General features: G+C 36.0%; 1 protein-coding gene across 1 annotated transcript; it reads right to left on the bottom strand.

Moving 5' to 3' along the window:
• Positions 1-34,495: 34,495 nt before the first annotated feature.
• On the bottom strand, positions 34,496-35,491 carry LOC114745805 (uncharacterized). Its single transcript, XM_028933969.1, has one exon. The coding sequence runs from the start codon at positions 35,489-35,491 to the stop codon at positions 34,496-34,498; it is 996 nt and encodes a 331-aa protein (XP_028789802.1).
• Positions 35,492-72,089: the final 36,598 nt, after the last annotated feature.

The following is a 72,089-nucleotide window of genomic DNA, read 5'->3' as shown; positions in this document are numbered from 1 at the left end:
TTGATTGTCAATTGAAGTTTTGATCTTTTTGGGTAGCATTTAGGGTAGTTTAGTTGCATATTTGTTCATAATATAGGTTTTCATCTTGCATAGCATCAAAATTTTTGGAAATACAAACAAATATACTGATTTTCTTGATTTTCAGCATCTCTCACATTGCATCAGTGAAGTCCAGTATCTGATAAGCATTCTGTCAACTTTCGCCGCTGCCAACATTCCCTTTCGCCGCGGCCAACTATTCAAATTACTGAGGGAATCCTCTCGGGATACTTTCACTGCGGCCAACCTGTTCTTTCGCCGCGGCAAACTCTTTGAAAAACTGAAGGATTTCTCTCGGGATACTTTTGCCGCGGCCAACTCCCTGCAATCAGATACCTGGTTGCCTCTGCCAACTTTCGCCACGGCCAACATCTTATTTCATCGCAGCGAACCGTTCTGGAAATTTTAAAACTTACACGTTTTGCTTCTTTTTCTGTGCATACATACTCATACCCACCCATACATACTCATACTCATCCATACACTTGCATACTTAACCATACACTTGCATTCATCACATTGCATGCTTTTAGTTGACTTTGTGTGCTGCAAGTCAATTTTGTTTGCTCTTTCTCTTGTGACTTTTATCTTGCATGCCACGGAAAACAAAACTTGTGCCCTATAACCCTGAGATTGAGAGAAGACTCAGAGAGATAAGAAGAGAGAAAAGAATTGAGGGGACAAGTGAGTTGGTGATTGAGCAAGAGAATATTTCTGTGGAATCTAGCTTATCTAGTAGTGAGAGTGAACCTACTGACCAAGAGATAATAGCTGAATTACTACAAAACCAACCTCATCCTAACCCCAATGCCAACCAAGTAAGGAATGGAGGCAATGGAGGGAATGGAGAACAAGAGAGAGTAGGAGAAAATAATGGAAACCCTAGGAGAAGAACAATTAGAGAAGCCACAACTTCTGATGTAAATTTTGATCCTTTTACTGTGGCTTGTCCAAATTTTGAAGTTAACTTTGAGATTAAAGGTTTATTGATTAACTCTCTTCCTAAATTTCATGGCTTGATAGGAGAAGACCCATACCTCCATCTGCAATCTCTTTCCATGATTTGTTAGAGTATGAAGCCTGTGGAAGCATCATTGGACCAAGTGCTATGGAAGGTTTTTCATCTATCCTTGGAAGGCAAAGCTAGGGAATGGTACATGAGCCTCCTAAGACATGTAGCTGATGCATACCACAGTTGGGGGAACTTAAGGAAGGCATTTTTGGAGAAATACTTTCCGGCTTCTCGTACTTCATCAATGAGGAAGGAGATTTATTCTGCCAAGCAAGACTACGATGAATCCCTTTATGATTACTGGAATAGATTCTAGGACCTACTTTTAAGATGCCCATATCATCAAATTCTGGATGAACAATTGGTGCAGTACTTCTATGATGGGTTGAAGAACCAAGAGAAGGGTATGTTGGATGCTGCATTGGGAGGATCTTTGATAGACTCCACTACTGAGGAGGCTTGGGATTTGATAAAGAAGATGGCCCTGAATCATCAACAACATGGTGTGAGGGATACTAGAGGAGTACATGAGATGGGAGCTGCTTCGGTGCACAGTAGAAGAATGGACGCTTTGGAATCAAAAGTAGATTCTCTGGGAAGCCAAGTGACATCTCAATTGTCTTTGATCACTGCTGAATTGAAGAATATGAGTGTGCATCGCCCATCCGCTCCTATGGACATTACAGCGCCTAGTTGTGAAACATGTGGATCAGTCATGCATATTTCTAGCGTTTGTCCAGGCCGCTATGAGGAAGTGCCTGCAGTCTTCCAAGGCCGTCCAAATCAAAAGTGGGACCCCTACTCCAACACTTACAATGAGGGATGGAAATCAAACCCTCGATTGGGCTGGAGGAATGATGATAGTAGACCTCCAAACAGATTTCAGAAGAGTGGAGGAGCTGGTCCATCTTCAAACCAGTTCCAAAACCAAACTCAAGCCTTGGCGGTCCCACCTAAGGATGAAACAAATCAACTCCTACAAAATATGATGGCTTAATGAAGGAAGAAAGGGCTGCCAACGCTACTCAGTTCAACTCCTTAGCTTCACTAATTCAACAAGACTCATCCAAGAATGATGCTAGATTTAGTGCTTTGGAAAAGAGAATGGAGCAATGGGAGACTAAATCTGAGAACATTAACTGCTATGTGACTCAGTTATCTAACAACATGAGTGAGCAACAAGCTAGAAGCAGTGGCACCATTCCTTCGAATACTGTCATAAACCCAAAGGGTTTGAATGCAATCACACTACAAAGTGGGAGGCAAGTAAGATTCAGTGAAGAGGATGAGGAATCAGTTGATGAGGAGATTGAGTGTGATAAGCCTCTTCCTACACCTTCAAGAGTTAAGAATTTTGAGAGTACAAAAGAGAGAGAACTGCTAGATGAAAAGAAGTCAACCCTTCTAATTAGCAAAGAAGCAAGATCTGAGAGCAATTATGAGCAAGTAGCATCAAAGGAGCATGTTGGGTCATCTAAGCATGGAGCCGATAAGCTGAATGATAAAGAGGTAAATCTCAAAGACCTTCCTTTTCCTAATTCGTACTTGATAAGCAAAAGAAAGACTGAAACTAAGTATGAAAAAGATATTATTGATTTGTTTAGTAGAGTGGAAGTTAATATTCCTTTGCTTGATCTTGTTAAGAGAGTTCCTGCTTATGCTAAATACCTTAAAGACCTGTGTACCCATAAGAGAAAGTTTAGACCAAATGAAAGAGTTCAAGTGAGCTCAAATGTGTCTGCCCTGTTTAAACCTCAAATCCCTGTGAAATGCCAAGACCCTGGATCCTTCACTATCCCTTGCACTATAGGAAAAGTTTCTCTAGGGGGAGCCTTGTTAGATCTAGGAGCAGCTATTAATGTAATGCCTAAGTCTGTATACACTTCACTAGGAGTCAAGACTCTTAAGTCAACCACTGTGGTACTCCAGTTAGCTGATAGGACTATTAGGTATCCGGAAGGCATCATAGAGGATATTTTGGTCCAGGTTAAGGATTTGGTTTTTCCTGCTGATTTTTATGTACTTGACATGTCTTCAGAGCTTGTTCATGACACCACACTAATTCTTGGTAGACCTTTCTTGAGGACTGCTAATACTATGATTAGCATGAAAGAAGGTACCATTACTATGGAAGTAGGAGATCATAAGGTTTGTTTTAACATGTATGAAGCAATGAAGCATCCTTATGAAGACTATTCTCTTTTGGGTGTTAATATGATTGATGTTGCTGTTGACGATGCTTGTTCTGAGTTTGAATTGCAAGATGATTCCTCTAGTTCTGAATTTTATCCATTTGATTCTGCTGATGAGGATGACACTATTTCTTCTTTTTCATCCCTTTACTCTACACCTTCTTCTTGCTCATGTGGTGGTGAAGTTACATGCCTTGATTGCACTGTGTTTAATTGTATGCTTTCCCTCCCACATGCATTTTCTGTTTCCTCCCTTGACTCCAAATTAGACTTTGATCCCTCTATTGTCAGTGATAATTCCCTTGGGGAAAGGTTTTCTGGTGCTATTTCAGATATGGAGGAAGAAGTCATGGAGGAGATTCCCTCTAAGGCGGTTGCTGTAGATCAACTAAAAGTTGGTTCAACGCTTGGAGAGGAAGCTATCTGCAAGGTTGAGGAACTCTCACTGGTTGAGGGAAAGGGGAGTAATCTTTTCTCTCTTGAACTTCATAATTTGATTCCCTCTATTGTGCAACCACCTGTGCTTGATTTGAAACCCCTACCCCCTACTGTGAAGTATGCTTTTCTAGAGTCTGATGAGCGATTACCTGTCATTATAGCTAACTCCCTATCTAAGGTTGAGGAAGAAAGACTCCTTACTGTATTGAGAGAGCATAAGAGGGCTATTGGGTGGACTTTAGCAGACATTCCTAGAATTAGTCCAGCCATTTGCACACATAGAATCTTGCTTAGTGAAGGTTCAAAATCAGTGAGACAACCCCAGAGAAGACTAAACCCCCTGATTCTTGATGTGGTTAAGAAGGAAATTACCAAACTTCTAAGTGCTGGGATCATCTATCCCATATCTGATAGTGAGTGGGTTAGTCCAATACATGTAGTGCCTAAAAAAAGTGGGGTTACTATAGTTAGAAATGATAGGGATGAGCTTATTCCTACAAGAGTTTAGAATTCCTGGCGTGTGTGCATAGATTATAGAAAACTCAATGATGCCACACGAAAAGATCATTTCCCTTTTCCTTTCATAGACCAGATGCTTGAGAGACTTGCAGGCAAATCTCATTACTATTTTCTAGATGGTTTCTCTGGGTACTTTCAAGTACCTATTGCACTGGAGGACCAAGATAAAACCACTTTCACATGCCCTTTTGGTACCTTCGCCTATCGTAGGATGCCTTTTGGGTTATGTAATGCTCCAGGGACTTTCCAACGTTGTATGATGGCTATATTCTGTGAATTCTTAGAGGAATGTATGGAAGTCTTTATGGATGATTTTACTGTTTATGGTGGTTCTTTTGATGATTGTCTTGTTAGTCTTGAAAGAGTTTTAAAAAGATGCATTGAAAAGAATTTGATTTTAAACTTTGAAAAGTGTCATTTTATGGTCAATGATGGGATAGTGCTAGGGCATTTGATTTCTAAAAAGGGAATTAAAGTTGATAAAGCTAAGATTGAGGTTATATCTTCTTTGCCTTATCCTACTTGTGTTAAAGATATTAGATCATTTTTGGGTCATGCTGGATTCTATAGGCGGTTTATAAAAGATTTTAGCAAGATTGCTTTACCTCTCTCAAAGCTTTTACAAAAAGATGTGAAATTTGATTTTGATGATTCTTGTAGAGTTGCTTTTGATGGATTTGAAGTCTAAACTCATTTCTCCCCTATTCTTGTTGCACCTAACTAGACTTTGCCCTTTGAGATTTCATGTGACGCTTCTAATTTTGCTGTAGGAGCTATGTTAGGCCAAAGGGAGGAGAAAAGGGAGGAGAAGCTCTCAAGAGTCATTGCCTATGCTTCGAAAACATTGGATGCAGCTCAAGTCAACTATACAACAACAGAAAAAGAGCTATTTGCAGTTGTTTTCGCTTTAAAAAAGTTTAGGCCTTACTTGCTAAACTCTCATGTGACTGTTTTCACTGATCATGCAGCGGTTCGCTATCTTCTAAAGAAACCACAATCTAAGCCAAGATTGATTAGGTGGGCCTTACTTCTCCAGGAATTTGACATTGAAATCAAGGATAGAGCAGGGGCAGAGAACCATGTAGCTGATCACTTAAGTAGGCTACCAGATGATACACGGGGAGTAGACTCTTCTGAACTCACTTGTGATTCCTTTCCTGATTCAGTATTATATGCCTTAGCTGTTAAAGAGCCTTGGTATGCGCATATTGTTAACTATCTTATAACTGAACTCACCCCTCCTTTTATGTCTAAATTTCAGGCACAAAAACTTCGAAGCGAATCGAGACACTACATTTGGGATGCCCCTCACTTATGGCGGATATATAGTGACCAAGTTATAAGAAAGTGTGTGCCTAGTGAAGAGTTTGAGTCTATCATTGCAGCTTGTCATTCAATGGTTTGTGGTGGTCATTTCAGTACAAGGAGAACATCTAGAAAGATTCTAGATTCTGGTTTTTATTGGCCAACCCTTTTTAAAGATTCTTATGACTTTTGTCGGTCCTGTGACAAATGTCAACGTTTTGGAGGGTTAGGTAAAAGACACGAAATGCCTTAACAACCTTTACTTTTTTGTGAAATTTTTGATGTTTGGGGAATTGATTTCATGGGTCCCTTTCCTCCGTCCTTTGGTTTTATATACATTCTTCTAGCTGTTGATTACGTTTCCAAATAGATAGAGGCTGTACCCACTAGGAAAGATGATGCCCAGGCGGTCTCTAAGTTTCTTAAGTCCAACATTTTCTATAGGTTTGGGATTCCAAGGGCTGTGGTGAGTGATAGAGGTACACATTTTTGTAATAAGGTAGTAGATAACTTGTTTTCTAAATTTGGTGTCACCCACAAAGTCTCCACTGCATATCACCCCCAAACCAATGGCCAAGCTGAAGTTTCAAATCGAGAGGTAAAACCAGTACTAGAGAAGATAGTCAAACCATCCAAGAAAGATTGGAGCCTAAGATTAGAGGAAGCATTGTGGGCCTATAGAACTGCTTATAAGTCATCTATTGGAATGTCTCCTTATCGTTTAGTCTTTGGCAAAGCATGCCACCTACCTGTAGAATTGAAGCACAAAGCATATTGGGCAGTCAAACAATGTAACATGAATTTGGAATCTTCTGGGATGGAGAGAAAGTTGCAGCTGCAAGAGTTAGAGGAGTTGAGATTGGAGGCTTATGAGAGCTCTCGACTGTACAAGGAAAAGACAAAACTCGTGCATGATAAAGGTCTCCTACAGAAGAATTTCAAGGTGGGAGACAAGGTACTGGTGTTTAAGGCCAGATTCACTTTTAAGCAAGGAAAGTTCAATACCCGCTGGGATGGGCCTTACACAGTCACAAAGGTGCATCATTTTGGAATGGTGGAGCTTCTTAATGAGGAAACTGGAGCAAAGCTTAAAGTTAATGGCCATCAACTGAAGCTGTACCATGAGAACCAAAAGCCTCCTTAGCTCCCTGGTCATTTCTTTACTTCACTCATTTACATGTTTTTGCTTAATTATTAATCTTGCTATGTTTTGTGCATTGTATGTTGAATGAGTGTGGGGGAGAAACCCTTTTCAGTAGGAAAGTAGTATAGTTATTTGTTAAATTCAATAAGACCCCCTGGAAGTTTTGATCTCTATCTTATCTTGTTTTGTGCTTGATGATTTGGTGCTTATATTGAATTATATGATTCAAATTGATAGAGAAAGTTTGTCTGTGGTGTACTGCTTAATCATGGATTTATTGAGCACCTTCTGATCTCTTCTGTTGCACTTTAAAGTTTTTGGAGTATCCAGCTTCATCTGTTGTTTGGTGTTGTGTTTCTCTGTGTTTAAGTGTTTTTTGTACTGTTCTGTTCTTCCTGTGACACTTCGTCGTGGCAAACCTATCCTTCGCCGCGGGTGAAGTGGTTCGTTTTCTCTTATGTGTTCTCGGTGATGTTTCGCCGCGGTGAACTTATGACTTCACCATGGCGAAGGTTGCTTGTCTTTGTTTGTTACTCTCGGGAATGTTTGGCCGCGGCGAAACAATCCTTTTCTTCCTCTATTTTTCGTCTCGGGCATGGTTCGCCGCAGCAAACGTGCCATTTCTGCACTGAACGGTTCCGTTTTCTCAGTATTTCTCCACGTGAATTTCCCTTCTACCCCCCCATTTCTGCTTCACCCACCCTTTATCTTAAGCCCTTTTCGGTCTTTTCCCCTCCCACTCCATTAAACCCTCTTTACCCATTTCAATTCTCCTCAAAACCGTCGAACCCCCCTTTTTCGCATTCTCCACTTCAGTTTCTTTCCTCCCAGCGACTGCCCTCTTATCCCATTCGAACCATCAGCTCTCCTTCCTTCTGAAATCGCTCCAGCCCCTTCCCTTCCGATCGGCAACCCCCCCTCTCCCTCTCACCCGTCGCCTATCATATCTCATCTCTTCGGTTCCCTCTATCTCCTTCTCTGCTTTGCTGCGCGTCGGTGATTCTTCCCCCTCTTGGTATGTTTTTTTTCTTCCTTGTTCTTTCTTTTAGTTTAATTCTGTTTAGTTGTTAGTTTGCTTAGTTATTCTTGCATTGAGTGTTGTTGGGGTGGTTTATTTTGTTGTTAGTTTGTAGTTACGTAGCCTGTAGGTTATCTAATGATTCATAGTACATTGTGTTTTTCTTTAATCTCTTTGTTTAATTTTGAAAACTTTTGGTCCTCTAAAAACCTATGAATCATTAATTAACCATTTGCTACTGTCTAGGTTGTAATTTTAGTTTTTTCTGGGTTGTTTAGGTTGTGGTTGTTTGTGTTGTGTTTAGTGTTCTTATTGTTTGTTGCTACAGGAAAATGCCTCGCACTAAAAATCCTGAACCCTTACCCGTGTCTAACTTTGACTCTCAGGAAGCCTTATCTTATGATGACCTTTATAAGATAGTAGATAAGTGCCCCCTCCTTAAGGAGAGACCTTTTCCCCTTGAACCATCAGACCACCCCTTTGTCCAAAGACTCCGGGACTCCCAATTGACTGAATTGGTTCGCCCACGAGAAATGGGCAATGATGCCTTCGTCCGCCACTTTTATACCTACGCCCGCATGCATGGCATGTTATCCATCCCCTTCCGTGACCACCATATTAATTATTCCTTCACTACATATAACATAGCTAACCACTACCGGCTTCCTGAGGTTCGTCATTCTTATTATTCACATTATAGAGATAATTATCCTTATGATGAAATTGTCCAGACCCTATGCCAGGATGGTGCCACTTGGCATTGTCCCCGCACTGCTGAGCTCTACTTAAAATGATCCGATTTCTGACCTGAGGCAAGGCCGTGGCTGCACCTGGTCTGCAATAACATCTTGCCCACTTCCCATCTCCAGAACCTTCCTAAACGCCAAGCCCTTATTGTTTTCTCCTCATGACCAGAAAAACTTTCGATGTAGCTCAAACTATCCAATCCGCCCTCCACAATTCCGTCAACACCAAAAAACTCACAAATAGCATCATTTTTCCCCACCTTATCTCTGACATTTTCTGCAAGTACGGCATCCCTTCATTTGATAATGACAGCTATTTCGAACCTGCACCTCTATTCCGATATGAGCGCCTCAAACAGCCCACTCTTGGACCCCACCCACCTATCCACCCTGTTTACGATGTTAGTGCAGGCCAAGCAGCTGCTGAGCCAGCCAAAGAAGGCCAAGATGCTCCTGAGCCTTCCCAACCAGTCACCTTGGACACACTTGCGGATGACATTGATGAGCTATCTGAGGAAGTTCACCAGTTACGCGTTACACTCCTCTGGGAGATTAAGCGGCAAAAGGATCGTGATGCATTGTATGACCGAGATCGTCGCTACCGCCGCCGTTTTGATGCATTGATCGCGGACCGGTTGAACTTTGCCTTACCGGCTGAGGAGGAGGAGCCACAAAGCAGTATGGGTATGGACGGAGCAGGCACATCGGGTGCAGGACCTTCAGGGTCCGAAGCAGATGATCCTGGGCAGTAGCTGCAGTTTTTAGTTTCTGTGTTTCTGTTATTTTCTTTTGTTTCCTTTGTTCTGAGGCTGGATATTTTTGAACCTTTGTTGTGGTCCTTAGTCTTGAACTTATTTAGATGGATGCTTCTTAATTGGTTTGTTATGATCTTTGCTTTATTTTCCCCCCTGCTTCATTTCTGGTATTTACTGTCATTGATTCTCACCTTGAGGACAATGTTGTGTTTAAGTGTGGGGGAGGGGCTTATTGTGGATTCTAGCAAATATTTCTCTTGCATCCATGCATCTATTTGATTTTGAGGTGTTTTTGAACTTATAAAGTGGTTGAATTGTGAATATTTTGAGTTTAGTTGCTGAAGAGTTGAAATTGCACAGGATTTTTTTTTCTCTTTCGTTTCTGCCACCCTTCGCCGCGACGAAGCCCCCCTTTCTTTCACGTTAATTTTCTCTCTGGATGCTTTCGCCGCGGTGATGCCCAGCCCTTTCTACAGATTTTGTCTTTGCCTCAGTTCGCCGTGGCAACCTCAATGTTTCGCCTCGGCGATCACCTTTCCTTAAAAAAAAATATTATTCAAATAATTAATTCTTTGCAATTTCAACTGGTCTTCAGAAATTTTTCCTGGCTTAGATTCTTTATACTCCTGCATCCCTTTTAAAATTATTAGAAAAGTTCAAATTGTACTAGTGCTTTTAGAAAACTTTCCATGCTTTTAAATGAAGGATAAACTTAGGCTAGTTATTCTCATGTTTTTGACAGAAAGTAAATGATGATATGCTTTGAAATCATGACTATGTGGTTGTAAACCCTTGAGATTGATTAATTGAGATTTTAACCTTGTTGGAAGGATCTTTGGGCCTAAAGTTATTAAATTGAGTGAATCTACTTATTTCATATTTCTCTAGAACTTGTTTTAATTCTTAATCGAAGCTTAGTGAATCAATTTTTGTAAATATGATAGAGGCATTCCATTTCAAACCCTCGTTTCCCAAACACAAACCCAATCATTTCACCATTGTGAACCCTTTGAGCCTTCATTTTGAGTACATGCATGCAATTATCTTGTAATTTATTGTTAAAAAAAAAAGAAAAAGAAGAAGAAGATGAGAGAGAAGCTGCTTCATTTGAAAAAAAAAGAAGAAAAAAAAAAGCAAAGAAAAGAAAGGATAAAGATATAAAAATTATGGAATAAAAATTAAGTAGCTTCTTCCCTTGCTTTTATTTAAATTAATTCTGTCTTAATAATTTGTACGCTTGTACTCATTTTCATTTTCATTCGCATCCCATTCATTTCACTTGGCCTTCATTCACGTTCTAAACCTTAAAAGTCCTCTTGATTTAAAAAATTTTGCTTCCTATGGTGGAGAGGTAGAATTATTACAAGCCTATGGTAGAAATTGGATTGAGTAGACTTGGAGTGAAATAACCCTAAAACAAGTGAGTTAAGAGTGAAACACTTATCCATGAGATAGATCTTTCTTGATCAATCTTTTGAGTTAATTATCCATTGTGCTCATTTTCTTAGCATATCCTTGTTTACTGATGTCAACCCTATGAGAATCTCTTACTAATCTTCTGCTTTCATCTTTAAGCATGGTAGTGTTTCTCTTTGTGCTAGTGTCGCTTTGAATTATTCTTGAGCTTTGTCCAGGAGTACAAAGGTCTAAGTGTGGGGGAATTTGATTGAGCTCAAGATATTATTATCTTTTCATTTCATTATCCATGATTTTGTGATATTTTCTGGCCCTTTTTAATGATAATTGTGCTAAATTTAGATTAAGAGTCTTTACTTTAAGTTAGTGTCATTTTGAGGATAAAATTGTCATAATTGGTTATTAATTGGACTCAATTGATTTCTAGGACAATTGATACTTCAATTTGTTGCTTTCTATTGTAGGACACTAGAGATTGGGACCAGAATTGAAGAACTCAAGGCACAAGAAGCAAGAAAGGATCCTCTGCCTTAGTTCGCCGCGGCACACTTATTACTTCACCGCGGCGAACATCATCTGTTGAAGCAAGGCTCTCTGCCATGTTTCGCCGCGGTGAACATATTATTCACCACGACGAACCTCTCGTATTAGAAAATCTCAGACCCGACCATTTTGGAAAATTTTGACCTACCCATCCCCAGAAACCGACCCATGCACGCAATTTTCGGGTTAAAAACCCTATTTTAGGTATGATGAGATCAGACTCTCATTATTCAGCCTCCACCTACGTTTCTATCATCTTCTTATCTCATCTCACCCTCAGAAACCCTAATCTTCCATATCCATCCTCTTCACCTTAATTTCCTTACACCCTTTTCTTCATCCATTTCCATTTCTTCCATCTGCTACTGTCATGGCTGAAGAACAATCTCTAGTTGGAGCTGATTTAAGAGCTATGATGAGCTAAGCTTCTCCACTCTTGAAGATGGTGGAAGAAGCATGAGTTCCAGGGCTTCAAAAGGGGAGTTATAGTTTTGATCATTCGTTTTTAGCTAGGCATTTATGATTTCCTAGGTTTAGGAGTTGTAAAATCTTGGTTAGATGCTTTGATTAATTCTGTAATCAGTGGTTACTGATTAGCATTTGTATTTTGGATTGGTTTATGTTGAACTATGAGCTTATATATATATGTAGTTGCATGTATGCCTATTGTAACCCTCATTATTTTCTGCTATCTTGCCTAGTTGTGTTTGGGTGCTGAGTTTATTGTGTGTTAGATTAGGCCTATTGCATGATCATTCCAATTTACACATTAAGGAAGCTAAACAAAGCTTTCATTAATGAGTTCATTAATGAAAGCTTTGGACTCATTGAGTTAATGAGGTTCTGATTAAGAAAACCTAATGATTTGTGAAACTCCCATATTTAATTGAACTATGATTGCTTCAAAGCCATTTTCAAGAGATTACCTATCATTAATTTCCACTACATTACTACTATCTTAGAAAAAAAAATCCAAAAACATAGTAACTTAGATTTGATTTAATTGCATTTAGTTTTGGCACATTTCATTAAATGTTAAAAACCCCAAAACCCCCCTTTTTCATTACTTTGCATAACATTTAGTCTAACCTAGATAATTAACTAAGGCTCCCAAAAGAGAAACAACCCGAGTTTGCATTATACTGCATAGCTTGGATTAATTTTTGAGTGAGAACCCCTAAGCGAACGATAAGAAAGGCTCTCTTTCAGCATCCGATTTTAATTTCAAAAAGTACTGTTCATTTGGTCATTTTTCTATTTTCCAGGATTTTTGCCTAACTTCGAAAAGGCATAACTTCTTGTACAGAGCTCCGATTATGACACTTTACCACTCATTTTAAAGGGAAAAATAAGATCTATTTGCATGCCAAATTTCATGGGAAAAGTCAACCATTTGACTAGGGTCTTAATTGGTCAAAGTTTGGTCAAATTTAGACCATTTTTATCCCCCTTTTTCACTAATTCTAGCACCATTTCGTTTTTCACCATAAGTAGACATACTCTCATATAAAGCTACTCTACCATTAATATACATCTAAAAAGGTTATCATGTCATGTGTTCATGCTCAGAATATACTTACATGGCTTGGAAAAGAAAGGTTTAAATCCATATAATACAACACATAGATCATAATTTCCTCAAGCCATGATTACTTCTTTTCCCTTCTCTTTCGAAGTAGTGGCACCTAGGATATCATGTTATAGGAGGAATGAGATTTCATAGAAATCCCAGTAGCATTGAACATACAACCATCAAGTTAACATGCATAAGATGTCATGCTACATGCAGTAAAATAACATTGCTAGTCATTATGCCATGCCATAACCATTCCGTATCCATGTCATCATCATGGAGCATATAATCATTCCAGTCAAAACTCAATCATGCAAGAGCCAAGGCATACATTGCAAGGAGTTCACATCATCAGTGCATAAACATTCTCATGGAACATAAACACACATAGCAGAAACACCAATTACAGGTCAACAAAATAATTGCAAGTTCACATTGCCTCAGTTCCATGCTCAATGTTTCCTCCTTGTTTTCCTTGCTTGAGGTCCTCCTAGGTTTCCAGGAAATTACCTATCAACCATACAGTAAGGGTATGGTAAATTCCATATCCAGTATACAATTCTTTCTCAATATAATACTATCCTTGTGCCTTTCAATTTATAACTTCTGTATACCTTTCCTGATCCTTTGACTTTGGTTTGACCAAACCTTAATCCTCAATTAAGGTCTTGGAATTCTCCCTTAATCCATGATTAATCATGCTTTCTTGGTTAATCACTAATCCTTAATCCTTAATCCAATATTTAATTAAGGTCCTCAAGTCACATATGAAGGGAATTGAAAGATGCACAACGAAAGATAAATTTAAAATTTTCAATCCCTTGCCCGGATCTACTGATTGTGTTTAAGTCAAGTAGTAAGAAGTATTACCTTCGATGTTCGATTTCTTGGTGGCTCGGGGATTCTGCCGTTCAGGATGCCTCTGTTCGCCTCTTTTTCACTCGAAGTCGACAACTCAGATCGGCTTCCTCTACTGGTATCCACACGAACAGCGTTCCAATCACGAACGACGTGTTAGCGCCTCTTGTCCTAAAAAGTTATAAATAGTATTTTTAATATATATCAATTATATACCTAACCTAAAAATTATAAGAACAATTCACTTCAGAGAATGAAGAAATCTCAACAAAAGCCATATGAAAATAATGAAGGAAATGAGAGATTTCTTGTAAAAAAGAAAAACAAAGGAAGTGAAACAGCCTATGATAGATTAGATTGGCATTTTGTGGAAAATATGTTGACCTCTCTGGGACTTTCAAACGCCTTTATGAACATCATTATGTAGTGTTCTCTACGGCTTCTGTGAGAGTTTCTTGGAATAGGAATCCTTCTACTGAGTTTTATCCTTCAAGAGGGTTCTGACAAGGGGATCCCCTAAGCCCCTATCTTTTTGTGCTCTGCATGGAACGTCTTGGTCAGATTATAGCCCATGAAGTTAAGCAACAACGGTGGAAACCGTTAAATTTGAGTACTCGGGGACCAGCCTTATCTCATCTCTTCTTGGCCAATGACTTAAGTTCTGTTTAGCAAAGCCTCCTTCGCTTAGATAGAGAAGATTAGAAGAGTCATGCAATTTTTTATGGAGTTTTAGGACATAAAATAAATTTACACAAGTCTAAGAGCTTCTTCTCCTGTAATATGCACTTTAACAGAGCCCTGGGGTATAGCCTGATGCTTGGTATCTCTTTGTGTGCGGACTTGGGTAAATACCTTGGAGTTCCCTTGTTACATAAAAGAGTAGTTAAACTTCATTATTCTCCCATCATTTACTAGATTCACAAGAAGCTTGCCAGGTAGAAGGGGAATTTCTTAAGCATGGTAGGGGAGACGGTTGTGATAAAGTCAGTTTTATCTAGTATCCCAGCATACCAAATGCAAACTCTCCTCCTACCAAAAGGTATCCTCCAAGAAATTGATAAGATTAATAGAGATTTTTTTTGGAACCATAGTCAAAGCAATAAATGCATGTATATGATAGCTTGGGAGATAATCAAGAAAGGAAAGGACTATGGGGGCTTAGGAATCAAGGACTTGGTTTGCCAAAATACCGCTTTCATAATGAAACTTTACATGGGATTATTGACTAAGACGAAAGCTTTATGGGTCAAATGCCTTAGATGCAAGTATGATTATAGTTCCGAGAAGTTCCCAACGGCTGAGAAAAAAAGAGAACAATCAGCGGCCTAGAACAGTATTGTGAGAGTTTGGGACTCCTTTTATAAGGGAGTGGAGAGTAAACTAAGTAACGGAGCGTCCATAAGTACTTGGGGAGAGTGGTAGTGCCCTTTAAACCTGCCCCTCGTCCAATATGTTGAGAGAAAGATACACATGATCAATCCCAAAGACAATGTGAAGAGTTTTGTAACAATAAGTGGTGATTGGGATATCATAAAATAGAGAAACTTCCTGCCAATTTGGGTTGTGGAGAAAATTAAACTGGTTAAGCCTCAACATGGGTGGAAAATGACTGGTTCTATTGGAGGAGCTCCCCAGATGGGAATTTTAATGCAAAGTCAGCCTATAAAATGATGTTCAACAAGCAACAGAATCATAATGAAACACCTTAGCACCATATTTGGCGTTGGCCTATCTCTGAAATAGCAAAAGTCTTCATATGGCAAGTTTTCCATGAGCGAATACCTACCAATGCTCTTAGATACAAGAGAGGAGTAAGTAAGAATCCCTACTTCCCATTTGAGTGTTAACGAGAGGAGTCTATTATTTATACACTTCGTGACTGTGAGGAAGCTAAGAGAGTGTGGCTTTATTTTATTGACCCAATATTTGTCTTAGTGTTTTTTTCAACTAATTTACCAGTGTGGCTCAGATGGAATAGTAAACATAATCTAAGTACAAAAAGATTCGCTTGATGTCGTGACTTAAAATCTTTGGCAGTATCTGTTGGCTCATCTGGAAGAATAGATACAGAAAGGCCTTGGAAAGAACACATGATCAAGCAAGTAAAGTAATCAACAAAGGCATCCACTAGTTTATGGAGGAGACAACAAACAGTAGGTATAGACATAAAATATACCAAGTGCTTGAGAGGGAGGACTGCAAGTGGACGACACCGAAGAAGGGATATATTCGAATTGATGTTGATGGTTCGGTAGACAACAGGAGAAATGCAGCTTGCGGTGGAGTCATTAGGAACGATCAGGGCAGTTAGGTGGGTGGATTCTAATAGAACCTAGGCTTTCTGCCATCCACAACTACAAAACTGCAAGTTATTCACATAGGCCTTCAAGTTTCCAAACAACTAAGATTTAAGAAAGTCTAATTTTTCACAGACTCAATACAAGCCTTTCAACTCTTGATGAATGATAGTGGGAAATTCCACCACGTACGTGATATGATCGGTGAAGCGAGGTCGCTGATCTTCTCCAATTGGGATCTTGAGATATCCTTCTCACATAGAGAAGCGTTAAAATATGCTGACTTCATTGCCAAGAAGGCCAACCAGTCAAACTTTTCAATCACAATGCTTCAAGACCATCCTCTTGATTGTCTTGAGCTCTTAGCCAGTGATAATCTTTAGTTTTAGCATTTTTTGCTTTTTGGGTTTGTTTTTTCTTTGGTTTTTAGGTTTCATCCTTTATTGTAAGTCAAGTTCCCTTGCCTTTTGATTCCAAAAAAAAAAAAGGAAGCGAAACAAATTTGGTGAGGTAGAGATAAAAGAGGGGGAGAAGGGGAGAAAGGATACTACTCAAAAAAGGAGACGCATCTGATGAAATATACTAAAATTTGGATTTTAAAGTAAGAAAAGATGGAAAGACTCACCATAAATGTAAAAAAACAAAAATCCGGGTCACAGACTCACCAATGATTACAGGAAAATGAAATGCCACGGTATCAAAGCCTAGTTCTTGACAATGCACAAATGTATGGGCAATACCAAGAGACCTGATAGATAGGTATAAGAAAACACAATCACATTGATAGAACCCAACCAATAGAATGCAAAATAAAAGTTCGAGTAAACTGGCTAGGTGGCCCAATCACTGTAAGCCTTCAACATTTAGAGAATTTTATTGATTGATGATTAATACCCCATCGACCAATAGGAAGGCAACAATAATTTTTTAAAAAAAAAATCTACAATATCCATGTCGACCAATCATAAAGACATTATAAGGTTTATAGGTTGTTAGTGGCAACTTCACCTAAGAGGGGGTGAATTGGGTGAAGTATAAAAATTTAACTGAACAAAATAACTCAATGAATAAAACAGTGGAGATGAGTTTGGAAAATTTCACTGAACAAAGATGACACAGGAGTTTATACTAATTCAGTCTCAACTACTTGACCTACATCCAGTCCTCAGAGTGCCTCTGAGATTTCCACCAAATCCCAAGATTGAACCAACTCTTGGTGCCTCAGTACAATAATTGAATCTTTCTCAATTACTCCCCCTTACGACCTGTAAGGTTACAATCCCCTCAAGAGTCCACACTTTTGAGTTACTCTCAGAATTGAGTAAAAGATATAACAAACTCTCTTACAGAGTATATATGTGATAGACACCAAAGCTTGGTTCAGAAAAACAGAGTATTGAATACAACAGGGAATTTCAACAGTCGGTAACTTGTGTATTCAATACTTCATTCAATGCTCTTTACGCCAATTATAGTTAGAGTATTTCAGTTATTGATTAGACAAGAGAGCTTTTAGCCGTTGGAAGATCGCTTATGTGTGTTCGACAGTTACAATAGTTGTTGATAATAAATGCTTCTAACACAGTAGGTTTAAGCCTATAATTTATCTATTGTGCTTCATAATCTGTAGTAGTCTCATAAGCAGAAGTAAGCTTTCTTCTTCAAGTAAATATAAATGAATAACAGAAAAGATGATGATTCTTAATATTTATGTAACAAATGTAAAGCAAGAATCAATCATCAGGTATTCAGAAAGTAAAAAGAACTTACTTGATTGATGTCTTGATCAATAACACCTTGATCAATCATATTATTGATTAGTTTCAAAGAACTAGACTTAACATATGTATTCATTTATCGAATTCATTATAGATCGTACAATGATAGAATAAGTGATCGATAAATGGTGAAATACAAGTAAAGTGATCTTTACAAGTGAAGTACATCTGAATTCTCTGCATGGTTTATTTCTTTCAAATCTGTATGCCTTTATATCTTTTTAAAAGAGAATAATATGCTTAAAGAAGGCTAAGAAAAGCTTGAAGGAAGTATGAAGATATGCTTTCTGAAAGATCATAGTGAACAACAATCTAAATGATAAATTGATGCATTAATCAAACAGATGATCGATAGTTACTTGGTAGAATAGCTTATCGATAATTCTAAGTTGTTATGAAAACAACTTTTAAGCATGGTGATCGAACACTTCATCGATAAAGGTTTGATTGAATAAGTGATATGAAAACAGTACTAAAAGTTGGATGAAGAAGGATATGATGATGATCGATCAAATGATTGATAAAAGGATGATTGATCATAGACTGTGAAAACCTTGTTTTGCAATAAAACATAGAACAATTTGACAGAATACATTATTGATTAACCGATGTAATTTGTCAACTAATGTTTGATTAACTGAACAATTATGCAGAGAAACTTAAAACTTAGTTTGTTATCATTAAAACCTTTAAATCCAACATTCTCCCCCTTTTTGATGATGACAAAACATAAGAAAATATAGGACATTTAAGATATAGGAATTTGAGCAATTGATTAGAATAAATTTGCATATTTCAAAAACTAATACTTTAAAAACTATAACTTGACACTAAACTAGAAATTTGCAGAAACTGATAAATTGAAATTCATGCAAACTGAAATTCATGTATATAGTACACCAGAATCCAACAACCTCATAAGGTAAGATTTGAAAAGAACAAAATTAAAACACAAATGCAAAAATTAAATCTAGTCCAAATCATCAGAATTCTTCTCCCTCTTTTTGTCAGCATTAAGGGAAGAAGTGGAAGGAGAGGAAAATGAAGGTAAGGTAAAAGGGATAGGAAGTGAAGGAAGCTGTGAGAGTGAAGAGAGAGCTTGAGAGATAGGAGGTCTTGGTTGAGGCTGTGGTTGATGCACTAGAATAATGGCAAGTAAGACAAAAGATGTGGGGATAGTTGTAATGGTGTGGGTTCTGAGGTGAGTGCAGGTTCAGTGTATAGAGGTGAGGGTGGATGAGAGAATAGGTCCTCATATAAGAATGAGGTGCCAGGACCAGAGAAGTTGGTACAGAGGGAGGCAAGCATCTTCTCAATTTCATGAAACTCCTTGTCTACTGCATCAAATCTCTAAGAGACTTCTCTCTCTAACACTGCCATAGCTTGTCGATAAAGGTCCAGGACAGTGGACAGCCCCTCAAATTTCCTATCAGACACTTCTCCATACTCTTTAGCAGTGGCATATATCATTTGTAACATTCCAACTTTTGGGCCTAAAAGTACCAAAAATTACCTGATTGGATAGGCTACTAGACTCTTTTTTTGTAAAGGTCCTAAAGATGAGAAAGAAAGTTAAAGTAGTTTCAAGGGCCAAAGTGTAATCAAAGTTAGAGGCTCCAGTGAAGTCTTGAAGGCCCAGAAAGAGAAAAGAGGCTAGATATAGGCCAAAGGTTAAGTTAGAATCTCAAAGAGATGCTTTTATGAGGTTGAGCCTAAGTAGGGGTAAAACCATAAATTCAAAAAGTTACGGCCATCAGGGGTAAAAATAAAAAGTACACAAAAAATTCCAAAAAAATTGTAGAAAATAGGAAATAATATTCTAAGACTCTTTTGTGAAGAGAAATGATGAAAATACCCTTAAGACAGCTTAAATGGACTTTATAAGGTTGTGACCGGTAAAAAGTACACTGTTTGAGGTAATTATTTAAAATAGCAAGAAACCTCAAAAATGTATACAAAAATGAGGTTAAATGGTTAAAAGGTTGTACTAATTTATAAAATTATTTCCACAACCAAAAGGCTAGTGGAATGGCTTTAATAAAATAAAAAGCTTATTATGTCGATAAAAAGGGTATTTTGGTAAATGATTTTTATACAAGGCTTAAAGGAAGTGTTATGGCCGGAGAAAATTCATACATTTTCTCTAAAGGTAAAAGAAATTTTTAGAGTAGGAAAGATAATTTTTTGAGCTCCAGAAAGCCAGAAAGAAACCCAAAAAATAAGAGCCAAGTAAATCTAGAAAAATATCTAAGGATAAGACAAAAGTTATGATAGTTCATTAATGCATCATGTAAGGCAACCATGACACATGTGAAGGCATTAATTAGGAGAGAAGAGGCAGTAGAATAAGACAAAAGTGAGGTGACAAATATATCAGTGCTCCAGGAGATCGGAACTAAGAGAATCAATTGATAAAGTGCACTGATAAAGTGTAAAGGTACACTTGCTTTTTACTTGGCCTAGATTACACCACTTGTCAAGCTCCCTATAGAGAGGATTTTGACTTTGAATAACAATTTCATTTAGAATTATTTTAAGGATGGAAAATGGTTCAAGAAGCCTTCACAAGTTGACACCTCACCCTTGTAATTTGAATGAATTTGAGGGGCATTTTGGTCCATACAAGCCAAAGTTTTGGCTATAAATAGAACTCTTCCCCTCTTGCAAGACTTGATTTTTGGCCAAACCTAGGGGAAACTCTTGCCATTTGGATTCTTGAAGAACAACCAAGAAAAAGCTACCTCCTTTAATCAACTAAGCTTCTATTTAAGGTTAGTAGGTTGTTCTATTGTGTTCTTTGCCATGTTTTCTCAGTTTGTATAGTGGAGAAATCTGTCCTTTCATCTTTTATGTTGCTGGCTGAAATGTGTAAGGTTAGGGGATGGATGTTTTGATGTTAAACATAGTTAGAACACATTGATTCAAGGTTGATGCAACTGGTTTTGAGTTGTTGTTTGAAAGATTTCATGATTTAATGACTAAGGGTACTTTTCAGCCAAAGCTGTTTAGAATGGAAGGAGTTGGATTTTCATTAATCTAAGCTTATTTTTGGATTCCTTAAACAAAATTGTGTAGGATTGACCAAAGAGAACAATTTTTACAAAGTTAAAACATTGATCCAAAAATTAAGAGAAAGAGGTTAAGTTCAAGAGAGCTAGTCTTAAACTTTATGTAATCTAGTGGTCCTAATAGATTGTATGATTATCATGGTTATGTTTAAAACCTTGAAACATCCAAGAGGATGTTTGATGATGTTGACCAAAGGTTCAAATGGTTGGGAAGTCAAGGGAATCAAAGGAGGAACAAGAGGAAAGCTTATGATACAAGGTAGTGAATTTGCCCTTTATGTGCTTGATGTGGTATGCTTATGTGTTGGTTTGTATTTGTTGTTTGTATGATGTTGTGGCATGATAGTTGTTGCTCAAAATTCTGTTTTTAATATGTTTTTGTGGCTATGCATTTTTATACCAAGCATAAAGCATGATGACATGTCACTAGTTAACTTAAGTTTATGGGAAACTACATACCATACACTAGCGTCCATCTTGTGCATGTATGTGGTTATGTTTGCTACTGAGATTTCCTAGAATCTCACCCCTCCCTAACCAACTATTTAGGTCAATCAATGATGGGCAATAATGGCATGAGAAGCAAGGAGAAGAAAGTGAAAAATTATTCTTGTTAATGAATGAGATTGTTGATGAATGTATAATTCTTCTATTTTGTAAATTATGTTATGGATGCCAATGATGTCATGTAATTAATTATAATGTCTATGGCATGAATGAAAGTGCATGAGCATGATTGGAAAAGAGTGAGCCCAAGTTATGCATGCCAAATCAATAAGAAGAATTAAAGTAAATGAGTTTGTAGCTCCAGTTTGACCTATCACATGAATGAGTTAAGCCAGAATATTTGGCAAACTTATCGTACACATCCTAAGCTTTAAAATTAGAGGTAGATCACCTTAATTTGATATGTACAAAAGGAGATATGAATTTCCAAAGTTGAGGCCCAGAATCTGAAAGTTTCATATTTTACCGAATGAACAGTAATATTTATTGAATAAACTGTATAAATTGGCTAAAGATAAGTCCATTTTGATATTTTTCCCTTAAAGACCATTGAAAGATCTTTTTGTAGAATTTTAGAACACCTGAATACAATTTTTACGGAATTAGTTATGAATTTCTTACTTTGGGCCTGTAATCTGGATTTTGAACAGTGATTGAAACCACAATGTTGCCTTTCTGGATCGTCAAAATTGTGATTGCACCAGATAATGTAGTATAGGGCACAACTAATCATTCTTCTCCATAAGCGCTCTATGGAAAAACAACCTAGTCTAAATTGGTAATAAAAAACATGATGATTTGGGTAAAGTAAAAAGGCGGTTTTCAACTATTTAAGGGTAGTGCAATAAATGTAAATAGCAGGGAATTTAAATGTTTTTGGTGTTTTAATTGAATGAAAGAATGTTTTGGATTAAAAGGGAATTATAATGAAACAGCCTCTTGATGATAGAAACTCAGCTATCATTACTCTTTAAAATGATTGGGAGTTTTAGAAAATCTCTAAGTCTGAAGAAATTGGGTCCAATGTCTTAATTAATGAAAACTCACTTTTTATCAAAGTTAATTAACATCTCTTAAAACATTGCTAGAAACCACTTAGAGTGCAGATGAACGAATGATGTGAATGCCCTCAAAAAGTAAATCAACAATCATTGAATACCAAGCATACAAATTAATCACCAATGATCACTGATAATTAAATGAACACAAGGATTCAAAATTGATATATATATGATCCAACATTAATAGCATCCAATCCAAGTACATTCAATAGTCTAAACACAAGATTTACAGTCATAAATTAAGTCCAAAACAGATGTAGAAATCTCTAAATCTAGAAATCTCTAACACAGAATCAAACACAAGTTTAGACTGATAACTCCCTTATTAGGTCCTTGAGCTCAAGTTTTGTCCTCCATCACCAAGAGGCTAAGGGTTTAGACTTTTATGTCTTCAAACTGATCGTAATCACTCCAAGAATGAACAGCCATGGTTGATGCTAAAAATAGGGTTGGAAAAATACATAAGAAGGTGGTTGAAGTGGTTTAATCAGTTTAGAAATGCAGAAAATGATGAAGAGATGAAACAAAATAGAGGTTTTAGGTGTAGGATCAATAGAGGCTTGAGAGAGAATAGAGGAGGCTACTATCCTTGCAAATCTACAGAATGGAGACTCCCTTTTTGTGGTGGTTGCCCCCTTAGGTGTTGAAGCTCATAAATCTATTCCAAAATGCACAGCTTCACTTAACGCACTTAGGTCGTGACCTCAAGAGTTTCAAGTCGCAACTTAAGGGGCTCAGGTCACGACCTCAAAAGTTTCATGTTGCGACCTGAGAAGATAGAGAGCCTTCATCTGGACTCAAGTCCAAAACACGTAGTTTCATTAAAAGGGCATCCAGGTCGCGATCTCAGAAGTCCATATCACGACTTGAGGAGGCATAACACTATAAACTCTTGTGTTTTGGTCCTTGCAACTTTATAGCTCCATCAATACTCCATCTTGGGTCTTGGATCCTTCTCCAATTGCCTAAAGATCATGATAAAGAGCTTTGTAAAGACTAACTAATTACAAATCAAGGCAATTACAATTAAAGAGAGAAAAATGACCTTTTTTACCCCTTAAATAGCAAAATGCAATGTATGACTCAAAATCAAATGGATATAAATGCATGCATAATGAGGGTAAAAGTGTTGCAAAATATTAGAAAAAACTTGAGAAAACCATATAAAGATTGGGTGCTATCACTCCCCCACACTTGAACTTTGTAGTCTTGGACAAAGACTTGAATTATTCCCAAGAGAGTACAGCTACAATTAAGGAAACTAGCATGTTTAAAAGTGATCTCGAGAACAAATCAATCAACATCTTTTAGGGAGGCAAGAATGATAACATGAATAATCCCAGGTAATTAGATACAAAGTACAATTGACTCTAAATGCATGAACAGTAGATGTCACACCTATAATTATATTGACTTAGGTTCCTTTCAAAATCATTTTAGACCACATTGGATGGTCTTGGGCTCACTTTTTACCGTAAAAAATGCTAAATTTTGAATTTTTACTGTTCATCGGGTAAAAATCCAGTTTTTATGGCCCAAATTCAAAAATTCATAACTTATTCTACAAAACTCCAATTGGGGTGATTCAAAATTCTACTTAAAGCTCTTTAAGTCCTATTTCAATTACAAATGATCTCATTGTCCAATTCCTTATGAGAAAGCGTCAGGTTTTTGAGAAAAGAAACACTGTCCATTTGCTAAAAACCCTGATTCCCAGATTCTAACCATTAACTTTGAAAAATCATTATAAATCGTATACAGGGCCATTTTTAACGTATTAGCTATCAAATTGAAGCTCAAGATGTTATCTTTCATCATACCAAATTTAATGATTAAACACATTTGGGAGCATAATCAAAAAGTCACGTGAACCAGTCAGTGTCAGTGTGCTTCCAGCACCATTAGTTTAATATTTACATAACCAAAATGAGCTCACGAATTTTTGTGACTAAACCACAAATTAGCCTTCAATCTGCAGCTTTCCCTTGGAGGATTCAGGTCCTAAAATATTACATTATTTTTGGGGGATGAGATTTTTGAAAATCCCAGTAGCAAATTAACCGACTATAGCACCAAACAAGCATCATTATTATGCATGATCATATTAGCTACTATTGGTGAACTAACATGCTTATCATTTGGCAAACTCAAACATGCAAAGGCCAAAGTAAGGTACTACATAGAGCCGCCAGATAACAATCAAGAAAGCTCAACCACAATAATAGCAATTAACCATACAGTAATCAGTAATGCTAGTTAGTGGTAGTAGCTAGGTTTAACTTACTACCTTGCTCCAAAAGTCTTAGCTTTTCTTCCTTGTCCTCTTTCCCTTGACAAATATCAAACCCTAACCATATAATCCATCAAAAAGGCAGCCATAACCATTATTTAACCATGAAAAAGCAAGAACATACATCAAAATGATTCTTGAACCATAAAGTTCCCTCCTTTGTTCACTACTTCTAGATTTGGTTCTTTTAACCCTAAAAATCACTCCTTGACTCAACCCTACATGGTTTTTCATGTAGATTTCAAATATATGCTTAGATCTAGGAAAATAAAATGGCCTCCTTCAGTTTCCCCTTTGACCGAACCACAAGGAAACATGAACCAAAATCACAACTTTGCTTTAAAGCCTCCAACACTTGTTCCTTTTAGTCTACCCTGCACCATTCCTCATTTTAAGCATCATGGAAGCCTTAAAACAATGAAAAACTCATCCTAGGGTTCAGTTCCTCACTTGGCCGAAATGGAAGCTCAAGAAAACAACCATGAAAAATGCTTTAAACAACTTAAACTCACTTGCAAACACTAGGATCTAGCTTGTATTGTTATGTCTTAGCAAGTGTGATGATCAAAATTTCTTTCTCCTTTTTATTAATCAGTTCGGTCAACATCAATAGAGGGAGGAGACAGATTTTTAACCATAAAAGAGAAAGAAACCAAAGCAAGAACACTTTTAGGACCAAGATCTAACCTTGAAACCTTGCTTGGATGATCAAAGGTGCTTGCTTCTTCTTGTTTTTCTCTCAAACTCTCTCTTTTTCTCTTATTTTCTCCCTTGGCCGAATTGAACATCTGAAAATGGGGGAGAGAAGAGCTTGATTAATGCTTCAAAATATTCCAACCACCTTCTTTAATGATAGGCCAAGTGTCACTACCCTACTAAATCTTGATTCCTCTCTCATAATTAACAAAATTCCAAATGAAATTAATTACTAAAGTCAAGATCCTCTCCATTTATGGAATGACACTTGGCTAATTCAAATCTTCTCCTTCAAGAGCTTGACACATGGCTTAATAGGATCCCTTAGATTTGCAAGACACTAATCTTGCTTTATCGGTATACTTTAGGCTCTGAGTTTAACTTTTTTTCTATAATTCCAGTAGCTTAGCCTCTGTAATTATTTTCTGTCAGATCCTCAATTTATTCTCCTCATTATTATCTTCCCAAATTGCCCTCTTTACCTCAAAATTAATTTCCTAATAATTAAATAAAAAGAAAATTAATTTCCTTCCCTTTAGGGATTTTTCCACTTTTCACATTTATTTGGAAAAATCTTGGACACTTGAGGGTCTTCATTTAATTCCATAATTCCTTATAATTCCTTGGGATCTCATAGGAATTTTCTTGGAATTTTATTCCCCTTAAAAATATTTATTTGGAATTTTCCAAATAAAATCCCTTAATTAGCCCAAATCACCCTTTAATTCTCTCATAATTTCTCTAGGGGTAATTTGGTCATAAAACCAATATTATAATTTCATATAACCCTCAAAGGATATTATCCCTATTTTTCTTAATTTTCCAAGGCTCAGAAATATTTTTCCTTATTTACATTTGACCAATTTTCCTTAACTAGTCAATTTCCTATACTTGGCTTGGAAAATTACTGTAATTATTTTCCACCAAAATCCTTTGACTTTTCCTTATCATTTTTAATCCTCAATAGTTTGAGAATATTTCTTATCTCTAATTACCATAATGCTGGATGTGACAGTAGAGATTTGCCCAAAGGGTATAAGTGTTTGATTCGCTCATCTCTCCTCATTGGAGTTCTTTTCTCTCAAACATCCAAGCACCAAACATTCTACTATAAGCTTGTAATAGCTCTAAAATCTCCATTACTACTCAGCATTCAAGTAAAGAATCAAGAGGACTTTTAAGGTTATAGTGATAGAAAGGCTAGATGGAAATGAAATCGAGTGCCAAGAATTAAAGAAAGGTGAGTCAATATCATCAAATCTTAAACAAGGAAGTTCAGATCCTAACCTTTTACCACTAAGGGTTTACTTTATTCAACTTTATTTTGTTGCTATAATTTATGTATATAAAATGTATTTCTTTACTCTTTTTGTTCTTTTTGCATATTTTTTCTTTTTTTTCCCTCTTTCTTTTTTTTTTGTTTTTTTTTAAATTGAAATTCCCAATAAAAGTCCATGAAGGTCAGAAAATTGTATTTATCAAGATGAAATCAACTCAATCAACTCATTCAAACACTTGTAATGATGGACGAAATGAAGGAAGTGCAGGATCAAAAGGGTTAAGTAACGAATAGATGGTTGTGGGTTATGTTTGGGTAGAAAGGTGTAGAAAAGAATGCCTCTATCATATTCAAAATCATAAATGTACATGTAATTTTGACCAAGAGCTAAAACAGGTTCTAGAGAATGTAAACCACATGATAATCACTCAAAATAGGGATTAAAGCTTAAGAATATCCTTCTAACAAGGGTTTCATATCTCAATTGCTCATGCAAGAAGTTTCAATCAATATGCATTAGTCACGAGGCATTAAGACACTTATCACAAAAATAACCCATAAGATGAGGATTAAAAAGATCAAAATAATCACTTAAGAACATACTTGAATCTCAAAAGTGACTATAAAGTCTTTAGAGAAATCATTTTCAAAATCCAGTGTTCTTAAAAGTCCAAGGATGGGCATGGTTTTCAAGAAAAATTGTTTAACGCAATGAGGGTGGATTAAAAAGGCAATGGTTTGCTTGAAAAAGATGCAAAGATAGCTTAAAAAAAGTTCCTCCTACACAGCATTGCAAAAAGCAAAAAGAAGGAAAGTGGTGCACAACAAACGAGGCCAGGTCTGACCTGAAATCAGTGAGGTCACGACCTGAGTACACAGGAGCACCAAGTTGGGAAAGGGGGTTGAGGTCGTGACTTAAAATCAGTGAGGTCATGACCTGAATTCACAGGGAGCCCTCCCTTGCTAAAGCCACACCTTAAGTCGTGACCTGAAGTAGTGAGGTCGTGACCTAAGGTCACAGAAACTACTAGCAAAAGTTTTTCAAAGCTTGGCCAACATTTAACAAGTAAAAACCCTTTCAGCAAGCATCAAAACAAAGAAAAATGATCTAATTCACAGCAATTCACCATCCACAATCAATTCAAAGCCTAATAATGATGATGAAAGATTGGATTTTCAAAAAAAATTTGCCAAAAATTCTGAAACAAACAAAGAAATAGTGCAATACCGGGAAACAACAAAGCGAAATGAATCCCTCCCCCATACTTAAACTTTACAGTGTCCTTACTGTCGAAGGGGATGGGAAAAGAATAGCAGCAACCACAAAAAAGAATACAGTAAACCACCCATTAATTGCAACAAAGTTTAAATACATCAAAGTGAAGCCTTTAAGTACTGAGTTCGTAGGAAAGAGCAACAAAATAAAAAGAAAAACACAGAAACAAAACAAAAAAACAAAAGGCTTTTAACAACAAAGCTTTCAATCCTCCTCTACTCTTCTTTACTCCCCTGCCCCTACATCTTTTCCTGCTTGAACATTGGCTTCTCTCATTTCAACATCAGCAGCGGCAGTACCAGAAGACTGTCCTGAACCCCTACTAAAGTAACTTGTGGCAGGAATGGTGTTCTCCCAGAAGGCCTGCTCATACTCTTGAGAAAAGTTGATCTTGAGAGCCTTAGCCATCTCCAACATTAGAGGATCCATAAACCTCTGCCTTCTGAACTCATACGACATAGAGATAGCTTTGTCAGCATCGAACTCCTCACTCAGATTCATTACTTGTTGACCGAGCTCGATAATTTGCTTACTCAAGGACGTGAGGTTGAAACTAGAGCCATCCTCAGCTGCCTTCTCTTCTGGACCTTCCTCCACCACCCTCTTTCCTCCCTTCCTCTCTCTGTTGGATTTAGAGGCGGCATAGCACCTAGTCATGGCAAGGTCCACGAGAGAGTCAGACTTGCGCTTTAGTATCCCTTTCGCTAAACACATATTGGCAATCAAGAGTGGAAATACCATAAGAGTCCGAACATTATTGACACAATGATCAATCTAGTCCAGGGCAATAATAGGGATGTCAACCGGCTGCATGGTCATCAGGAGGTGCAAAAGGAGCACACGCTCTTTATAGACATCAGAAATATGGGCCAATGGTATTATGTTATAAGTCATGAAGTTCAGCCAAATCCTGGCCTCATTATTCATGTTCTTGCACTCAAAGACATTTCTCTTACTTTCCTTCACAGTCCAACTAGCTCCCTCTACTTTGATGGTTTGAAAAACTTCTTGCCAGTTAACTTCATCAAGTCTAGTCTTCCATCGCTGGTATTCGCAGATAGGGATATCAGGCAACTTGTAGAACTTCTCAATAGCCTCCCATGTTAAATAACATTCACTGCCGTTAAAAGTGATCCCCTTATGCCCGTCTATGGCAGAGCAAGTATATAACTCTCTCACCAATGTCAGATTGGCCTTATTCCTCTTCTTCATAAGTTCCTCAAGGTCTCTCACCTTAGCAAGCTCATAAAAGTGGCACTGCTTGGTTTCTGGAAAATACCGCTTTTGAACCACCCTCTATTGGAAAACAATTTGACGTCTTCCTTCCTTGAAAGTATGGTTTCCTCACAAGGGCGAAGCCTTTTCGAACTTGAGGACTCAGGGTTCTTACTGCGAGGCATTTGAGCTCAAAGCAAACACACAGCAAACAACCAAGGTAAACACACAAAAATAAACAACCCTAGAAAAGAAACTAAAACCTACACTAAGTCCAGAAACCAAGCACTCCCTCACACTTAGCGAAAAGCTATCCCTTGCCAGACTCACTTAAGCAAAACTGTTGAAGATTTTGAATTAGGATACTTGTATTTTAAAACCATTGGGAAAATCATGAGAAAACCCTAGTGTTCATAATTTTCAATTGCCCAAAATCTATTTCTTGCAAATCCTTAATAGGTAAAGTCAAAATCCATTGAGAAACTACAGTTTGGAAACAACAGAAGTGAAGTAGAGGTTTAAAGGTCCTCTGTAAGCTCAGGTCGAGACCTGGTAATAGCGACGTTATGACATGAATTGACAGAGGGAAAATTTTGAATCTAGAAAGTTTTGAGGTCGTGACCTCAATGTGTTGAGGTCGCGACCTGAACCTAGAAAGTTCAGAAAATGCAAAACGAATCAGTTTTTCAGAAACCAAATATTTGCAGCAAATGTGATCCCAAGCAGTTCGAAAACAAGTTAAACAGCATTATAAACATCCAGCCAAGACTCTAGTCAATCAAAATCAAAGCCTGGAAACTAAAACCTTAGAAAACATAGAGCTAAACTAAACTAGAAAGGATAAAAAAACAAAGCAAACCTTGAAAGAGCACAAGCAAAATAGAGTTTACTGAAGAATGGCTTGAAATACGGACTGCAAGGGATGAATTCTAAAGACAAGAAAGCAACGACAAGCGTAGGAGAGTAGGTTGGCATTTAGGGAGATAAGGGGGTAAAGAAAAGACAGGTTTTTGAAGAGGAAGAGCAGTTTCAGTTGAGAAGACTAAAAGGGGAGGCAGTTATAAGAGAGGGGAAGTTGCGACTCAAGGAGTCAAAAGATCAGCGTAGGTTATGGAGAGTGAACGTGTGTGGGAAGCTGAAAGGGAGGGTTGTGTGTGGTTTTACAAAGGGAGGCTAGGGTTTTAGGTCCTTGAGGTGAACCGGGTTGGAATCCAAGATAGGTTCAAAGGGCAAAATGGTAATTAGGGTGGAGATAAGTAAGGGTAAAGAGGTGAACTCAGTGAAAAATCCTGACTTTTCATGTCAGATCATGACCTAAGGGATGTGAGGTCATGACTTCAGCTGACAGAGGGGGATTTAGGGTTCTAGGAATGCTCGAGGTTGTGACCTCAACACACAGAGAGCCTCTACCCATTGTCTTCTCCAAGTCGCGACCTAAGATAGAGAGGTCACGACTTTAGCTCACAGAGAGCTCCTCTCCTCAGACTAACCTCCAGGTCGCGACTTAAAATCAGCGAGGTCATGACCTGGAGTCATAGAGAGTTCTTTGACTCTCTAGACCCTAAAAAACTTCAATTCTAATTCCCTAAACCAAAACTATTCACCAAAATGCCTACCATAACAACCCAACTTAGCAATCCATCACTAAATTCTCAACAATTCAATATAAAACTTCAAAAACAAGTGATGGAAGATTAGGAAAAACTTTAAAAATTTCAAGAATTTTCAAAAAATTTTGGCAAGTTTCCACAAGAACTACCCATAATAGGGAACAACCCAATAAACAAAGCATAAAACCACTTTCAAACCTCTTTCGCCCACATACTCAAAGCAATATCCACATTGCAACACACAGTTACACCGAAGCACAAAGCCCAAACATAAAAACAATGAAGGTGGAAGTTGTGAAGTTCAGTTCGAGACTAAAGCACAACACATCACCTTTCTAGAGGGGGGAAAGATTTAAGCACAAAGGTGGTGACAAAATATAAGCATAATCACGTCATATCAAACTCAAGGCTAGGGGAGATTATTGAAAACAAACATAACAAACAAAATTTAGAAACTACTTCTACTGAGGACATCCCTTTCACAACCTCAAACAGTCACAACAAGATAATTTAAGCACAAGTAAATTCATGTGAAAAGTAAGAGGCAAAGGAAAAGGACGACCTGACCTTAAGAAGGAGGGGCGGGCTCTTCGTAGAGCTTGAGGAGATGACTGTTACACTGGAACATTTTATCTGTGGTCTCTCCCTTGAGCTCTATCATCTCGAAGTTGTGAACTTTCATAACAATGTATGGTCCATCCTAGCTTATCTTGAACTTACCCTTCTTGAATTTGAACCGAACTTGATATCTCAATACTTTATCACCCTCCTTAAACTGCTTCCTCAAGATGTTGGCATTGTGAACAAGCTTGGTTTTCTACTTATAGATGTCTGAGTTGTTGTAGGCATCTAATCGTATTTCTTCCAGTTCTTGAATTTGAAGGAGTCGGTTTAGACCAGCTTCCTTTAAATTGGCATTGTAGCTTTTAACCGCCTAGTATGATTTGTACTCCAGCTCCACCAGAATGTGACAAGACTTCCTTTAGATGATCTGGTACGAAGACATTCCTATTGGTGTCTTGTAGGTGGTATGGTAGGCCCACAGTGTATTGTCTACTCTCAAGCTCCAATCTCTGTTAGAGGGCTTGACAATATGCTCCAGGATGCGTTTAATCTCTCTATTAGATACCTTAGCCAGACTATTGGTTTGTAGATGGTATAGGGTGGATACTCTATGAGAAACCCCATATTTAGTTAACAAGTTATTGAGTAGCTTGTTGCAGAAGTGAGTTCCTTGATCACTGATTAGTACTTTAGGTACTCCAAATCTATTGAAAATGGTAGACTTCAGAAATTTAGAAACTGTAGGTGTATCATCCTTTCATGTGGGGATGGTTTCTACCCACATAAAGAGGTAATCGATAGCTAGGAGTATGTAGGTGTAACCGTGAGAAGGTGGAAAGAGGCCCATAAAGTCTATTCCTCAAGCGTTGAAGATCTCATAGAATAGAATGGGTTGCTGTGGCATTTCATTCCTTCTATTAACCCCCTCAATCGTTGGCATTTATCACATGCCTTAGAAAAAGTGAATGTATCTCTAAACAGGGTAGGCTAATAAAAACCTGCATCTAGCACTTTTCTAGCTATTTTTCTAGCACTAAAGTTTGAAGCATCACAGGAAATTTCAAAAAGCAAATCCCAGTTGGGAGAGGTCAAAATTAGAGGAGTAACTAGCCTATTCCTCAACTCATCAAAAACAAGCTCACATGCAAGACGAAATTGAAAATCAACATCTTTTTACAGAAGTTTGGAAAGAGGTAAAGTAATTTTACTAGAATTCTTGATGAACCTTCTATAGAGCCCTACATGTCCTAAAAGGGACCTCAACTCTTTCAAGTTGGTAGGGTAGGGTAAAGAAGATATCACTTCCACTTTGGCTTTATCAACCTCTATTTCTTTTTTAGAGATCAAATGTCCTAGCAAGATACCTTGATTAACCATGAAATGGCATTTTTCATAATTCAAAACCAGCTTTTTCTTTTTGCATCGTGCTAAGATTTTGTCGACACTTTTCAAGCAATCATCAAAAGAATTCCCATACACAGTAAAATCATCCATAAACACATCCATGTATTTTTCAATAAATTCAGCAAAAATAGATAGCATACAGCGTTAGAATGTGTCAGGGGCATTGCAAAGACCAAAGGGCATTCTTTTGTAAGCATAGGTTCCAAAAAGACAAGTGAAAGTAATCTTATCTTGGTCCTTAAGGTCTATAGGAATTTGAAAATATCTAGAATATCCATCTAAGAAATAATAATGACTCTTCCCCGCTAACCGTTCAAGCATTTGATTAATAAAGGGCAAGGAAAAGTGAGCTTTCCCAGTGGATTCATTCAGTTTCCTATAGTCAATGTAAACTCTCCATGAGTTTTGCACCTTAGTTAGGATGAGTTCATTATTCTTGTTTTTAACTACTATGATTCCACTCTTTTTCGGCATGACTTGTACCAATGACACCCATTTACTATCAGATATAGCATAAATAATTCCAGCTCTCAGAAGTTTATCTACTTATTTCCTAACCACATCAGATATTAGAGGATTCAACCTCCTCTGGTTTTGTTTAATTGGCTTGGAATTCTCAATCAGTAAAATCCTATAGGTACACACAGTAGAGTTAATTCCCTTTATGTCAGCTAGTTGCCAACCCAAAGCCTCCCTATTTCTTCAAAGGACTCCCATTAGACTAGTCTCTTCATGTTCAGTTAAAAAACTAGAAATAATGATAGGCAATTTATTCTCAGGCTCAAGATAAGCGTATTTGAGGTTGGGAGGTAAATCTTTTAATTCTAAAGTCAGGGGTTGGACAATAGAGAGAATTAGACTAGGAAAATCAATAGAGTTAGAGAAACTCCCTTTTGTAGACCCTTACGAAATGCACTCGCCAGCTTCACTTGGATCCATGATGCTTGCTTTAAGCCTATCAGATATTGCACCAAGCTCAAGTTGGTCTATAGCAGCAACAACCTTAGGTTGGTTTACCTCCATACCTATATCATTATTAGAGATTGGATCATTCAAAAATCATAAGGTGTGGGGTGTAATCTTATAATGTGTATGAGTGATAATTGAGTTAGAAAGTATTGGCCCTTTAACCAGGGTCTTTAAGAGATGAGGTAGTGAAGCAATTGAAGTTTGAAGTTCAGGAGGTAAAATAGGAAACTCAGGTCGTGACCTCACATCTCCAAGTCGAGACCTTACTTCACAAAGGCGACCCTCTTAGCAAGCTTGATCTGAACTCGCGACTTCAAAACCCTCAGGTCGCAACCCCATGTCATAGAAGCTCATATCCTCAGATTTTGCTCCACTCTCAGTATCGACCACATCTTGAATACCTGCATCATTAGCTAACATACCTTTTCTAAGGCTAACATCAGTAGTAAACATAGAAATGGAATCAAAACTTGATAGAAAAGAAAAATCTTGAGAAATAAAAAGCATGCTATCAATTTCTAAAGAATTGATGCATAGCACCTCATCTCTACAAGTGCTAGAAAATAAACAAATAGAAGAGGGAATTGAAACATTTATCATATGTACTCAAAGATGAGTCAAGCTCATAAGATTCATGTGATGATATAGCAGAAGAATCAATCATTTTAGGGGAACACATGTCATAAACATCATGCATATGCAACTTATGCTCATCCCTAGCTTACTTAACAACTAAATTAATGGCATTTAAACCCATGAATGCAGAATTATCAAGGGGGTAATGTATGGCTTCGTTCATATTAAAAGTTATAACGTGATCTCCTACTTCTATTGTTATACAACTATGCTTCATGCTTATGACGGTTTTAGAATTTTACAAGAAAGGTTTTCCTAAAATCAGAGTACTCTCATTTACAAGTTCATTAGACATGTCTAGAATAGAAATCAGCAGGAAATACTAGATCTTTAACCTGAACCATAATATCTTCTATGATTCCCTTGGGGTACTTGATAGACCTATCTGCTACTTGGAGTACTACAATTGTGCCTTTGATGCCATTTATCCCTAAAGCCAAATAAATCGACCAAGGCATGACATTTATAGCAGCTCCTAAATCTAACAATGCTCCCTTAATGTGAACCTTTCTTATGGTACAGGGGATGGTGTAAGATCTAAGATCTTGGCACTTAACCGGTAGTTCAGCTTTAAATAAGGATGACACATTAGTACTCACTTGAATTCTCTCAAGAGGCCTAAACCTTTGCTTGTCATTACACAGTTTCTTTAATAATTTGAAGTATTTAGGGTTTCCTCTCAAGAGTTGAATTATAGGCACATTAGTTTCCAGCTTGTTAAAAAGAGAGTAAGCATCAGTGGCAAGCTTAGCATCAAACTTTTTCTTACTAGAGAAATAAGCTTTAGGGAAAGGGAGATCTTTAGGAGTTACCTCCTTACCTGAAGGCTTAGAGGCTCCTTGCATGCTCGTCTCTGCCTTGTCCTCTTTTTGTTTGCCTTTGTAAGTGGAGCTCTCCATGATATTTTCATCTTTTGGCATAACTTCTTGAATTACTTGGTCATGTGCTTGAGTTGGCTTCTCTTCTGGACTAGTTTGTGCTCTTGCCCTCTTTATGAGCTCCTCTTCTTGTGAGCTTTTAGATTTGCCAAGCCTCATTGGGGAAAGCGGAGGGCTGTTAACATCTTTATCAACTTTAGTCTTATCTACCCTTTCATCCTCAAAGTGAACTTTTCTACTACTTCGTAGGGTCATAGCACTGAGACCTTCTGGGTTGATCATTGTCTTGGAGGGAATGCTTTCTCCACTCTTGGCTTGTATGTCATTGACTGCGTTAGACAATTGGATCAAATGACTAGTGATATCAATCTTCTTCAAGGTAAGCTCCTCCAATTTCTTGTGCATATCTGAGTTATCTTTCTACATCCCTTACAATATAGTAGTTATGGAGACAAACTTTTCATCACTCTTCTTTATTCATCCTTCATGTTTGTCATATGTACAGCCATATTCTTCAAAAGTTGAGAAGTGTCATCCCCTCGGTGGTGGTTGAGATGCCATAGCCTATTGAGGAGTTATAACTATTGCCCTTAAAGGGTCTTGAAAATTGCTTGAGGAAGCCCTAGCATTGTGAAATTGATTGCCTTGGAATTGATTTGGTCTATTTGCTCCTCCTCCCCATTTAAAGTTTGGGTGGTCTCTCCAACCGGAATTGTAGGTATTAGAGTAGGGGTCCCTTTTTTGATATTACCCCTCTCTACCATAGTACATTGCATTAACTTCTTCAATAGGCCCAAGGCAATTTGGTATAGTATGTATCGGAGAGTCACAAACCCTACCACTTTTAGCCACTAAAGCAAGATATTGTGGTTTGTTAGAGCAAAGACTTTTAACTGTATTTGCAAGCTTAGACATGTCTTGGGCTAGCTTGCCTAAAAGTAGGTCTTTTTCAGCTTTGTGATCCCTTAGATCCCTTGAGCCTACATGTTGTCGGTTGAGAGCAAAAGTTCTTATTAACTCCAATGCAACTCGTGGTTCCATATTCTCCACAGATCCATTTGCAGCAATATCCAAGACTTGGGCATCATAGGGTGATGATGCCTCTGTCGTTAAAGCACTCAATTAAACTAGGTCCCAATTAATTTGTAGTTTAGGATCGACCTAGGTCATTACTTCCAAGGAGCAATTTATGTGTTTCTTTAGGTAAAAATTCAGGTGATAAAAAAATGCAATAAATTGGACCTAAACTAAAATGCAAAATTTTAATTCTAAATGGAAAATGCAAATGTCCTAAAATCTATGTGAAAATTAAATTAAACTCAATAAATGCAATGCAATTTTTGGGGGGATTTTTTGAAGGAAAATAAAAATAATGAATAAAGAAAATTAATCAGAAAGCAAAGAGAATTAGCAAGTAAAAGTTAAGAAGTTTCTCTTCGGTGAGGTAGAGGGGACAACTTAGGATTTGCATGGATTTAACCTTCATAACCTTAATCAGTTAATTAGACCAAAGGAAAGTGATAAGAGAGTGGAATTAATAAACTTAATCACCTATTTGAAATAAAGGGAACCCTCAACTTAAAAAACCCTTAAACTATTAGAGAACTCATAACAGTGTAAGGTTGGTTAATTAAGCTTATTAAAACCAATGAAAATAATTCAAATTAATTTTGGAAATTATGTTTGAAATTATCCAATTAAACAATTAGATAATCAACCAGCTTAATTAAACAATTAAGAGGTGAAAGAACCCAAATTTTGCAATTCAAACCACATTGATAATTAAACTCATAATGAAAACTCAATTATAAATTCAATTAACAATGCAAAGGTTCTAAACATATATTCCAACAAGTATCTCGGCACAAATAAGATCCAAATATCAATTCAATCCAAGAATAAAATTGACAATCTAGAACTAAATTGTCTCAATAAAAATACAACTTAAAATCATTTAAAACTAAATAATTTCAAGTCCTTGAATTAAAAAGATGAATGGAACATCACTCCCTTGTGGTTTTCAAGTGCTAGCCCAAGGCTCAAGTCTCCTTCATGCTTCTCCCAAGTTGCCTCCCTGTAAGCTTAAGCTTCCATCAAATTGCCTTCTCCTCCAAAATTGTTTGATGCTATGGCCATAATTTGATGAAAGTTGATGATGATGTGGAGATGGGAATTGGATCGCCCCGGAAAAATGAATGTGGAAGGAAGATGGTTATTTAATTGGTGGGTTTGCTTGACGTGAATGAGGGGGAAGAGAGTTGGCGTTGAAAAATTGATGTCCGTGTGTGAGTCAATGGAGAATGGAAAGTAGGTATCCTTAGGAGTGAATATGGCATCAATGATTCAGGGGTATTAGGCGTTTTTTTGTCCTCTCAAATAAGGAAATTATTTTAATGGGAGAAAAGGAAATTTTTCTGAATCCAAAACTCAAGCTCATTAGTAATTAATTGACCCACTTGATATTAGCCATTGGATTGTGCTTAAATCCTAAGAAACAATCTTGCACCATTGAATTCCCCATATGCTCTTTCTTGACCTACAAGAATTTAAGTGCATCCATTAATGTAGATTATATCCAAATATAATCAAAAATTAAATATCAGATCTGCACAAAAATTAGGCAAGAAATTGCAAAACTTTCTAAAAGTAATCTTTCTAAAAATATGAGACTTATTTTCAAAGAAATAGGAAAAATTAAGTCCAAGTCAAAAATAGGAAAGCATAAAATATTCATATTTTCAATCCAAAATCTCAATTTTTATGTAAAATCCAAAAATCAACCAAATTATCCAATAATGCATAAAAATCCAATTAAGCTCAAAATTATCATTTAAATCCTGAATTAATGTGGGATAAAATATATAAAAATTGAGCTTTATCATAGGGCAACAATCCATTGTAGAAATACTATACCAAGTGCTCCTCAAGGATTTGATGATTGGGGCACTAGGTAAGCATTTCTTGAAATCGGCTCCAGAATTCAAAGAATAACTCGAATGGTTCTTGCTTAGCTGTTAAAATTGCTTAGAGTGGCAGGTTTATGTACCATTCTTTCACCTTTTCCCTCTAAGGATAGGTGAAATACTTTCCATATTACATCGTTAATGCTTGCTCCCACTAGCTTCATGGACAAACACTACATGTAGAGAGTCCGAAAATGAAGGTACGAGTTTTCTATTGTAAGACCATGAAACTTAGTTAATGAGTGAATCAATTAACCTTTAATTTCAAAATCTGCATTAAAAGTAGGAAAAGCACCAGGCATAAGTTCAAAATTCCCATCAGATTGAGTTAATTCCTTGATAGTTCTACCCCTAGGTTGTCCAAGGATCCTATTCTAGCCATTATTCTCTCCCTGCCCCTTATTACCACCATTATTAGGTCTATTATGATTGCATTCCCATTTCCACCATTCTGAGGTATTTCAGCCATGATTTCCTCTTTTACTTCCTTACTCTCACTAGATGAATAGGATTGGTCTCGTAAAAGAAGTAGGCTACAGGATCCTGTACCTACCTCTCCTACCTCTATGTGCTCTAGGCATGCACAATTACTCAAAATCAAGCACAAATAGAGTGAGAGAGAAAAGTAGTGTCAAAACTTTAATATTTGCCAAGTGTATATGTCAAAACTGAGGCAAACTCAATGATTTCAAATAATGCTTAGTGAGTTTGAGGTGTATGAAGTGCTATACACTCTCAAAGTATATGCAGAAAGCAAAGCTATGTAAAAGAGTAAGTCTGGACACTAAGAATATATTTTCAGTATAAAACCAGCTCAGGTCGTGACTTAGAGTATCCAGGCCGCAACTTGATGACATAGAGAGCAACTTTGAAAGGAAAAGGAAATGAGGTCGCGACTTGAGAAAGTCTAGGTCACGACTTGAACTGACTAAGAGCAACACTGGAAAACAAAAACTGAGGTCACAATAAGCCACAAGTCAGGTCGCGACTTAAGTACTGAGGTCGCGACTTCAAAGATATGAGGTCATGACTTCACTTCATAGAGAGCTACTTTCACAAAACCTTTGAAAAATTTACTAATTTTTTAACTAGATGCTCAACAAACTATGCACAGAATTCAAAACTTCAAGCAATTGGCCAAAACACTCAGCATCAAGTCAGAACAAAAGGTAAAATGCTGTGCAAGAATGCAAATGCCAAAGTATAGAAAAGCAAGATACGTATTTCTATTTGCAAAAATTTTTATGCTATAAATACAAAAGCTAAGTTCAAAAACTAAAACTCAAAAAGAATTGACCCAAATCATAATGGTATGAAAAACCAATTACTAGGAAACCAATTTCTTGGCTCCCCAGCAACAGCGCCATTGATCGAGACTGGAATGTCAGCTTTTCAGAACATCAAAATTGTGATTGCACTAGATAATGTAGTATAGGGTACAAGTAATCATTCTTCTCGAAGAGGACTTTATTGGAAAACAAACTAGTCTAACTTGGTAATTAAAAACACGATGATTTGGGTAAAGTAAAAAGGGAGTTTTCAACTGTTTAAGGGTGGTGTAATAAATGTAAAAAGTAGAGAATTTAAATGTTTTTGGTGTTTTAATTGAATAGAGAAATGTTTTGGATTAAAAGGGAATTATAGTGAAACAGTCTCTTGATGATGGAAACTCAGCTATCATTACTCTTTAAAATGATTGGGAGTTTTAGAAAATCTCTAAGTTTGAAGAAATTGGGTCCAATGTCTTAATTAATGAAAACTCACTTTTAATCAAAGTTAATTAACATCTCTTAAAACATTATTAGAAACCACTTAGAGTGCAGATGAACAGATGATGTGAATGTCCTCAAAAAGTCAATCGACAATCATTGAATACCAAGTATCTAGATTAGTCACCAATGATCACTGATAATTAAATAAACATAAGGATTCAAAACTGATATATATATGATCTAACATTAACAGCATCCAATCCAAATACATTCAATAGTCTAAATACAAGATTTACAATCATAAATCAAGTCTAAAACAAATGTAAAAATCCCTAAATCTAGAAATCTCTAACACTGAATCAAACACAAGTTTTGACTGATAACTCCCCTATTAGGTCCTTGAGCTCAAGCTTCGTCCTCCATCACCAAGAGGCTAAGGGTTTAGCCTCTCATGTCTTCAAACCGATCGTAATTGCTTCAGGAATGAATAGTCATGGTTGATGCTAAAAATGGGGTTGAAAGAATAGAGAAGAAGGTGGTTGAAGTGGTTTAATCAGTTTAGAAATGCACAAAATGATGAAGAGATGAAGAAAACTAGAGGTTTTGGGTGTAGGATCAATGGAGGCTTGAGAGAGAATGGAGGGGGCTACTATCCTTACAAATCTATAGAATGGAGACTCCTTTTTTGTGGTGGCTACCCCCTTAGGTGTTGAAGCTCATAAACCTATTCCAAAATGCACAGCTTCACTTAACGCATTCAAGTCACGACCTTAGGAGTGTCAGGTCGTGACTTAGGGGGCTCAGGTCGTGACCTCAAAAGTTTCATGTCACGACCTGAGAAGATAGAGAGCCTTCATCTTGACTCAGTCCAAAACATGTAGTTTCATTAAAAGGACATCCAGGTCACAACCTCAGAAATCCATGTCACGATCTAGGGAGGTAGAACACTCCAAACTCTTGTGTTTTGGTCCTTATAACTTTGTGGCTCCATCAATGCTCCATCTTGGGTCTTGGATCCTTCTCCAATTGCTTAAAAATCATGATAAAGAGCTTTGTAAAGACTAACTGATTGCAAATCAAGGCAATTACAATTAAGAAGAGAAAAATGACCCTTTTTACCCCTTAAATAGTAAAATACAATACATGACTCAATGTAATCAAATAGATATAAATACATGCATAGTGAGGGTAAAAGTGTTGCAAAACATTAGAAAATATTTGAGAAAACCATATAAAAATTAGGTTCTATCAAACAGTGAATAGTAACCCAAGTAATTACGTTAAAATTTTAAATCCACAGGCTTGTGTCATGATCCGCTTGAACCATGACACTTACTAATGCGTACTTTAAGAGGGTAAAGGAAGGACATTTCATCCTTCTCTCAAAATCTTACAATTTAGTGTGGAATAATTCTCAGATTGTGTTGCCATGAAATAAAGGTATAGAAGTCTAAGTAGAATTTGTAGTTGACTCAACTTCATCTTGAGCTCTGGAAGTACTAGCCATTGGAACCCCTTTCCCTTTATCTATCTGTGTCTGCTTCTGGGAGGGATGAAAGGGCATTGGAATCCTCATCTTATTCAACTGATTGATTCCGAAAATTGGAATTGTCTCTTTAGCTTTCCCAAGTTCCGAATGTGTAGTGTTATGCACCTGGAGGAAGTATGAAGCCAACTGAAGATGGGGATAGGGGTAGACTTGGATTTGAAAGAAATAAAATTCTTGATTTCACTGAAAATTAGTACCCCAATATTGATTTTCTCCCCACTGATGATTCTGTCCAGAAGGATGTAATCATCTTGATTCAGCTGAGAGAAGCTTCCAGATTTGTTCACCATACTTTTGGAGTATATGTAGTGGATTATTCGATAATAATCACATATCTATTTTGGTGGGAAACTTAACTCTCAAGGGTAATTATCACTCTACATTAAAACCTTATAAGCTTTCACAACATTCATGTTAGGTCCTTTGACATGATCTTGAGTTCCTAGTAACTTATTGATCTTGGCTGTGGTCAAAATGATAGTTTTGCCTCTAAGTTTGGTAGATATGTAGCTCTGTCCCAAATCCCCCTTTTTATCATATTTTTCTGTAACCTCCATATTACAGTAGAAGCTTCTAACTACTTTTGTATAGTAGTCTTCTCTAATGCTTAACCAGTTTTTATGGTATTCTAATGGGTCTGATAAATCTAATCTGGTTTTCTTATTGGCTTTTAAGCTTTTCAAATCAACAAAAACTACTGGGTAGAATTTTCTTGTTGCAAAATTAGTTTTAAACTTGCCCGTATCAATATCTTTATCTAATTCCCTAATTAAGAAATCATCAACAGATTGAAAGGGAATACCTTGAGCAGGAATTTTGTGAGATGCCCCCTCACTGGTTCTCTGCTTTTTGTGCCTCAACTCTTTGGGTACTGTGATTTGCAAGGTAGTGTCCACAGCTTTCTGAACTGAGATTTGCTCGTCAAACTTAGTTTCGGATCCTTCAGAAACTGCAGGCAATTTAGATGTAGATAGAGTTTTCCTTTTGCTCGGTGTCTGTTAAGGAGTGCTCTAACTTTCCCTTGGCTTTAACATTACACTTCTCTGGGGTTTATCTTTCTTAACCTTTAGTTTGTATTTCATTTTGGCACTCGAAGGGGTTGTCTCTTTAGTGGAAACTTCCTTTTTAGTTATTTTTTCTTGACTAGACCCCAGTTACTTTACTCTTGCCATTTTTCATGTCAAAGGAGATTTTTGTGGATTGTTTGGTGATTTGTGAGATTGAGGAGGTTTGGAATGATTAAAGAGACTTAGGAGGTGTTTTCGAGTGATGTCAATGAGAAATTTAATGGAACAGTAAGGATTTTGACTGTTGCTAAGAAACAGAGACAATGGTTATTGAGTTAGGGTTCTGTAACTAACAAGGGAATTTCAAGTACTGAACTTAAAATATTGAGAATGATCAATGAAGTTATCAATTAAGCCATGATCGATCAAGTGATCAATAATTTTGAAGAATAGTAAGAACACGAAGAACAATTATCAATTATATTATCAAACAAGCAATGATCGAACATGATATGGATAATTTTGTGATAAAAAATCATACCTGTCTGAGTTGATTGATCATGTGATCGATTAATCAATGTTTAATCAATTGATTGATAAAGCTTACCCTTTTGTCTACTTTTTTTATGACCATGTGTTTCTTTCGCTGTTGATCAATCATTTGTTTGATAAATAGATTATCGAACATGTTATGCATAATTTGCTTCTTGTCATCCTCCATAAGCTTCCATATGCTTAGTTGATTGGTAATTTGATCTATAACTAAAATTATCGATCAGGTGATCGATAAGTTGAGTCATTTTTGAAGCATAATCATCGATATCTTATTGAACATTCCCTTCTCTGCTAACTTCTGTTTTCCAGTATCAAAACAGAGTTTCCTGTAAAACAAATTTCTATCTACTATGATACTTAAGTTAGTTTTCTAATCATCAAAACATTAAATCCAAATACTCAAAATAAAGAAATAATGTAAAATTTCTTACAAGTTATTGGGATTTACCATTCCTAATTCTCATATGAAGTAATTGAATTTCTATTGGTTGAGGAGGCTTCATGAAGATGTCTCCTATTTGATACTCAATGGAAATGAATTCTACCTTTACATCTTTCTTTTGAACATGATCCGAAATGAAGTGATATCAAACATCAATGTGTTTGGTTCAAGCATGATGGACTGGATTCTTTAACAGACTGATTATGCTAGTATTGTCACACAGGATTGGGATTTCCTTCAATTTGATTCCCAAATCTTGTAGTTGCTATTTTAACCATAGAATTTGAGCACAACAGCTAGTAGTAGCAACATATTCTGATTCTGTAGAGGATATAGTCACAGTGTTTTGTTTCTTGCTTGACCATAAAACAAGACAGCCTCTTAGGAATTGGTATTATCCACTGGTGCTTCTTCTATCTGTTTTGCATCCTCTATGATTAGTATCTGAGTATCCCATTAGATATTCTGCTCCTTTCTTTGCATACCATATTCCCAGATTTGGTGTTCTGACAAGATATCTGAGGATCCTATTAACAGCTTCTTCATGTGATAGCTTGGGAGCTGATTAATATCTAGCACCCATCCCTATGCTGAATTTGATGTCTGGTCTACTTGTTGTGAGGTAGAGGAGTGAACTAATCATTCCTTTATACCTAGTCAGATTCACATCCTTGCCATTTTCGTCCGTGTCGAAGGATATGGTTAAGCTCATGGGTGTATTTGCACTCTTAATTTGCTCCAAACCATATTTCTTCAAGAGTTCTTTGAGAAACTTCATTTGAGATATAAAAATCCTATTCTTCTTCTGTTTGATTTGTAACCCCAGGAAGAAATTCAATTCTCCTATCATTGACATCTCAAATTCACCCTGCATTAGCTTAGCAAACTCTTAGCAAAGATCTTTGTTAGCAGCACCAAATATAATATCATCTACATAAATTTAAACAATCAATAATTTTTCTTGTTTCTTTTGATAAATAGTATTGCATCAACTTTGCCTCTTTCAAAACCTTTTTCTATCAAAAAAGTGCTAAGCTCTTCATACCAAGCTATAAGCGCTTGTTTCAAACCGTATAAGGGTTTTTTCAATTTATAAACATAATCGGGAAGATTTGGATCTTCAAATCCTAGGGGCTGTTCAATGAAAACTTATTGTTAGTGGCAGTTTCACCGAAAAGGGGGTTGAATTAGGTGAGTTATAAAAATTTTAACGTATTGAAACAGTGCTGTAAATAAAATAGAGAAGGTTGAGTTGGAAGAATTTCACTGTAGAGTGAAGACACAAGATTTATACTAGTTTGGTCTTTAACCACTTGACCTACATCCAGTCCTTAGAACACCTCTGAGATTTCCACTATGATCCTAAGATTAAATCGGCTCTTGGAGCCTTAGTACAGTAATTGATTTCCCAATCACTCCCTCTTATTACCTGTACGGTTACAATCCCTCTTAAGAGTCCATACTCTTGAATTACTCTCAAAAAATGAGTAAAAGGTAAATCAAACTCTTTTACAGAGTAAATGAGTAATAAACACTAAAGCTCAGTGAAAACAGAATATTGAATGCAACAGTAAATATTTTAATAGAAGGTAGCCCGCGTATTCAATATTTCATTCAATGCCCTTTCGCACCTTTTATAGTTGGAGAGATTTGATTAATCATTAGACTAAAGAACTTCTAGTCGTTACGTGTGTTTAGTAGTTGTAATGGTAGTTCACCATTAATGTTTTTGACACGGTAGGTTTGAAGGATACTAAATAATCATTGAGCTTGGTAATCTGTAACAACCTTAGAAACAAGTCTGCTTTCACTCAGAAGGAAATTCATAAATCTAACTGAACAAATGATGATTATTGATATTCATATAACATTTAGAAGTACAAAGAATCACTCATCAGATACTTTAAATGTAACTTGTATATACTTGATCAAAGCCCTGATGATAAGTAGTTGATCGATCAAGTTTTCAATTAAGTATAGAGAGAACTTTAGTCATGCATATGTTCTTTTATCGATAAGCTTATGGATCAATAGATGATCGAATAAGTGATCAATAAATAATGAGAAATGAATACAGTGACTTCAAACGAGGTATTTCAAGATTAAAGCTTTTAAATTTACCTATGCCTTTGAATCCTTTCAAAGAGAATTATGTGTAAAAAGAAGGCTGAGAAAAGCTTAAAGATAAAAATATAAGAGATTTTGAAATCATCGTGAAAAGCTTGTTATGAAATGAACTTCTACAATGATCAAACAAGTGATTGAAAATTGTTTAATCGATTATGTTATTGATAAAGTTAAGTATGAGGAGAATAGATTTTAAACATTATTGGTCAAACACTTTATCGATAAATGAATGATACGAAAACTGATCAATAAAAGGTCAAGGAAAGTTTTTCACATCAAAATCACAGAATGTATAATGTTCGAGTAGTTGATCGATTAAAGATTGATCAATCAAGTGATTGATAAGATAGCATTAGAAAAACTTAGTTTAAAAGGCCAGGAAAGAGTTTGATCGATCACATTATGTGAAAATAGAAGTTTCAAAAGTTTGGATGAACGATCATTTAATTGATAACTCAATGATCGATCAAGTGATCCAAAAATGCCTTAAAACAGTTTAGTGTAGTGATACAGTGATGATCGATCAGTTGATTGATAAAGCATTAATCGATCAAGTGATCGATTAAAGAACCTGACAACACACTTAGACAGACTATCAATAATCCATTAAGTTATAATACAATGATAGAACAGGTTTTCGATAAATGTCTGATCGAAAAGGTGATCGATAAATGGTGAATGAAACAAAATATAACTAGTAGAAGAGCTTTACCATTTATCTATCTTCTCATCGATAACTCATTGATCGATCAGGTGATTGATAAAAGCTTACCATGATTGTGTCCCCTTATCTGTCATTTGTTCGATCATTAAATTATTGATCAATTGATCGATAATTTTTTGCATACTTGTATACTAAACAGTGTTAACCTTGATTGATAAACTGATCGATCAACACATAAAATCAGATTTATCTAGTAAGTTATCGATTAACTTTACTGTTAAGTTACCTTTATATACAAAAACATTTTAGCTATCAAGTGATCGATTAACCTTTAATCGATCAAGTGATCGATCAACTTACTAAACCAGAGACCCCTTAATTTGTTATCATTAAAACCTTAAATCTAACATTCTCCCCCTTTTTGGTGATGACAAAACATAACTGTAAGATTAATCAAATTTTATTAGATAAAACTCAAGCTACATCCAGAATTAAGTAAGAACACACAACAGATAAAAAAAATCATCAAGAACAACAAACTGTCAGAAATGCATAACTGATAAACTAATATAATTACTGTCATATTACAACCACAACATAAAACACAAATAAAGCAAACCATTAGAATTTAAATAACACAAGCTCAAGAAAACATAACAGAAGGCATAATTAAAAAACACAAAAAAACTAAGTAGATTTCTTCTCCCTTTTTTTGTCAGCATCAGAAGATGGGGAAGGAGAAGAGATAGTAGGCAAGATGATGGAAATAGGGAGAGGGGGAAGCTAGGAAAGTGGAGAAAGGGTCTGAGGAATAGGTGGAAGAGTTAGAGAGGGAGCAGGTTAAGGAACTGTGATAATGGCTAAGCTAGCAGGAGGAGGAGTAGGAGATAATGTGAAAGGGACAGGAGGTGAAGTAGAAGTAGGAGAAGTGGGTATAGGTGAAGTAGGTGGTTCAGGCTTAGGGTAAGGAGGAGATGGTGGGTGAGAGAGAAGGTCATCAAAACTGAAAGAAGTGCTAAGGGCTGAGAAGTTTGTGCAGAGTAAGGCAACCAAGCTTTTCAGCTCTCTCATCTCCTTGTTAACATGATCAAACCTTTGTGAGATCTCTTTTTCCAAGGCTACCATGGCTTAATGATGAAGATCTAATATCTTGGAAAGTCATCAAATTTCTTGTCTAGAATTTCCCCATAGTATTTAGCCATGGCATACACCCTTTTCTCAAACTCTTGTAGCTCAGTTTAGAATATATTCCAGATGGTGTTTCCATAAAATGAGGGACTAGAGGTTTGAGAGGGTTTTGCAGAAGACTCAGCCTCATCCTGGCCCTTTAAAGCACTAATCATTGGCTGTTTTCCTTTCTCTTTCCTTGCTAATTTCTGTAAAGACCGAAAAGGGTATTGGAATTTTAATTTTATTAAGTTGATTAATTCCAAATGCAGGAACCTTTACTTTGACTTCTCCAAGCTCGAAGGGTGTAATGTCGTTTACTTGGAGAAAGTATGTGACTAGCTGAGGATAAGGGATGGGTATGGATTTGGACTTATTGAGTATGAAATCCTTCATCTCACTATAGATCAAGGCTCCAATATTGATTTTCTCTCCACTAATTATTCTAGCCAACAGTAGGTAGTCATCCTGGTTTAAGTGTGAGAAGCTGCCAAACTTGTTCACTATACTCCTCGAATAAATGTAGTGGATTATTCTGTAATAATCACACATTTGTTTTGGTAGGAAGTTTAGCTCTCTAGAGTAGCTATTACTCTGTATCAGAATCTTGTAAGCTTTTATATCATTCATGTCCCCTCCTCTGACGTATTTTGGTCCAGAAGTTCATTTATCTTAATAGAAGTGAGAGTAATAGTTCTGCCTTTGAGTTTTGTTATGAGATAATTATTCACTAGATTATCTTGGTCATCATACTCTTTTACAGATTCCATATTGCAATAAAATCTCTTGACCACTTCAAGGCAGTATTTGCTACCAATACTTAGCTAGTTAGAGTAGTGTTCCAGAGGGTTACTTAAATCCAATTTGATTTTCTCATTCTTTCTCAAACTATCCAAATTTACAGAGACCACAGGATACAATTTTTGAGTTGCAAAATCAGCTTTAAACTTCAACACACTTACATCTCGATCTAAGTTTCCAGCCAAGAATTCAGATGGTGATTTAGAAGGTATACCTTGGGTAGAAGATTGTTAAGTAAAAGCGCATACGTGGTCTGGTTTATTGATCATTTGATTGATTAATACTTTATCAATCAGCTTATCAATAATTCTTACCCATTTACCGAATTTGATTGAGATTCTTTGCCGCTGTTAGTCGATTTGTTGATTGATAATTGAGTGATCGATCAGCTTATTGATAATTTTCCTTCCATCATCTCTGGTCAGTTCCATATGCCTTATTTATCGATCAGTTGATCGATAATTCATGCCAATTCAATATATAGTTATCTATGTCTTCATCGATCATACTATACTCTATTTATCTTTGTTTTTCCATGACAAAACAGATGTTCCTGCAAACAAATTTTTATACACTCTAATGCTTAAGTTAGTCTTTTAATCATTAAAACTTTAAATCTAAGTACTCAAATTAAAGAAGTAGCATAATATTTCTTACAGTTTATTGGGATTTACTATTCCCAATTCTCTTCTAAAGTAATTGAATTTCTGTTGATCGAGAGACTTTGTAAATATATCTACTATCTGATATTCTGTGGGAATGAATTCTACTTTCATGTCTTTCTTTTGAACATGGTCTCTAATGAAATGACGTCGAACATCAATGTGCTTGGCTCGGGCATGATGAACAGGATTCTTGGATAAGCTTACTATGATCGTGTTGTCACACAGAATTGTTATTTCTTTCAAGTTGATTCCTAAATCTTGTAGTTACTGCTTTAACCGTAGAATCTGGGCACAACAGATAGCAGTGGCAACATATTTTGATTCTGTAGAGGATATTACCGCAGTATTCTGCTTTTTGCTTAACCACGAGACAAGGTATCCTCCCAGAAACTGACATTGTCCACTGGTGCTTTTCTATCTGTCTTATAACCTCCATGATTAGCATTTGAGTATCACATTAGATATTCTGCTCCTTTCTTCAGATACCATATTCCCAAATTTTGTGTTCTGACAAGATGTCTGAGGATTCTCTTGGCGGCTTCTTCATATGATTTCTTAGGAGCTGATTGGTATCTTGCACACATTCCTATACTGAATTGGATATCTGGTCTGCTTGCTGTGAGATAAAGTAGTGATCCAATCATTCCTCTATATTTGGTCAGATTCACGTCTTTACCTTTCTCGTCTGTGTCCAATGAGATGGTTGAGCTCATAGGAGTTTTCACACTTTTAGCATTTTCTAATCCATATTTCTTTAGTAACTGCTTGAGATACTTCATCTGCAATATGAATATGCCATTTCTCTTTTGCTTGATTTGCAATCCCAGGAAGAAGTTCAATTCTCCCATCATTGACATCTTGAGTTCACCCTGCATTAACGTAGTAAATTCTTGACAGAGATCCTCATACGTAGCTCTGAATATAATATCATATAATATCATCTACATAAATTTGAACAATTAACAGTTCCTTTCTACTTCTTTTGATGAAAAGTATAGTGTCTACTTTGCCTCTCTCAAAACATTTTTCTATCAGAAAATTGCTAAGCCATTCGTACCAAGCTCTAAGAGCTTGTTTTAAACCATACAAAGCTTTTTTCAATTTGTAAACATGATTAGGAAAATTTGAATCTTCAAAACCAGGTGGTTGTTTGATGAAAAATTCTTCCAAAATATAACCATTCAAAAATGCACTTTTAACATCTATTTGATATAATTTAAAATCTTTTATGCAAGCAAAGGCTAAGAGTACTCGTATAGCTTCTAATCTAGCTACTGGAGCATATGTTTCCTCATAATCAATACCTTCTTCCTAATTATAGCCCTTAGCTACCAATCTAGCTTTGCTCCTGATGATTTGTACAAATTCATTGAGCTTACTTTTGAATACTCATTTGGTGCCTATGGTTGGATGGTCATTTGGTCTGGGTACCAACTCCCAAACTTGATTTCTCTCAAATTAGTTCAGCTCTTCCTATATTGCTACTATCCAGAATTCATTGGATAAAGCCTCATCAACATTGGTTGGTTCAATGTGTGAAATAAATACAGAGAAACGCACTTTGTTGAACACTTGTCTCCAGGTTTTGACCCCCTTCATTGACTTCACCAATGACTTGTTCGAGAGAATGATTTCTATTATGTCTCTAAGCTTTAGGCTATTCTAAATTTTCTTATGAAAGAGGTTTATTTGAATCATCCTTGTTTTCTAAAAACTCTTTTGAAGATACTTTGTTTGAAGATTTGTTCCAATTCAGTTTTTCAAAATTTTGAACGATCTCAGTGTCATCATCTAGAGGTTTTGAAATCGACTCAGTTTCAGCAAACACAACATGTATTGACTCTTCAATAGTAAACGTACGTTTATTGAAAACTCTATAAGTTTTACTACGATTAGATTAACCAAGAAATAAACCTTCATTAGCTTTAGGATCTAATTTACCAAGATTTTCTTTGTTGTTATTGTGAATGTAGCACTTACTCTTGAAGATACTTAGATGAACCAGGTTAGGCTTCCTTCCTTTATACAGCTCATATGGAGTTTTCCCGAGCAACATTCTAATGTAGGCTCTGTTGAAAATATAGTATGCTGTGCTCATTGCTTCAGCCCAGAACACTCGAGAAACCCCTTTTTCATTCAATATTGCTCTTTCCATTTCTGTTAGCATTCTGTTCTTTCTTTCCACAACTCCATTATGTTGAGTACTTCTTGGTGCTGAGAAATTGTGGTCAATTCGTTGTTCTCAAATTCTCCTCCATGATCAGTCCTGATTGACACAATAGAAATACCTTTCTCATTTTGGACCTTTTTGGCAAAAATGATAAATGCACTAAATGTCTCATCTTTAAAGGAAAGAAACAAAGTCCAGGTGAATCTTGAATAGTCATCAACTATCATAAGAGTATATAAGTTTTCACTAAAAATTTTGACTCTTGACAGACTAACCAAATCCATGTGAAGCATCTAGGGTGATCTTTCAATTGAGACTATCCTCTTTGATTTAAACGAGGACTTTGTTTGTTTGCCCTTCTAAAAAGCATCGTAAACAACATCATGTTCAAATTGAATTTTGGGCAAACCAACTACTAAATCCCTTTTTGTTAATTTTGAAAGCTGATTCATATTAACATGAACAAGACATTTATGCCAAACCCAACTTTCTTCATTTTTGCTAACAAAGCAGTTTTCAGAAAGTTTTGAGTCAATTTGAATAGTATAGAAGTTACCGTCTCTTGGAGCTCTCAAATTTACATTTAATTCTTCCTTCTTCAGTGACAAGTCATCTTTACTTATGACTAGACATTCTTTTGAATCAAAGATCACCTAATTGTTCTTGTCGGTACTCTGACTAACACTAAGCAGGTTGTGATAGAGACCTTCTATGTAGTAGACATCTTCAATCTTATCCCTTTGTTGCTTCCTATTTCTCTAATTCCAGTAATTCTTCCAGATTGATTTTCACCGAAACTCACTTTGCCTCCTTCTTTTGGTTTGAGTGACGAGAACTTCTCAGTGTCACCCATCATGTGTCTGGAGCATCTGCTATTAATGTACCACTTGTTTGTCCTGGATGCTTTGAGACATACCTATAGCAGAACAATCACGTTTTAGGTACCCATACTTTCTTGGGTCCTTTTTGGTTAGTATCATTTGTCCTGGGTACATAAGTACCTTTGGGCACCCATTTTAATGTCCCGAAAGTCCCTTTCTTCTTGTGATGACAAGAAGAGGTTATATGACCTTTACGATTGTAATAAGAACATAATGCAAAAGGATTAAAGGAATGAACCGCATTTCTAAAAAATGAAAGATACGACTGACCACCACTTTTCTTCTTTCCTTTCTTTTTATCTTGAGTAGGATCATATACTATTCCTATTTTTTCCATCGAGCAACGTTGGGCTCCCATAATTACTTTGAGCATTTCACTGTCCCTAGTGAATTTCTCCAAGGTTTTTGTGAGCTCATCGGCTTTCTTTTTGTTTTCCTCACATTCTGTGCATACTAGAGATGTGATGTTTGTTTACTTCGCTTGTTGTTCCTTGAGAAGCTTTATCTTTTTCTTGGAGCTTACTAACTCTTTTACAATTCTTACTAATTCTGAATGTAATACATTGTATACAGATTGTAATTTATCATAAGAGGGTTTAGAGATGACTACCTCATCAATCTTTGAATCTTCATCTTCTTAGGCCATAAGACAGATGTTAGCTTTTTCTTCATCATCACTCTCTTCTTCCTTTGAAGAAATGTCTCCCTAAATTGATATCACAAAGGCCTTCTTCTTTCTAAACTTTTCTTTCTTCTTCTCTTTGTCCTTCATCTTGGACAATTGAGGACACTCTACTTTGATGTGCCCCGGCTTTTTGCATTCAAAGCAGATGATTGGATGCTTAGGCTTGTTTAGAGATGTGGAGGCTTTACGCTTTGATTGAAACCTCCATCTAGCTTTGGTTCTTTAGAACTTCTTGAATCTTCTGACAATAAGACCTATTTCATCATCCTCCAGGTCCTCTTCGTTGTCATCTTCACTTTTTTGAGTTTTGAGAGCAATGTCCTTACAACTTTTCTCGTTTATATCCTTCTTGTATTTCTATTTGCTCTCATACTATACTAGACTTCAGAATAATGTTGTGATTTTCCAAACCTATTCTAGACCTTAGAGGTTAAATCAAAATTTTTATCCAAGGATTGCACTATAGGGTGCAACCTCGGGTCATTTCACTTAAACAGAGCCTTAGCAAAATGGACTTAAGTTAACTTCAATGTCATGTAATGCAAACTTAAACATAAACAGGGGTTTTGGTTTTTGGAAATCATTAAGTAAACTGAATGAATGATAAACAAAATATTTTTTAGATTTTAGGGAAATGAGTAATGAATGCAGGTAAACAATAACCCAATAATGATGAAGTTCCTCTTGAAAGTGTGATCAGGCTGTCATAGTTCAAAATCAATTGATATGGGAGTAGAAATCACTAAGTTTCAAAATCATAAACCTTAAAGTACTCTTTAAGTCCATAATCTTAATAAATGAACTCCATTTCTTGTGATCCTATTAAGTGCTCTTAGTGTGTATAGAAAGATTGATTAACCCAACAGGTCAGATGCAATCAAAATCAACTCAATATCAAAACATAACCATGTAAGAGTAGAGAGAATCAAAAGATTACAACTGACATATATGAAACTTCATATATTTAAGCTCAAGGTTCTACAATAACCAATCCACTACACAAATGAAAATCCAAAGCTGATTAGAACTATAATCAAGTAGTTCAACTACAAAATACAAATCCTAAACCTAGAAATTCATAAATTCATAGTTAAACTAGGATTAAACTACTCCCCTTCTTAGCTCATTGAACTCTAGCCATTGCTATACCTTTAAGAGGAAGGAAAAACACCTAGCCACACATGAAAATCTAAAGCATCTCAACTAGGAAAGAATCTGAGCTTCCCATGGTGGAGGTTTGATAGTGGAAAATGGAAGAAGTTAGGGTTAGATGAGAGAAAAATGAGAGAGAATGGAGATAGAGGCTGTGGTATGAGTGAACGATGTCACTTACATGAAAATAGGGTTTCTAAACCAGTATTGGGGTGTACTGGGTTGGTTTATGAGAATGGGTAGGTAAAATTTCTGAAAATGGTTTGGGTCTAGGTTGATGATTCGAGGGGTTTGCCGCGGCAAAGGTATAGGTTTGCTGCAGTGAACATTAGCCGAGAAGACTTCTGATTGATGTGGTGCCTTCACCGCGGTGAAGACAGAAGTTGGCCGTGGTGAACCTTGGCTGAGAAGGATCTTCAAGTGGAGAATCCTTTATTCGTCGTGGAAAAACATAAGTTGGCCGAGGCGAAACCTAGCAGAGGTGTCATTGTGTCTTGTGTGCTGTACTTCCTTGATCTTCACTCTTGGCTCTTTTTCTTGAGTGTCCTAAAATAAAAAGAAATGGTTTGAGGTATCGATTGTCCCAGAAATCAATTAAATGCAATTAATGGATAAATATGACAATTTTACCCTTAAGTAACACTAACTCAAAACAAAGACCCTCAATCTTAATTAAGCATAAATATCATTAAAATGAGCTAAAAAGTGTAACAAAAACATAGAAAATGTCATCAAATAGTATGAACAATTTGAGCTCAATCATGCTGCAACAGAGCCAATTGATTCTCCCTTCATTTCCTCAATGGCTGTTACTTTCGGCTCCCATTCCTTTATGAGACCACTTAGGATTTTTCTCACTTAATCTTCTTGGCTATACTTCTTGCCGAGTGCAGTGAGGTAATTGATGAGGTGTAAGAATCTAACTTCTATGTCTTGGATGCTTTCGTCATCTTTTATTCTGAACAATTTGAACTCTATGGTAAGAATGTTGATTCTGCTCTGTTTCACACTGGTTGTTTCTTCGTGGGCAATCTCCAGTGCGTCCCATATTTCCTTTGCAGTTTCTAAATTATAAACTCAGAAATATTCTTTTTGGCTCAAGACACAGGTCAGTATGTTGATAGCTTTGTCGTTCAATGTCATCAGCCTCTTGTCTTCTTCATTGAACTCCTTAGGACTTTTACAAACTTGTTAACCTTTTACAGTTTTCATTAGAATATAGTTGTCATGCTTAATCACGTCCCATAATCCGTATTCAGTAGGTTTGATGAAGATCTTCTTCCTCATCTTCTAGAAGGTGTAGTTCTCTCTGTTAAAGCCAGGTGGCTTTGATATTGAACATCCTTTGGGTAGCACACTATCTCTGAAACCTGCCATAGGATCTCTCTTCAGACTGTTAAACCTTTACTAAAGAGACTTGTTCTGATACCAAATGTTGGTGGCAGTTTCACCCAAGAGGGTGTGAATTGGGTAAGTTGTAAAAATTTTAACGTATTGAAACAGTGTTGTAAATAAAACAAAAAAGGTTAAGTTGGAAGAATTTCACTGCAGAGCGAAGACGCAGGATTTATACCATTTCAGTCTTTAACTACTTGACTTATGTCCAGTCTTCAAAACACCTCTGAGATTTCCACTATGATCCCAAGATTGAATGGGCTCTTGGTGCCTTAGTATAGTAATTGATTTCTCAATCACTCCCCCTCATTACCTGTAAGGTTACAATCCCTCTCAAGAGTCCGTACTCTTGAGTTACTCTCAGAAAATGAGTAAAAGGTAAATCAAACTCTCTTACAGAGTAAATGAGTAATAAACACTAAAGCTTGGTGAAAACATAGTACTAAATGCAATAGTAAATATTTCAATAGAAGGTAGCTCGCGTATTCAATACTTAATTCAACGCCCTTCACGCCTTTTATAGTTGGAGAGATTTGATTAACTGTTAAACTAAAGAGCTTCTAATTGTTGTAAGTTCAGTTGTGTGTGTTCAATAGTTGCAACAGTAGTTCACCATTAATGTTTCTAACATGGTAGGTTTGAAGGCTACTAAATAGTCGTTGAGCTTTGTAATCTATAACAACCTCAAAAACAAGTCTTCTTTCACTCAGAAGGAAATTTGTAAATCTAACTAAACAAATGATGATTATTGATATTCATATAATATTTAGAAGTACAAAGAATCACTCATCAAATACTTTAAATGTAACCAGTAGATACTTGATCGAAGTCCTGATCGATAAGTAGTTGATCGATCAAGTTTTCGATTAAATACAAAGAGAACTTTAGTCATGTATAAGTGATTAGCTTATGGATAAACAGATGATCAAATAAGTGATCAATAAATAATAAGAAATGAATACAGTGACTTTAAATGAGATATTTTAAGATTAAAGCTTTTAAATTCACTTGTACCTTTGAATCCTTTTAAAGAGAATTATACGTAAAAGGAAGGCTGAGAAAAGCTTAAAGATAAAAATATGAGAGATTTTTGAAATAATCATGAAAAGCTTGTTATGAAATGAACTTCTATAATGATCTAATAAGTGATCAAAAACTGTTTGATCGATCATGTTATCAATAAAGTTAAGTATGAGGGGAATAGATTTTAAACATCATTGATTGAACACTTTATCAATAAATGAATGATAGGAAAACTAATCGATAAAAGGTCAAGAAAATTTTTTCACATCAAAATCACAGAATGTATAATGTTTGAGTAGTTGATCGATTAAAGATTGATTGATCAAGTGATCGATAACATAGCATTGGAAAAACTTAGTTTAAAAGGCCAGGAAAGAGTTTGATCTATCACGTTATGTGAAAACAGAAGTTTCAGAAGTTTGGATGATCGATCATTTGATTGATAACTCAATGATCAATCTAGTGATCCCTGACAACACACTTAGACAGACTATCAATAATCCATTAAGTTATAATACAATGATAGAATAGATTATCAATAAATGTCTGATTAAAAAGGTGATCGATAAATGGTGAATGAAACAGAATACAACTTAAGTAGAAGAGCTTTGCCATTTATCTATCTTCTCATCAATAACTCATTGATCGATCAGGTGATCGATAAAAACTTACCACAATTATGTCCCGTTATCCGTCAGTTGTTCGATCATCAAATTATCGTTCAATTGATCAATAATTTTCTGCATATTTGTATACTAAATAGTGTTAACCTTGATCGATAAACTGATTGATCAACACATAAAATCAAATTTATCTAGCAAGTTATCAATTAACTTTACTGTTAAGTTACCTTTATATATAGAAACATTTTATTTGTCAAGTGATCGATTAACCTTTGATTGATCAGGAGATCAATCAACTTACTAAACCAGAAACTTCTTAATTTGTTATCATTAAAGCCTTAAATCTAACACTTCTTCCATACAACCATTCAAAAATGCACTTTTAACATCCATTTGATACAGTTTAAAATCCTTTATGTAGGCAAAGACTAGGAGAACTTGTATGGCTTCTAATCTAGCTATTGAAGCATATGTTTTCTCATAATCAATACCTTCTTCCTGATTAGAGCCTTTTGCCACTAATCTGGCTTTGGTTCTGATGATTTGTGCAAATTCATCGAGCTTACTCTGGAATACCCATTTGGTGCCTATGACTAGATGGTTATTAGGTTTGGGTACCATATCCCAAACTTGATTCCTCTCAAATTAGTTCAGCTCTTCCTGCATTGTTACTATCTAGAATTCATCGGATAGAGCTTTGTCAACATAGGTTGGTTGAATATTTAACCCCTTCATTGACTTCACCAATGACTTGTTCCAAAGGATAGTCTTTGTTATGTTTCTAAGCCTTAGGTTGATCTAGATTATCTTGAGAAAACATTTCAATTGGATCATCGTTATTTTTAACATTTTTTACAGAGGGCATTTTGTTTGAAGACTTGTTTAGACTCAATTTTGCAAAGCTTTAAACAATCTCAGTATCATCATCTAGAGATTTTGAAACTGACTCAATTTTAGCAAATACAACATGAATTGATTGTTCACTAGTAAAAGTTCTTTTGTTAAAGACTTTGTAAACTTTATTGCAATTAGAATAACCCAGAAATAAACCTTCATTAGCTTTAAGATCAAATTTATTGAGATTTTCTTTGTTGTTGTTATAGATGCAACATTTGCTTCCACAAATCTTCATATGGGCTCTATTAGGTTTCCTTCCCTTGTATAGCTCGTTGGGAGTCTTCCCGGGTAGTGTTCTGATATATGCTCTGTTGGAGATGTAACAAGCCGTACTCATGGCTTCTACCCAAAATACTTGAGATTCCTTTTTCATTCAGCATTGCTTTCGCTATTTCTGTGAACATTCTATTCTTTCTTTCCACAACTCTATTTTGTTGAGGTGGTCTTGGTGTTAAGAAGTTGCAGTCAATCTCGTGTTCATTATAATAGTCAGTGAATTTATTGTTCTCGAATTCTCCTCCATGATTGGTCCTCATTGACACAACAAAAATACCTTTCTCATTTTAGACCTTTTGTTGCAAAAATAATGAATGCACTAAATGTTTTGTCTTTAGAGGAAAGAAACAGAGTCTAGGTAAATCTGAAAAAGTCATCAACTATCACAAGAGTATATAGGTTTCCACTGAAACTTTTGACTCTTAATGGACTAACCAAATCCATGTAAACTATTTAGAGTGGTCTCTTAGTTAAGATTATCTTCTTTGATTTAAAAGAGGACTTTGTCTATTCACCCTTCTGATAAGCATCACAGATAATGTCTGTTCAAATTGGATTTTAGGTAAGCTAATAATTAAGTCCCTTTTTTTTAATTTTAAAACCTTATTCATATTAACATGAGCAAGACGTTTATGCCAAAGCCAACTTTCTTCAATTTTACTAACAAGGCAGTTTTCAGAAAGCTTAGAGTCAATTTGAATGGTATAGTAGTTACTGTCACTTGGTGCTCTCAACTTCACATTTAATTCTTTCTTTTTAAGTGGCAGGTTATCTTTGCTAATGATCAAGCATTCTTCTGAATCGAAGATCACTCAGTTGTTCTTGTTGGTGCCTTGGCTAACACTGAATAGGTTGTGGAATAATCCTTCAATGCAGTACACGTCTTCAACTTTTATTCTTTTGTCACTTCCTACTTCTTTGATTCCTACTATTCTTCTAGATTGATTTCCACCGAAACTCACTTTACCACCTTTGTTGGGTTTAAGTGTTGAGAATTTGTCACTATCATCTGTCATGTGTCTGGAACATCCACTATCGATGTACTATTTGTTTGCTCTGGATGCTTTGAGATATACCTACATCAGAGAAATCAAGTTTTAGGTATCCATACCTTTTTGGGTCCTTTTTGGTTAGTTTGGTTTGTTCGTGATACATAAGTACCTTTGGGTACCCATTTTAGTGTTCTGTAGGTTTCTTTCTTCTTGTGATAACAAGAAGATGTTGTATGACCTTTACGGTTGCAATAAGAACACAATGCAAAAGGACTAGAAAAATGAACAATATTTCTAAAGAACGTTAAATATGATCATTCACCACTTTTCTTCTTTCCCTTACTTCTATCCTAAGTAGGATCATATCCTATTCCGGATTTGTCCATTGTACATTGTTAAGCTCCCAGTATCACTTTGAGCATTTCACTATCCTTTGTAAATTTTCTAAATTTTTTGTGAGCTGTTCATTTTTCTTTTTGTTCTTCTCACATTCGATACAAATTGATAGGCTATCTTCTTTCTGTGTGACTTGTTCTTCTAAACTCTTGATTTTCTTTTTGGAGCTTACCAACTTCTTGGCTATTCTAACTAATTCTCAATGTAAGGCATTATATTCAGATTGTAATTCATCATAGGAAGGTTCAAAAGTGATTACCTTGTCGACTTTTAAATCATCATCTTCTTGTGCCATAAAACAAATGTTAGCAGTTTCTTCATCATCACTGTCATCTTCTTCAGATGAGCTGTCTCCCCAGATTCATGTTACAAATACCTTCTTCTTTTTGAATTTCTTTCTTTTTGTCTTTGTCCTTCATCTCAGATAGTTGAGGACAATCTGTTTTAATGTGTCCTGGCCTTTTGCATTCAAAGCATATTACCAAGTCTTGGGTTTCTATTTAGGATGTGGAGCCCTTTCACTTTGATGGAAATCTTCTTTTGGTTTTGTTCCTATAAAACTTTTTGAATTTTTGACTATGAGACCCATTTCTTCATCCTTCAAATCCTCTTCGTCATCATCTTCACTTTCTTGAGCCTTGAGAACAATGCCTTTGCAATTTTTCTTGTTCATTTCTTTTCTGTACTTCTGCTTGCTCTCATACTCTGCCAAACTTCCTAACAATACAGCAACCAAGCCTATTGATTCTCCTTTTGTTTCCTTAATGGCTGTCACCTTCGGTTTCCACTCCTTGTTGAGTCTATCAAGTATTTTTCTTGATCTTCTTGGCTGTATTTTTTGTCAAGAGCATTCACATGGTTAATGAGGTGTGAGAACCTTACTTCCATATCTCGAATGCTTTCTTTATCTTTTGTCACATCTCATTTATTACCATATTATACATCAATTAGAATCATTATAATCCGTTTCCCATAGCTCAAGAATGCAAAATTTCAAGTTTAAAATTTTTCCCATTCGGTCTATCCGTACACTGTTCACAGTTTTCTAGGCCAACTTTGAAAATTCATAACTAATTCTAGAAAAATCAAAATTGAGTGGTTCCAATTTTCACATGAAGCTTGCTAAGAGTTCTTTAAAGAAAAAAAATACTCATTGCCATAATTCCATCCAAAACAGCACCAGAAAATTTGACAATGTGCACTATTCCTATGGTCAATTTTTGAATTTTCAGTAGTTTAGTCCAACTTTGCAAGGGCATAACTCTTAGCGTAAAACTCCAAATTTAATAGTTTACTACTTGTTTTAAAGATAAAAATGAGATCTATAAGTTTACAAAATCTCAAGTCTAGATTCTACTATTTGCTTATTATTTTATATGGCACAAATTTGACCTTATTTAGGGTATTTTTATCCCTTATTCACCATTTCCTTGAATTTTGTTCTCCCTTTTCTTTTTCCATACCCTTTAGGCATTCTACCATTCCATATTCTGACAGTAGGATATGTCATAAAAATATAATTTACATCATATCATCATCCAAATTCATTACAACTTAACATAAAATCCACTAAAACATTAAATAGCATAGCGTAGAGTTATAGTTTCTATAATGCTCTTCTATCCCAACACCAACTTCTTGCCTTGATCCATGGATGATCCACTCCCTATTTGAGACATAATTTAACATAGGAGGAATGAGATTTCATAGAAATCTCAGTAGCAATTGAACTAAAACTATTATGTAAATCAAGCAAGATAAAATGTGACATGTTACACCTCACTATTGGATCAACTTAGAGTTCAATTATAACCATTTTAGACCACATTGGATGGTCTTGGGCTTAAAATCACGTTTAGGACACTAAATTTCAGATTTTTACTGTTCATATGGTAAATTCCAGTTTTCTAAACCAACTTCAAAAAATCATAACTTAATCTAGAAAAATCAAAATGAAGTCATTCAAAATTCTATGGAAAGCTCTTTGAATTATCTTTTAAAAAAAAATAATATAGTAACCTAATTCCTCTTGAGAAAGTGTACCTTTTTGTGGAAGTCACCACAGTCATTTTGGTAAAAACCCTTTTTCCAGATTCTAAACCTCAAATTTGAAAATTCACCAAAAATCACACATTTGTCCATTTTTATCATGCTACTTATCCATTTGAAGCTCAGGACATGACCTTTAAACATGCCAAATTTCACAGTTAAATTCGTTTAGGAGCTTAATCAAAACATAGCTTCAAGTTGATGGTTTAGTTAGGGTTATGATACCAACCGTGCATACTTATACATAACCAAAATATAATTGTTTCTCATGATTCAACCACCATATTTACCCTTGAATTTGTAGCTTCTCTTTGGATGATTCATCTCCCTTTGGATTATTTTGGGAGGGTAAGATTTCAATGAAATCCCAATAACAAGAATAATCAACCACAACATCAACGTGCATTATCATTGAAGTATTACAAACCTTAGCTACCGTAGGAGAACTAATCATCTTATAAATAGGCAACCTCAACATGCAAGGTCATAGCAACAAATGCAAGGAGCAACCACATCATAATCATCATAGTTCAACCACATGATAACAAGCATTCATGCCACAATAAACAATGCAAGGTTAACATTAGTAGTTAATTAAATCGCACTACCTTGATCCAAAAGCTTTTTGATTCTTTAATCCTCTTCCTCTTCTCCACAAATATCAAACACTAATATCACAATCCATAAAAAGGGTAGCAAGATTACTAACCAAACCACATAAAAATCAATAACAAAACTCAAGTAAGTCCTTAACTCCTTAAAGCTTCAATCTTTGTTCTTTAATTTTTGAGCTTTGTTTTCTTAACCCTAAAAATTCGTTCTTGGTTCATTCCTACATGGTTTTTCATGTAAAATCCAAATATGGGCTTGGATTTATGAAAAACAATTTCCTTCCTCAAGAACCAGGTTAACAAACACTTAGGGTTTATTTTTGAAAAATCACAACTTTCATTTTAATACTTCCAACATTTGTTTTTTAGGTTGACCCTACACTATTTTCCTTTTTAAAAATCATGAAAGCATCAAAACTTTAAAAATCTCATCTTAGGGCTTGACTTGGCCAAACTGAACCTCTAGTGGATCAACCAAGAAATCTTTTCAAAAACCACTTAAAACCACTTGAATCAACCATGATTTAAGGTGTTCTAACAAGGTTTAACAATAAAAACTTCCCTCCCTTCTTAATATTCATTTCAGCCAGCACAATAAAAAGGGAAAAACCAGACATTTCAACCATCAAACTTAAGAGAATCAAGCAAGAAACATTATAGGACCAACCATTAACTTTAACTCCTAGCTTACTTGACTAAAGGTAGTATCTTTCTTCTTGCTTGAGCTTCAAAAATGAATGGCTACCCTCCTTTTCCTCCTTGGCCGAAATGCACATCTAAAATTAGGGCAAGGATAGCTCTCTTTAATGGCCAAAATATCCCAACAACCACATTTAATGAAAGTCCAAGTGTTAATCTCCTACTTAACCTTGCAATCTCTTTCTTAATTAACTAAATCCAAATAAAATTAAGGGTTAAGGTGCAATTTTAACAACAAAGTTTACCTTAAGGGGTACTGGACACCATAAAGTTTATTTGGGTGCAAAAATATACATGAAGTTGTCAAAAGGGAGCATCTGGCACCATGCCGTTAACGTCCGTCAGTTTACCGTTAGAGGGGCCCAAAAAGTCAGTTTTAAGGTGCGTTTTTAACAACAAAGTTTGCATCAAGGGGCATTAGACACCATGAAATTTACTTGGGTGCAAAAATATACATGAACTTTGTAAAAGAAAAAAAATAACAAAATTCTTCAACTTCCATAAACGTCCATTAATTTTATTCTTTTGGGTCTCACCAAATGCTATATTTTCTCTCCATCAATTTTCACTTCCAAGTCGATCCATCTTTCTCTCATCATAGTCAACACGCATACTCTCTCTGTCATATCTTAGCCTCCAAGCCTTTTGTATGTATTTAAGCAAAACACATCTTTCCCTTCTAGGATATGAGGTTTATTGCTTGCATCCAAGTACTACTTTCAATCCTTAATATAGGATGTAATGGACTAATTTGAATAGATTAAAAATAAATAAATAAATTACTTTAAAATATTATATTTATTGTTTTTTCTCCAAATTAATTTTCTTGGCTTGTAAACTAATATATAATTTAATGATGCATATAAATATTTAGAGAGATCATGTACTATATGCTATTGCGTCAAATAAATAAATAATATAATATTTAAAGTAATTTATTTATTTATTTTAATCTCCTCAAATTAGTCCATTGTATCCTATATTAAGGACTGGAGGTAGTACTCGGGTACAAGTAATGAACCTCATATCCTAGAAGGGAAAGATGTGTTTTGCTTAAATACATATAAAAGGCTCGGAGGCTCAGAAAACGACATAGCAGAGAGAGTGTGCATGTTGACTATAATGAGAGAAAGATGGATCGGCTTGGAAGTGAAAATTTATAGAGAGAAAATATAGCATTTGGTGAGACCGAAAAGAATAAAATTAATAGATGTTTATGGAAGTTGAAGAATTTTGTTTTTTTTTCCTTTTACAAAGTTCATATATATTTTTACACCTAAGTAAATTTCATGGTGCCTAATGCCCCTTGATGCAAACTTTGTTGTTAAAAATGCACCTTAAAACTGACTTTCTGGGCCCCTCTAACGGTAAACTGATGGACGTTAACGGCATAGTGCGAGATGCTCCCTTTTGACAACTTCAAGTATATTTTTCCACCCAAATAAACTTTATGGTGCGCAGTGCTCCTTAGGGTAAACTTTGTTGTTAAAATTGCACCTTAAACCTAAAATTAATTACCAAAAGTTAAAATCCTCTCCATTTAAGACTTGAAACTTGGCAACCTTAAAAACTTTCCATTAGGGGCTTGACAAGTAGCAAAATGTGGGCCAATTAAAGTGCAAGACTCTAGTCTTCACTTTATCAGTGCACTTTTACTATGGGTTCAATTTCTGTTTTATAATTGCAGTACTTTAGCCTCTGTAATTATTTTTTGTCAAATCCATAATTTATTCTCCTTATTTTTCTCTCATCAAAATGCCCTTTTTGGCTCAAACTCAAATTCCCATTAATTATATAAAAAGGAAAACTATTTTCCTTCTCACTATTGATTTTTCCACTTCTTAAAAGAATTAGGAAAAACCTTGGATATTTGAGGGTCTCTTTTTAATCTCATAATCTCTTATAATTCCTTAGGACATCATAGGAATTTTTTTAGAATTTTATTCTCCCTAAAAATATTTATTTGGAATTTTCAAATAAAAGACCTTAAATTAGCAATCACCCTTAAATTCTTTTGTAATTTTTTCAAGGTTAATTCAATCATAAAATCAATTGTATAACCTCATATAATTCTCAAGGAATATTATCCTTATTTTTTCTTAATTTTTTGAAGCTTGAAAATATTTTTTCATAATTATTTTTGACCAATTGTTCTTAATTAGTCAAACTTTCATAATTGACTTGGAAAATCATAATAATTATTTTTCACCAAAATTCTTCTATTTCTCCTTATCATTTTTGGCCCTTAATTGTTTAGGAATATTCTTACTTCTAAATACCAGATTATTGGATGTGACATTTCTCCCCCTTAAATAAATTTCGTCCTCGAAATTTAAAATGTACCTTAATGGAAAAGTTCAAGATACTTTTTCTTTGTTTCAGTCTCCATCTTCCATGTAGATTCCTTAGGTAAAAGACCTTTCCAGACTATCTTGACTAGTGGAATCTACTTATTCTTCAGTTGTTTGACCCTTCGATCAAGGATTCGCTCTGGTCCGACCTCGAAAGATAGATTGTCCTAGAGCACAATGTCATCATAACTTATGAGATGTGTCAGGTCTGGACGGAACTTTTGTAATTAGAAGACATGAAAGACATTATGAATTTAACTCAAATTTGGGGAAGGGGCCAACTTGCAAGCTACTAGTCCAGCCTTGGACAAAATTTGAAACAGTCCAATGTACTTCAAACTCAATTTCTTAGTCTTTAGGGATCAACTAACTCTTATCATTGGTGACACTTGAGGAAAACATGATCACTGACCTCAAATTCTAAAAGTCTCCTAGTATCTGCAAAGCTTTTCTGTCCACTTTGAGTTGTTAGGAGTCTTTATTGAATAACTTTAATCTGCTAGGAAGTTTGATCCACTATATTCAGACAATAAATACTTCTTTCACTTAGCTCTATCCAGCATAAGGGAGATCTATATTTCCTCCTGTAAAATGCTTTGTATGGCGCCATTCAAATACTTGAATGGAAATTGTTGTTGTAGGTGAATTCAGCTAACGGTAAGTACGTATTCTAATTACTACTGAAATCAAGCACATATACCCATAGCATAACTCCAAACGTCTAAGTCATTCTTTCTGTCTGGCCATCCATCTATGGATGGTAGGCTGTATTGAATTCTGAGAGTAGTGTTCATTTCTTTTTGTAAAGACCTCCAAAACTCCGAAGTAAATCTTGTGTCTCAGTCTGAAACAATACTGCTTGGGACACTAAGTAGCTTAATAATTTTCTTAACTTTATTCTCCATTTCTACTAGACTTAGCGTATTCTTGCCAAAATGGCTAACATTTCTGGCTTTTGCATACTCTTTCATTACTTCTCAAAGGTTACCTATCATTGGGCTACTCTTGTGTGAGCACACTTAACTGAACAGTGCTGACGGGAATCTGAGACATTGATACTGATAGGCTCAACCCTAATACTTTATTGTCTTAGACCATTCTTGTTCTATCTTTAGTCGTGTCTTTTCAGCTTACATTCTTGTCTCTCACCTCATCTTAAGGATCTACCCATTAATACTTAGTTTGTCTCCGCATCATAAGGGGTTCTTCCCATGTCTGGAGCTAGCCTGAATACCTGTTGTTCAGGTCTTACGGCTCTAATTATTCTAACTTTGGCCTTCCTCTATTAATTGAAAGAAAATTGAGCCTAGCCTAATCAATGATAAGGTTGTCTGGAAGGAAGTCATAAGTACTCTCTTAGTATTGGTTTACAACTGAAGGAGGTTTCCATATCTCTAACTTATCCCTAGTCCTCATCTTCTTAAAGAGATACTATACTCTTACTCTTACAGCTTAGCCACTTCTTTTAGGCTCATCTACCATGACCTCGGGAGCTATTATGCTCTACCATAAGCCTTTTAAGGATCCACTGTAACCCTGGAACACTATCATTAGTCTAAGCTACATTAAGATCTCTGAGAGACTTTAGACCATAGGACTAAGTTATCTCCACTCTCTTGATCACCTAACTGATAATTCTCCAAAACTGTTTCAAGAATCAATACCATTTTTTAGGCCTCATATCAATTTCCTAAGCCACCTATTTGCTTCTTTAAGTGCCTAAGCCAATCTGTCTTAGGAGTTCTCTTACTCCTCTAACTGCTCTTACCGTCTTTTAACTATTTTAGAATGGCACAGAGAGAGGATTTATGCAACTTCTCTTTCCTTTACTTCATTTTTCAATATAAGCATACTGTAACATGCATAATGCCTAACATTTTAATGTAAAGAATACAAGCTCTTACTAGTTGCTATGTCCGTAGCATGTCATCTAGACATCTTGTCCCTAAAAGGGAGCCTTTCGTCCTATTCGTAGCTGATTTTGGAAGTCATAAGGAGAGGACTTATGAGATTCTTCTTCTTTCTGCTTGCTCTAGTACTCTGCTAAGCTCAGGTACATCCAAGCCTAGCTTCGTTCATTTTTGGCTAGTCATGCTTCCATTAAGTAAGGTCAACTCCGCTTGTCTTGCCTCGGCTACTTCCCTTTCCTACACGGACAGGGTATCTTGCTCCATCTAAAGCAACGTCAATTCTAACTTGGAGGACCAATTCCCAATTTCACTAGGAAGACTCCTGGCCAAGATCTTATCCCCTGACAAAGGGTGTCTCTGAACCTAACTCCAGGTGACTGAGTATCTCTTAACATCATCGGGAATATGCTAACCTCTTAAGTTAGTTCCCTGTGTCACACCTTACTATTGGATCCACTTAGGGTTTAATTTAAAACCATTTTAAACCACATTGGATGGTCTTGGACTCAAAAACTCTTGAAAAACGCTGATTTTCGGATTTTTTTACTGTTCATCGGGTAAAAATCCAGTTTTCTGGCCCAACTTCAAAAATTCATAACTTATTCCAAAAAAATCCAATTGGGGTGGTTCAAAATTCTGTTTAAAGCTCTTTAAGTCCTATTTCAAGGAAAAATACTCTCATGATACAATTCCTTATTAAAAAGTGTCAGGTTTTTGTGAAAGGTAACACTGTCTATTTGTCAAAAATCCTCATTCCAGATTCTAAACCTTAACTTTGAAAATTCATTAAAAATCGTATACTTGGCCATTTTTAATGTGCTGCCTATCAATTTGAAGCTCAGGACGTCAATCATAACCATGCCAAATTTCGTGCAGAGACTCGCTCGGTAACTAAATAAAACACGGCTCTAAACTAACGTCCTGCTTAAGGATTACAGCACCAACCATAGATAATTATACATGACCAAATGTCCACGAATTTGTATGGTGTTTCACCATAATTTAGCCTCCAATCTGTAGCTTGCTCTTGAGAGTTACAGGCCCTAAAATGTTACATTATAATTGGGGGGATGAGATTTTTGAAAATCCCAGTAGCAAGATCAATCAACCAAAACATTAACATGCATCAATTACAAGCATTCCAACCTTTTGCTATTAATAGGGAACTACTTTACCTCATACATGTAGCACTCTAACATGCAATAGCCAAGGCACATAAAGCAAGGAGTATAGCTACACAATCATCATCATTTAGTTCAACCACATAATAGCACATGAAATTGCATAGCAATCAATGCAACATTCAACATTAAGGCTAATTAAATCTTACTACCTTAATCCAATGCTCTTTGATTTTCTTGTTCTTCTTTCTTGCTTCCACAAATGCCAAACCCTAACATGGCAATCCACAAAAATGGCAGCAAGAATCATCAACCATTCCTCATGAAAAATTAACAACATAAATCAAGTAATCTCTAATCCCTTAAAGCTTCCATCTTTGTTCTTGAGTTTTTAGAGTTATTTTCCATAAACCCTAAAAATTCCCTCTTGACCTTTTCCTACATATTTTTTCATGTAGATTCCAAATATCTACTTGGATTTAACAAAATAAATCTCCTTCTTTCAGTTTCAGCTTGACTGAACCCTTAGGGTTTAAAACTCAAAAATTGCAACTTTGCTTCTATGGCTTCCAACACTTGTTCTTTAGGTTTACCCTATACCATTTTTCATTTTGAGCACAATGGAAGCCTCAAAACTTTGAAAAACATATCCTAGGGTTCAGATCTTGTCTTGGACGAAATGGGTCTCAAGTAACACAACCAGGAAAAATGCTTTAAACAACCTATAGTCACTTGCAAACATTAGGATCTAACTTGTGTTGTTGTGTCTTAGCAAGATTGAACCATAAAACTTCCTCCTCTACTATATATACATTTCATCCAGCATCAAAAGAGAAGGAAAAGCTATGATTTTTAACCATACAACTCAAGCAAACAAGGTGGAGAACATCTTAGAACCGAAAACTTACCTTGGATCTCACTTGTATGCTTAAAGTTGATGCCTTCTCCTTGGTTTTCCTTTGAAGCTCTTCCTTTTTCCTCTCTAGTCCTCCTTGCACGAAATATGGATCAGATTTAGGGGAGGAAATGAGCTCATTAAATGCACAAAATATCCCACCAACCATCATTAATGAAGAGCCAAGTGTCAAGTGCCTATTCCTTCTTAATTTTCCCTCTTAATTAACTTAATGACAATTGAAATTAATTTCAAAAATCAAGATCCTCTCTAATGGTGGCTTGACACTTGGAAAGCTCTAATTACCACCTATTAAAGGCTTGACAAGTGGCAACTTGTAGGCCAAGTAAAGTGCAAGACTCCGATTAGCACTTTATCGGTGCACTTTTACTCTGGGTTTAACTTCTTTTCTATAATTACAGTGCTCTGGCCTCTGTAATTATTTTCTCTCAGATCTATAAATTATTCTCCTTATTTTTATCTTTCCAAATTGCCCTCTTTGTCTCAAATTTAATTTCCCAATAATTAAATAAAAAGGAAAACTAGTTTCCTTCTCTTTAGTGATTTTTTTCCACTCTTCCAAAGAATTAGGAAAAATCCTAGATACTTGAGGGCCTTCTTTTAATTCCATAATCTCTTATATTTCCTTGGATATCATAAGAATTTTTTTGGGATTTTATTCTCCTTCCAAATATTTATTTGGAATTTTCCAAATAAAAGACCTTAAACTAGTTTAAATCGCCCTTAAATTCCTTTATAATTTCTCTAAGGGCAAATTGGTCATAAAACCAATCTTATAATCCCATATAATTCTCAAGGAATATTGTCCTTATTTTCTCTTAATTTTCCGAGGCTTGGAAATATTTTTCATAATTATTCTTGACCAATTTTCCTTAATTAGTCAAACTTTTATAATTGGCTTGGAAAATTATAATAATTATTTTCCACCAAAATTATTCTATTTCTCCTTATCACTTTTGACCCTTAAATATTTAGGAATATCCTTATTCCTAGTTGTCATATTACTGGATGTGACATCCTACACAGCTATCTATATCGTTCTCTTCTTCTTGATCCCTAAGAAATTTCACTAGAGCTACCCATCTTGAGTGTACCATCTCCAAGTTCCTATTTATCTATTCTGGGACTTGAGATAGATACTCTATCATAGTACCTAAGTCCTAACGAGGCTCTAAGAGTATGTCCAGCTTAGGTGGCCACCACACCTTCTTAGCGGTATACAAACTCAACCGCTAACTGTCCTATTTGACTCCTTATCATTACCATTCCTCTTGAGGAGGAATATGATAACTCTAAATAGTTACTACCTCTCTCTTTCTGATCTTTACTAATCTTACTCTCTGTGACCTTTAAGAGTCATTGTGTCTCGTTGAGATATCACCTCAACATCTGAGAGTTATTGTGTTTGTTCGTCATGACTAAAATCCTTGTTTGCAGCGATGAAAGTTACCATATCCTCTGATAATCACCTCTGTATTCATTTATTGCCACCAATTCCCTTGGTTCATCATGATGAAACATACTTTTCTCTTAACCTTTGCTAGTTTTACTTAGTTTCGTTTATCGCAGTATTGCCTACTTAGGCTTTCGTTATGAAGTTCAATCTAACTTTCGGATTCATCTCTATTTCTCTTAGGGGTAGGATCAGGGTTTTGTCCTTAGATCTTTTTTGGAGACTTCTGGGCTTCTTCCCCTGTGAGGGCAAAAACTCATCCTTAAGTGTGCAGCCTTGACTTTTTCGTGTTTTGTGGGCATTTGCTTGAGAAGTGTCCGGACTTGCCGCAGGTATAGTAAACATTCTGTCTGGCCATACACAATCTATCTCCATAACTCTTGTCACAGGTTGGCCATTCCTTACCCTTCGATGGCTTGCCTCCCTTCTTTCTCTTTCGGTTGTTTTATGGCCTTTTCCTCTTCTTGTTAGCAATAGAAGATGTGCTACCCTGATCTCTCTTCTCTGACTTGGGAGTAGACTTAACCATCGAGTAATGGTTTAAGCTATTTTTGGTGATTTGGCAGACTTCAACTGCCTTGTTGAAAGTATTCAAACTGCTTGGGAACAATTATCTCCCTCAAGGACTGCTTCAGTCCCCTGACCATTTTCTTGGTCATCCACCTTTCATCATCTCATTAATGAAGGTAGTTGGAGTAGTGAGAGAGACGGATAAACTTAGCCTGGTACACGTCAAACAACTCATTATCCTTGTACTTTAGGGTTAGAAATTCTGCTTCCCTTTCGTCCCTGACTGACTACGAGAAGTACTTTTCGTAAAATTGCTCTAGGAACACTTCCCATGTCACTCTCGTGTTCTGAGCATCAAAAATAAGTTCAGCATTCTTCCACTAATGGTCAGTATCCTTTTCTAGTTTATAGATTGCCATTTGGGCTTTCTGCTCAGTCAGACAATCTAAACTTTGAAGATTTTCTCCAAGCGGTCAATCCAATCTTCAGCAGCTTGAACGTCAAACACTCTATCGAATGATGGTGAATTGTGTTTGCAAAAGTGAGTCATCTATTGCTAGATGCTGTCAGGGTCTACTGCTGGCGTTGCTGGTCTAGGCAGCTGTTTTGATGCTCGAGCCATGGAGGTTTCTTCTTATGGCTGCCGCCTATCAAGGTTAGCCACTGTCGCTGATACCGCTACTGCTATTATGGTGTCTATTTCTTGTTCTTGGCAAGCTGCGCCGCCCTCATATCTTCAATATTCTTTTGCTGCTATTCTAAGCAATCCAAAATTAACTGTAGCAGATCGGGAGGGATCCTTGCATCATGAACTGAAGGTGTCTCTAGCAAAACATTTCTTCTTGTTCTAACCATTACGATAATTAAATGGAACGTATAACAATAGAACAAGAAGTAAACAATATGCTTGGATTTCACTTAAGGATATGCATACATCATACAACATTCATATATCAATCAACAGCAACAAAGTTCAAAACATACATGTCATTTTAGAAACATATATAATAACCAAGCATGCTAAACTAACAAAATAAGTCCTATGTCAGCGTCACGAGGATCTGATTGTCTAAAAATAGTGAATCATAACAAAGCTTTCAAGGCTTTGGATCCAACTCTCCATACTGAATCCCTGTATTTGATCCAGATGACAGAACTCATGCACCCATAAGGGTATGTATAGAAGCATTTCTGTCATCGTATAAATCCAGCTTTCAGCATCTAGATAAGGATTATCCAGT

The sequence above is a fragment of the Neltuma alba genome, unplaced genomic scaffold, assembly GCF_004799145.2.
Source record: "Neltuma alba isolate B1F8T4 unplaced genomic scaffold, ASM479914v2 tig00004826_pilon, whole genome shotgun sequence".
Taxonomy (NCBI): Eukaryota; Viridiplantae; Streptophyta; class Magnoliopsida; order Fabales; family Fabaceae; genus Neltuma; species Neltuma alba.
Note: the sequence above shows the minus strand (reverse complement) of the source record. Positions and strands in the feature narration are given on the sequence as shown.

Bases quoted from the DNA above. Each gene is read 5' to 3' on its own strand.
- LOC114745805 (XM_028933969.1), bottom strand. From the start codon at position 35,491: ATGCACAAGAAATTGGAGGAGCTTACCTTGAAGAAGATTGATATCACT.